We start from the raw sequence: 72,089 nt of genomic DNA on the forward strand, positions 1-72,089 counted from the left end.
GTTATCCTATATAGTGTTTTTCCACTATTTAGCTGGATACGAGTGGAAAGACACTAATAGGAATTTTTTTTTTCAAATTTTAAACTGGCTGCACTATTTGAAAAAAAGGAAATTGTTTTTCAAGGTATGAGGCAGTAACGCACCCTGAGCTGAATCCAACCGGCTATGGCTGCACACAGACTACAGGGCGAGCTGCGCTCACACAGAGACCGTGCAGACAGCCGTAAACGGCGCTGCAAGGCCAAAAAACCCTCCTCTAGGTTATCCTATATAGTGTTTTTCCACTATTTAGCTGGATACGAGTGGAAAGACACTAATAGGAATTTTTGTTTTTCAAATTTTAAACAGGCTGCACTATTTGAAAAAAAGTAAAATTTTTCTCTAGGTATGAGCCAGTAACGAACCCTGAGCTGAATCCAACCGGCTATGGCTGCACACAGACTACAGGGCGAGCTGGGCTCACACGGAGACCGTGCAGACAGCCGTAAACGGCGCTGCAAGGCCAAAAAACCCTCCTCTAGGTTATCCTATATAGTGTTTTTCCACTATTTAGCTGGATACGAGTGGAAAGACACTAATAGGAAATTTTTTTTTTCAAATTTTAAACAGGCTGCACTATTTGAAAAAAAGTAAAATTTTTCTCTAGGTATGAGCCAGTAACGAACCCTGAGCTGAATCCAACCGGCTATGGCTGCACACAGACTACAGGGCGAGCTGGGCTCACACGGAGACCGTGCAGACAGCCGTAAACGGCGCTGCAAGGCCCAAAAAACCCCCTCTAGGTTATCCTATGTAGTGTTTTTCCACAATAGAGCTGGAGACTGGTGGAAAAACACTAATAGGAAATTTGAGAAAAAATGTGCAGCAGGCTGCACTAAGAGCAAAAAAGGACAACTGTGTGAGGCAGTGTGAACCCCCCCTGAGCTGAATACAACCGGGTATATGGCTGCACACAGACTACAGAGTGAGCTGCACACACACACACACACACAGAGACCTTGCAGAACGCTGTTAAAACAGCGCTGCAAGGCAAGAGCAAGGTGAACAGTGAAGAACACACAGCGTTTTGCTAAATTAGCCTTTGGAAAGGAAAATAAAGCAATTAGCTAGCTCGACTGGCCCTCAGTTAGAACACAGCGTCCTGTCCCTAACTGAAATCACAGCAGAGTGAGCGCAAAATGGCGGCAGCGTTTTTTATAGTGCAGAGTGACATCATTTCAGCAGCCAATCCAAGCCTTGCCAGTACTTACATGCCCACCATGCTAAACAGGATGTGCCCACACTTCCAATCATTCCTCATTGGCTGCTGCGTTCAGTTTGAATTCTGGGAACTTCCGATTCCGGTATCCGATACGCGGGAAGTATCGGAATTGGGTATCGGAATTCCGATACCGCAAATATCGGCCGATACCCGATACTTGCGGTATCGGAATGCTCAACACTACTCATGACTCATTTTCTTTTGAAAAATAAAAAGGGAAGTAAAATCCAGTCCTGTTGAGCCGGACTCCAATTTTTTCTATTTTCCAAAAAAAAGGACACATATTTATTATCACCGGATCTGGAACGACAAACCCTATAACAATGTCACACTAGTTAACCCCATCAGTGAACTCCGCAAGAAAAAAAAACAAGGCAAAAAAACAATGGTTTATCATCATAGCGCCAAACAAAAAGTTTAATAAAACGCAATAAAAAGGACAAATGTAAATAAAAATGGTACCACTGAAAACGTCATCTTATCCCACAAAAGACAAGCCGCCATTCAGCTCCATCAGCAGAAAATAAAAAAGTTATAGCTCTCATAATAAAGCAATGCAAAAATTCTATTTTTCATATAAAAGTTTATATTGCAAAACATAAAAAAGCGTTGTGTGCATGTACCCTTAACCCTAATTCAGACATCATTTTTTTCTGTATGAGCTCTATTTGTGGTTTTCAAGAATAGAAGTTGTGCCTATTATAGTTATGGAGCTGTTCACATGCCCATGTATTCTTGTGGACTTAGTACAAAATCACGGAGACATGAGTCATTTTCATTATAGATCAAACTTGCCAATGTAAAGTCTGTGGGTTCATGAAAAAAAAAATCGGACAGCCATCTGTTTGTATGAGGAGGTTGAGAATCCTCCTTCAGTTTGTTTATTTTATCCAAGAAAGTGGAGATGAAGCTCTGACCAAACTCCAATGTTAAAAACTGACACTGACCGAACTCTGATGAAACTCTGATAATAAACACTGATGAAACGCAGACCGCTCTCGCTTTTCAAAAAAATCAATGACGTCTGGATGAAACTTTACAGTGCAAATGTACGACCTGTAAACTTGTTGCTGGAGAAAACACAAAACATAACCTTTTTTGCACTTTACTTCAAATGTAGTAAAAAAAATTATGTCAAAGTGAACCTGTCAGGGCTGATATACAGTATTCTATAATGCTGTATATAATCCCCAACCTGACCTCTAAGAGAAGAAAAAGAACTTCTATTATACTTCCGTGCGTGGCGGTCCAGTCCGTTGGGTGTCGCTCTTCTTGATCCGGCAACTCCCATCTTCTTGTGATGCCGTCCTCCTTCTTGCTTCGTGTGGATGACGCATCCCTGCATCATCCACACAGGGTCCCCAGCATTGCGCTCCTGCGCAGGCGTACTTCTCTGCCGTCTGTATATATGATCATTAAACAGACGTTTATTATATATGACCCTTTGACCATTCCTGGCACCTGCATTGCTCAGGTGTCGGAAATGGTCTAATAGCTTGGGCCCTGCGGTAGTTTGCTCTGCCATCAACACTGCAGAGAAGTACACTTGTGCAGGAGTGCAATGCCGAGAAGACTGAGTGGATGACACAAGGACGCTTCATCCATATGAAGCAAGAAGGAGGACAGCAATCGTAAGAAGATGGGAGGCGCCGGACAAAGAGCATTGAAACCCCTTGGACCGGACCGCCCCGCAGGTGAGTGTAATAAAATGTATTTTCTTTGCTTACAAGTCGGATTGAGGGGCCTATATACAGCATTATAGAATTCTGTATATCAGCCCTAAAAGTTGGTGGCTGTATCTCATATGGGACAAACCTGGTGACAGGTTCTTTTAAGTCTTGAACTAGGTTAGACAGAAGCGTTCTTGCAGACATGTTCCTCAAACACACTGTAGATGGGTCTCCTGGGACTTTATTGTGGCTTGCCCTGATATGAGTACACCTTGCTGACTTGACATGTGCATACAGTGTAGAGTACATGCTCTCCTACGGCTTCCTGTGTGTCTGTCTATAACCACCCACTCCTGTATCGCTACTTCCCTTTCAGATCATACTTTTTTTTTTATTTGCAGGTGGAAAAAGCAGTTGCAAGCAAGGCAGCAGACTCACCTACTCTTTCCATTCTCTTCAATAAAGTTCCTTTATTGTCTGTGCACACTTCTCATCTATGGAATTGATTATAAAAAGACAGAGATTAAAGGGACCTTGTCACCATGAAAGTACAGCCTAATCTGCAGGCACCATGTTATAGAGCTGGGGGAGCTGAGCAGATTGACCTATAGTTTTGTGAGTAACGTCTCATTATAATCTGATTTTTAATCATTTAATCCTCTGCTCTTTCTGGGCTTTTCGGTCCAGTGGGAGGTCCTACCAGTGACTGACAGCTTTCCTTGCATAAGAGTGCATGCAGAGGAAGAAATCAATCACTGCTAGGACCGCCCACAGGGCCCAAAATCCCAGAAAAAGTAGAGGATTTAACATTTAAAGTAAAGGCTATACTGTATCTTTTAGACACATTAGATTCCAGTTTGATGGGATTTGCTGATATTCTAATATGTATGCAGGAATTTAATCAGCACTGTTGGAAAAAAAAAATATCCAGTAGGGAGAGATACGTGCATACTAGAACTTCTGCCACCTCATTTGTCCGGCCTGTTTTACTTCTACGCAACGCTCCACTCACAGTGGATGTGTTAAAGGGACACTGTCACCTGAATTTGGAGGGAACAATCTTCAGCCATGGAGGCGGGGTTTTTGGGTGTTTGATTCACCCTTTCCTTACCCGCTGGCTGCATGCTGGCTGCAATATTGGATTGAAGTTCATTCTCTGTCCTCCGTAGTACATGCCTGCACAAGGCAATCTTGCCTTGCGCAGGCGTGTACTATGGAGGACAGAGAATAAACTTCAATCCAATATTGCAGCCAGCATGCAGCCAGCGGGTAAGGAAAGGGTGAATCAAACACCCAAAAACCCCGCCTCCATGGCTGAAGATTGTTCCCTCCAAATTCAGGTGGCAGTGTCCCTTTAAGGCAGTGTTTCTCAACTCCAGTACTCAAGACCCACCAACAGGTCAAGTTTTCAGGATTTCCTTAGTATTGCACAGGTGATAATTTCATCACCTGCTAAAGCATTAATTCCATCACCTATGCAGTACTGAGGTCCGCTTTGCGGACCGTGCTGCCGGAGAAACACGGACATGTCTCCGTGTTTTGCACACGGTCCATGAAAACAGGCAGGCATGTGCATAGACCCATTCATTTGAATGGTTTTACGTGTGTCAGTGTCTCCGGCAGGGCCGCCATCAGGGCATTACAGCCATCACTACAGTATGGGGCCCGATGAGCTGAAGCAAAAAGGGGGGCCCGCACACGCTAATGCTCATCGGGCCCCTGGAATATTTTGTTTAAAGCTGCCGCAGACCAGATACATAACAACACTGTGGTGATTTAAAGTTACACCTACAGCGTTGCTAATGTATCCGGCAGAGAGAAATGGGCACTATACCTTTAATTTGCGGGCCCTGGTGCATCATGGTCCCGACGTCACGTTACACACTGAGCAGTTCCTCATTCTGGAGGAGTGTGGCGTGTGTTGTCGTCGGGCGGGCTGAGGCCGAGAGCAGGAGGAGTGAGGAGACTGCACATCCAGTGAGAAGAGGCTTCGGGTGGCTGCATCTGCCAGCGCTAATTCAGGTCTATCCTCCTCCCCCCTGTCTGGCAGTTGTGCAGCTCTGTGCTCTTAGTCACGGAGAACTGTCACTCCAGTCCTGTTGGACACAGTGGGGGCAGAAAGCTGGACACAGTGGGGGCAGAATGCTGGACACAGTGGGGGCAGAAAGCTGGACACACTGGGGGCAGAAAGCTGGACACAGTGGGGGCAGAATGCTGGACACAGTGGGGGCAGAAAGCTGGACACACTGGGGGCAGAAAGCTGGACACAGTGGGGGCAGAATGCTGGACACAGTGGGGGCAGAATGCTGGACACAGTGGGGGCAGAATGCTGGACACAGTGGGGGCAGAAAGCTGGACACAGTGGGGGCAGAATGCTGGACACAGTGGGGGCAGAATGCTGGACACAGTGGGGGCAGAAAGCTGGACACAGTGGGGGCAGAATGCTGGACACAGTGGGGGCAGAAAGCTGGACACACTGGGGGCAGAAAGCTGGACACAGGGGGGGCAGAATGTTGGACACAGTGGGGACAGAATGTTGGACACAGTGGGGGCAGAAAGCTGGACACAGGGAGGGCAGTAAAACTGGACACAGTGGGGGCAGAAAGCTGGACACAGTGGGGGCAGAATGCTGGACACAGTGGGGGCAGAATGCTGGACACAGTGGGGGCAGAATGCTGGACACAGTGGGGGCAGAAAGCTGGACAGTGGGAGCAGAAAGCTGGACAGAGTGGGGGCAGAATGCTGGACAGAGTGGGGGCAGAATGCTGGACAGAGTGGGGGCAGAAAGCTGGACACAGTGGGGGCAGAAAGCTGGACACAGTGGGGGCAGAAAGCTGGACACAGTGGGGGCAGAATGTTGGACACAGTGGGGGTAGAATGATGGACACAGTGGGGGCAGAATGCTGGACACAGTGGGGGCAGAATGCTGGACACAGTGGGGGCAGAATGCTGGACACAGTGGGGGCAGAATGCTGGACACAGTGGGGGCAGAATGCTGGACACAGTGGGGGCAGAATGCTGGACACAGTGGGGCAGAATGCTGGACAGAGTGGGGGCAGAATGCTGGACACAGGGGCAGACTGTGAGACCCGGGGGCAGAATGCTGGACATGGGGGCATGGTTGGAGACATAGGGGGCAGAATGGAGACATGGGGCATGATTGGAGACAAGTGGCAGGATTTCAGACATGGGGGCATGGTTGGAGACATAGGGGGCAGAATGGAGACATGGGGCATGATTGGAGACACTGGGGGCAGAATTGGAGACAGATCGTGCAGGATCATGGCGCAGGATGGATACGATGGAGACAGATGGGGCAGGATGGAGAGATCACATGGGGCGATCATATGGGGCAGGATGGGGAGATCATATGGGACAGAATGGATACTCGTGAGGGCAGAATGGGAGAACATATGGCTGACGCCAGGAATGAGACACACGGTGGCCAGGATGGGGAATATTATTACCATAGGGGCTAATTTAGGGATATTATTACTGCAGTGATGTATTTATTTTATTTTTGAGGATACTGTTTTAAATGGGGGGGGCGGCCCTGTTACTGTGTAGAGTGACACTATGTCGCCTCTTTTTCTTCATGTGGTGTAATGTAGAAGTTGGGAAAAATTAAGTAATGTATTCTACAAGCAGAGCTCGAGATAACTGTTATTTCCTGCAGAGACGAGTCCTGGCTGGATGAAGTGATGGCGGTCTGGGCTGGATGAAAGATGAAGGATGTGTTACCTATACACTGACACTATACACTGTATACAGAGCTCCTGTGTATAATTTCACTAGTGATCACTGTATTATCTGTACACAGACACTGCATACTAAGTACAGATTTCCTGTGTATAATGGCACTTATGGTGATAGTATGGTGCTTTTTTTTAAATTACTGATCAGAATTGTAGTATTCAGTCACTATGTGGTGGTAATATGTGGTCTGGACATGGTGTTGCGGTATTTGTTCCTTGTATGTATGTGATATTATTCGATCACTGTGGTGGTAATATGCGGTCTGGACAGGGTGTTGCGGTATTTGTTCCTTGTATGTGATATTATTCGATCACTGTGGTAGTAATATGCGGTCTGGTCATGGTGTAGCGGTATTTGTTCCTTGTATGTGATATTATTGGTCATTTTAAAAATTGAAAAATAAATAAAAATATACCTAAATTGTATTGCATATTTTAACAAATATTTAATAGGTTACAGTAGAGTAAGGCTAGGTTCCCATTGCGTTAACGGGAACGCGCTAACGGACAGCGTTGCACGGCAAAATTAACGCCGTGCAACGCGTCCGTTAGCGCGCCCATTCACGGCAATGGGAACGCGCAGCACTAGCGCTTGCCATGTTCGGCATGCGCTAGCGACGCGCCGGTGTTTCCTGCTTGCAGCGTCCGAGGCGCGCCCGCGGTCCGTTCCCCGCTCTCGCAGATCGGGGATCTGCGAGAACGGGGACGTTACCGCGGCCCCGTTAAAAACATTGCGTTAGCGCAATCCGCTAGCGCTAAACGGATTGCACTAACGCAATGTGACCCTAGCCTAAGGCCCAGCCAAAAGTGTCTACCGTGTTATGGTGGCGGCTTAAAAAATCTTTTGGCCAAAACAAAAGCTGCCGGCTATATGTGTGATCTGGTGATGGGAACTGTCAATGTGTGATAGGTGAGAAGTGGAGTTTTTCCAAGAGAGAGCGGTGGGACTGTGGACAGTTCGAGGGGTGGAGCCTAGAGGCGGGGCTGGGGTGGAGCCTGGGCGGAGTCTCAAGGGGGCCCCGAAAATTTTGCCAGTATGGGGCCCCGAAATTTCTAGTGGCAGCCCTGGTCTCCGGTACGTGAGAAAACTGTCACTACACGTACCGGAGCCACTGACGTGTGAAACTGGCCTTAAGGGATATATTAATTAATCACAGAAATTGAGCGAAGAAGCAGATATCCAATGATTTAATTTGTAGGAACGTTTTTCTTCTAAAGTCTCTATGGTTAGGCCATGTTAACGGTAATCAAAATATATCCCACATATAGTTATAATGTCTTTGGTTAGTTATACTGAGCCAGTGACCTCATGGTGTAGTGTATATAATTTATTTAAAGAAATATGTCTTCAGCACCAGCCTCTCAGATCTAGTTGTCTGATGCAGAAGAAGTCAAAATAAACTTGACAGAAATATTGGAAACTGTTTTGCTTAATGAGAGGATAAAATCCATAATGATCGCACAAAAGATAAAAAAATAAAAGACTTCCTAAGTCACATAAAAAAAACTCTTATATTGAACGTGCAATACTATCTCCGGGCAACAAATTATATGGCAGGAGTAGCTGAACAGATTGAAACAGTTGTGATCAAAAGTTTACATACCCCAACCGAATTTTTGCGTTCTTGGCCTTTTTTCAGAGAAAAAGTTTTGGTGTTATCATTCATATTCTCTGAAAAAGTGACAAGAAAGCAAAAATTCTGCCAGGTATGTAAACTTTTGAGCACAACTGTATATAGTAAAATTTCAGTATAAACTGTAGTTTATTGATCAAAGGGTCTGGTCATTCTGGGCTTAGGAGTCCAGTGGGTGGTCTTACTGAATGTTTAAAAGGCTTATATGTTTGTGTGAAATCACTGCATAGGACCGCCCACTGGACTACAAAACTCAGAATGAGCATAAATCTAGATTAATAAATTATAAGGCATATTGAATCTTTTCCTACGAATTGTATGTCAATCTAATCAATTCCTTCTCACCTACAACATGCAGTCTGCAGATTAGGCTGCATTTTCAAAATTACAGGTTCCCTTTAACCCCTTAATCCCATTGGACATACTATCCTGTCGAGGTGACCTGGGACTTAATTCCCAGTGACGTGATAGTACGTCCAGCGCGATCAGCCGCGCTCACGGGGGGAACGCGGCCGATCGCAGCCGGGTGTCAGCTGACTATCGCAGCTGACATCCGGCACTATGTGCCAGGAGTGGTCACAGACCGCCCCTGGCACATTAACCCCCGGCACACTGCGATCAAACATGATCGCAATGTTCCGGCGGCATAGGGAAGCATCGCGCATGGAGGGGGCTACCTGCGTGCTTCCCTGAGACCCTCGGAGCTCCGAGGGTCTCCTACCTTCATCTCCCTGCAGGCCCCGGATCCAAAATGGCCGGGGGGCTGCATCCGGGTCCTGCAGGAAGGTGGCTTACCAGCGCCTGCTCAGAGCAAGCGCTGGTAAGCCTGCAGCACTGTAAGTCAGATCGCTGATCTGACACAGTGCTGTGCAAAGTGACAGATCAGCGATCTGTCACTATAACATGATGTTCCCCCCCGGGACAATGTTATAAAGTAAAAAAAAAATATTGAGACGTGTAAAAAAAAACAATCCCTAAATAAATTTAAAAAAATATTGTTCCCATAAATACATTTCTTTATCTAAATTAAAAAAAATAAAAGTGTACATATTTAGTATCACCGCGTCCATAGCGACCCCACGTATAAAACTGTACCGCTAGTTAAACCCTTCAGTGAACGCGGTAAGAAAAAAAACGAGGCAAAAAACAACGCTTTATTATCATACCGCCAAACAAAGAGTAGAATAACACGCGACCAAAAGGACGGATATAAATAACCATGGTACCGCTGAAAACGTCATCTTGTCCCGCAAAAAACGAGCTGCTATACTGCATCATCAGCGAAAAAATAAAAATGTTATAATCCTCAGAATAAAGCGATGCAAAAATAATTATTTTTTCCATAAAATAGTTTTTATCGTATAAAAGCGCCAAAACATAAAAAAAATTATATAAATGAGGTATCACTGTAACTATACTGACCCGAACAATAAAACTGCTTTATCAATTTTACCAAACGTGGAATGGTATAAACGCCCCCCTCCCCCCCCAAAAGAAATTCATGAATAGCTGGTTTTTGGTCATTCTGCCTCACAAAGATCAGAATAAAAAGCGATCAAAAAATGTCACATGCCCGAAAATGTTACCAATAAAAACGTCAACTCGTCCCGCAAAAAACAAGACCTGACATGACTCTGTGGACCAAAATATGGAAAAAATTATAGCTCTCAAAATGTGGAGACGCAAAAACTATTTTTTGCAATAAAAAGCGTCTTTTAGTCTGTTAGGCTGCCAATCATAAAAATCCGCTAAAAAAACCCCGCTATAAATAATAAATCACAACCCCCTTTATCATCCCCTTAGTTAGGGAAAAATAATAAAATTTAAAAAATGTATTTATTTCCATTTTCCCATTAGGGTTAGGGCTAGGGTTGGGGCTAGGGTTAGGGCTAGGGTTGGGGCTAGGGTTAGTATTGGAGCTAGGGTTAGGGTTTCAGTTAGAATTGGGGGTTTCCACTGTTTAGGCACATCAGGGGCTCTCCAAACATCCCATCTCAATTCCAGCCAATTCTACGTTAAAAAAGTAAAACAGTGCTCCTTCCCTTCCGAGCTCTCCCGTGCACCCAAACGGTGATTTCCCCCCACATATGGGGTATCAGCGTACTCAGGACAAATTGGAAAACAACTTTTGGGGTCCAATTTCTCCTGTTACCCTTGGGAAAATACAAAACTAGGGGCTAAAAAATAATTTTTGTGGAAAAAAAATGATTTTTTATTTTCATGGCTCAGAGTTATAAACTGTAGTGAAACACTTGGGGGTTCAAAGTTCTCACAACATATCGAGATAAGTTCCTTGAGGGGTCTAGTTTCTAATATGGGGTCACTTGTGGAAGGTTTCTACTATTTAGGTACATTAGGGGCTCTGCAAACGCAATGTGACGCCTGCAAACCAATCCATCTAAGTCTGCATTCCAAATGGCGCTCCCACAGAATATAATGCAGCCCCCCATAGAATATAATGCAGATCCCTCATAGAATATAATGTAGCCTCCCTCTTGGAATATAATGCAGCCCCCTCATAGGGTATAATACAGCACCCCACAAAATATAATGCAACCCCCTCATAAGGTATAATGCAGCTCCCTCATATGGCATAATGCAGCCCCTCCACAGAATATAATGTAGCCCCTCAGAGTATAATGCAACCCCCCATAGAATATACTGTAGCCCCCCATAGAATATAATGCAGATCCCTCATAGAATATAATGTAGCCTCCCTCTTGGAATATAATGCAGCCCCCCTCATAGGGTATAATACAGCACCCCACAAAATATAATGCAACCCCCTCATAAGGTATAATGCAGCTCCCCTCATATAGTATGATGTAGCCCCCTCAGAGAATAATGCAGCCCCCATAGAATTGTAATGTAGACCCCTCATAGGGTATAATGCAGCCCCCTCCACCATCATCATTTTTCTCCCCCTCCAGCATTGTACTCATTACCACCTCCATCATTGCCTCCTTCCCACCACAATTGTCCTTTCCACCACTACCATCTTTGTCCTTTACACCACATCCATCATTGCTTTCTTCCCCACCATCATCATTGCCCCCACCACCATCATCATCATTGCCTCCAGCACCATCATCATTGCCCCCACCACCATCATCATCATTGCCTCCAGCACCATCATCATTGCCCCCACCACCATCATCATCATCATTGCCTCCAGCACCATCATCATTGCTTCCAGCACCATCATCATTGCCTCCAGCACCATCATCATTGCCTCCCCCCACACACACACAGCTGCATACATGGAGGCAGAGATGCACACACACAGACACAAACACAGCCGCACACACACACAGCACCCACTCGGCTCTCCGCACGTTCCCAGCAGCCGCAGAACATCCCAGCAACTTTCTGTCTGAAACAGCCGCGCTGAATGATGATGTCATCCAGCCGAGCTGATTCAGACAGGAAGTGCCGGGCAGGAAGGAGGACGGCGTGGATCCCTTCAGCTCTGCTCTGGTCCCAAGCTGCAGGGATCGTAATCAATGATCACCGCCCTTTAGGTGCCCACCTCTGGGGGCCCCCATTCAGCAGCAGCAGCGGCAGCGGGCATTGTTAGCCTCAGCCTGTGGCTAATGCTGCCCACCATTAAAGTGAAATGGTATTCACGCCTCTCCACGCCCATGGGGGCATGGGGAAGCGTGAATATTAATTTCTCTTTAGCAGCGGGGACAGGCTCCTGTCCATCTGCTGCTCTCTGGCACCAGAAGGGCCCCCTTGACTCAGGGGCCCCATAGCAGCTGGGTGTGCTGCTATTAGCGACACTCCACTGGCTGGGGGGCCCCTGGAGCAGTGGGGGCCCTAGGCAGCTGCTGGCCAATATGCCAGCAGGTGTCAGTGCCTGGGCCCACCAGAGAATCCTCCGGTTCTCCAGTGGGCCAGTCCAACCCTGTCCGTCCCTGTCCGACCCTCAAAATGACTTCAAATGAGATGTGGTGCCTAAAAAAAAATGGTGTTGTAAAAATGAGAAATTACTGGTCAACTTTTAATCGTTATAACTCCCTAACAAAAAAAAAATTGTTTCCAAAATTGTGCTGATGTAAAGTAGACATGTGGGAAATGTTACTTATTAAGTATTTTGTGTGACATATCGCTGTGATCTAAGGGCATAAAAAATTCAAAGTTGGAAAATTGCAAAATTTTCAAAATTTTCGCCAAATTTCCATTTTTTTCACAAATAAACACAAGTCTTATCGAATAAATTTTACCACTATCATGAAGTACAATATGTCACGAGAAAACAGTGTCAGAATCATCAGGATCCGTTGAAGCGTTCTAGAGTTATAACCTCATAAAGGGACAGTGGTCAGAATTGTAAAAATTGGCCCGGTCATTAACGTGCAAATCACCCTTGTGGCTTAAGGGGTTAAATTACTTGCCCCCTTCAGCTTTTTTTACTAAATAATTCTATAAATAATACCTTCTCCAGGTCCTGCCCTGTATATCCACCATTGTTCCTGTGATAGCTTACAGGCTCCAGGAGTGATGTCACATCGGCAGCGCTACAGCCAATCACGGACTCAGCGACAATGTAGGCCCAGTGTTTGGCTACAGTGCTGATGAATTGACTTTGCCTGATCACACAGGTATTCGCTTTATATCTTGCGGACATACGTAGAAAACACCAATCCTCATCCTAAAATATGACACATAGTTAGTATCCCCATTTGTTGAAAGCCATAAAAAAAGAAAAACAATGCAAGAACTGCTGTTTTTATTTATCCTGCCTAAAAATATATATTAAATATAAGGTGATCACAAAGTTGTTAAGGAAAACTCAGTTTACAGAGATATGAAAATAGTTCCCTAATGTAATGGTAATTTTTTTTTTATAAAATAGGCTTTTCTTACACATAAGTCGTAAAACATAAAAAAGAAATGTAATAGAATAAAATTAATAAAGACACAAAATAAAGTTAACATATTAATCCTTCTCCACAAGAACAAAGTACCGTAGGTGCATGTAGTCTCTTGGAAAATACATGCCAGGACCACATGCTACTCTTACCTATCTGATATGTGAGTAAAATTCCTTTCTTTTCATTATCATGTCATGCCACTAAAGCTTTGAAGCTCATAATGACGTATTTACAAAAAAAGTTATACCTCTTTATGATAAGTTAATTCCAAATAATTTGGTGCACAATTACTCCAGAAACTAGAAGAGATCCATTATGATGAAAAGTATACTTTTATTCATTACATTTAAAACCATAAATGCAACAACAAATTAGTAGAAAAGCAGAGTGCCTCTTAAAAAGGATGCCATATACTCCTAATAATGTATATGAAATAAGGAGGTCAACTCCTAAATATTAATATGTAATGAGGTAGTATTAGGCAAAGATAAAAGAGTGGTCTAAAAATACATTGTATAATACAAATAAATTAATAGATAGCAAATAGTACATTCATAAGATCACATTTCCTATTATGATAGAACAATAGCTAACAGATAAAGTAAGCTAAAAATAGTCCCAAAAAGCTCCTGCCATCAAAATAGCCAGTAGATTCACACGTGTATATGTAACTCTATTACCCGTAGGCTATTACCCAACTGTGAGGAGAGGTTATACACAAAATATCACATAGCACAAACAAACCAGCCAGAGTCATTACCTCATAGAGATAGGAATGGCGTCTCCTCACCCTGATGCGTGGCTTCTTCCGGGGCTATTTTATTATAATGGATCTTTTCTAGTTTCTGGAGTACTTGTGCACCAGATTATTTTGAATTAACTTTTGTCATTAAGTGCCATTGAATTAGCATATACGGACACCTGCTGGTAGTGGGCAACTCAATTATTAGGGGAACAGATAGAGCAATCTGTCACAAAGACAGGGATCGTCGAACGGTGTGCTGCCTACCTGGCGCTCGAGTCCGACACATCGCTGATCGGGTGGACAGATTATTGGGAGGGGCTGGTGAGGACCCAGCGGTCATGGTGCACATTGGCACTAATGACAAAGTTAGAGGTAGGTGGAAGGTCCTTAAAGATGATTTCAGAGAATTAGGCTGCAAGCTGAAAGCAAGGACCTCCAACGTGGTATTTTCCGAAATACTGCCGGTACCACGTGCCACGCCAGAGAGGCAACGGGAGATTAGGGAGGTTAATAAGTGGCTCAAGAATTGGTGTAGGAAAGAGGGGTTTGGGTTCCTGCAGAACTGGGCCGACTTCTCAGTTGGCTACAGGCTCTACGCTAGGGACGGGCTGCACCTCAATGGGGAGGGTGCAGCTGTGCTGGGGGAGAGAATGGCTAGAAGGTTGGAGGAGTGTTTAAACTAGGAATTGGGGGGGAGGGTATTCATTTTATAGGAGGGGAAGATAGTGCAGACAGAGACCTGGGCACAAATAAGGAAGTTGGGGGTGGCGGTGGCATGGGGGGTGGGGTCAGAACAGTTAATAATTTAAGAAATAGAAGTACAGAGAGGAACATAAAGTGCATGTATACTAATGCCAGAAGCCTCGCCAACAAAATGGACGAATTAGAACTAATGTTGTTGGAGCATAATTATGACATGGTGGGGATATCTGAAACGTGGCTGGATGAGAGCCATGACTGGGCTGTTAACTTGCAGGGCTATAGCCTGTTCAGAAATGACCGTACAGATAAGCGAGGGGGAGGGGTGTGTCTATATGTAAAATCATCCTTAAAACCCATCCTGCGCGATAATATAGGTGAATTTAATGAAAATGTAGAATCCCTGTGGGTGGAGATAAGGGGAGGGGGAAAAAATAATAAATTACTGATAGGGGTTTGTTATAAATCTCCAAAAATAATGGAAGCAATGGAGAATATCCTCGTAAAGCAAATAGATGAAGCTGCGACTCAAGGAGAAGTCATTATTATGGGGGACTTCAACTACCCTGAAATAGATTGGGGAACAGAAACCTGCAGTTCCAGCAAAGGTAATCGGTTTTTGACAATTATGAGAGACAATTACCTTTCACAACTGGTTCAGGACCCAACAAGAAGGGGGGCACTGCTAGACCTAATATTAACCAACAGGCCAGACCGCATATCAAATATAAGGGTTGGGGGTTACTTGGGAAATAGCGATCACAAAATAATAAGTTTTCATGTATCCTTTAAAAAGATGTGTAGTAGAGGGGTTACAAGGACACTAAACTTCAGGAGGGCAAATTTCCAACGGATGAGAGAAGATCTTGGTGCAATTAACTGGGACGATATCCTGAGACACAAAAATACACAGAGAAAATGGGAGACGTTTATTAGCATCCTGGATAGGACCTGTGCACAGTATATACCGTATGGGAATAAACATACTAGAAATAGGAGGAAACCAATATGGCTAAATAGAGCTGTAAGGAGCGCAATAAGAGACAAAAAGAAAGCATTTAGAGAATTAAAGGAAGTAGGTAGTGAGGAGGCATTAAATAAATACAGAAAATTAAATAAATTCTGTAAAAAGCAAATCAAGGCAGCAAAGATTGAGACAGAGAGACTCATTTCCAGAGAGAGTAAAAATAATCCTAAAATATTCTTTAACTACATAAATAGTAAGAAACTAAAAAATGATAGTGTTGGCCCCCTTAAAAATAGTCTGGGTGAGATGGTGGATGAGGATGAGGAAAAAGCCAATATGCTAAATGACTTTTTTTCATCAGTATTTACACAAGAAAATCCCATGGCAGACAAAATGTCTAGTGATAAAAATTCCCAATTAAATGTCACCTGCTTAACCCAGCAGGAAGTGCGGCGGCGTCTAAAAATCACTAAAATTGACAAATCTCCGGGCCCGGATGGGATACACCCTCGAGTACTGCAGGAATTAAGTACAGTCATTGATAGACCATTATTTTTAATCTTTAAAGACTCCATAATAACAGGGTCTGTGCCACAGGACTGGCGTATAGCAAATGTGGTGCCAATATTCAAAAAGGGAACAAAAACTGAACTCGGAAACTATAGGCCAGTAAGCTTAACCTCTACTGTGGGTAAAATCCTGGAGGGCATTCTAAGGGACGCTATACTGGAGTATCTGAAGAGGAATAACCTCATGACTCAGTATCAGCACGGGTTTACTAGGGACCGTTCATGTCAGACTAATTTGATCAGTTTCTATGAAGAGGTAAGTTCCGGATTGGACCAAGGGAACCCAGTAGATGTAGTGTATATGGACTTTTCAAAAGCTTTTGATACGGTGCCACACAAAAGGTTGATACATAAAATGAGAATAATGGGGATAGGGGAAAATATGTGCAAGTGGGTTGAGAGCTGGCTCAGGGATAGGAAACAAAGGGTGGTTATTAATGGAGCACACTCGGACTGGGTAGCGGTTAGCAGTGGGGTACCACAGGGGTCAGTATTGGGCCCTCTTCTTTTTAACATATTTATTAATGACCTTGTAGGGGGCATTCAGAGTAGAATTTCAATATTTGCAGATGACACTAAACTCTGCAGGGTAATCAATACAGAGGAGGACAATTTTATATTACAGGATGATTTATGTAAACTAGAAGCTTGGGCTGATAAATGGCAAATGAGCTTTAATGGGGATAAATGTAAGGTCATGCACTTGGGTAGAAGTAATAAGATGTATAATTATGTGCTTAATTCTAAAACTCTGGGCAAAACCGTCAATGAAAAAGACCTGGGTGTATGGGTGGATGACAAACTTAAATTCAGTGGCCAGTGTCAGGCAGCTGCTACAAAGGCAAATAAAATAATGGGATGCATTAAAAGAGGCATAGATGCTCATGAGGAGAATATAATTTTACCTCTATACAAGTCACTAGTTCGACCACACTTAGAATACTGTGCACAGTTCTGGTCTCCGGTGTATAAGAAAGACATAGCTGAACTGGAGCGGGTGCAGAGAAGAGCGACCAAGGTTATTAGAGGACTAGGGGGTCTGCAATACCAAGATAGGTTATTACACTTGGGGCTATTTAGTTTGGAAAAACGAAGACTAAGGGGTGATCTTATTTTAATGTATAAATATATGAGGGGACAGTACAAAGACCTTTCTGATGATCTTTTTAATCATAGACCTGAAACAGGGACAAGGGGGCATCCTCTGCGGTTGGAGGAAAAAAGGTTTAAGCATAATAACAGACGCGGATTCTTTACTGTAAGAGCAGTGAGACTATGGAACTCCCTGCCGTATGATGTTGTAATGAGTGATTCATTACTTAAATTTAAGAGGGGACTGGATACCTTTCTGGAAAAGTATAATGTTACAGGGTATATACACTAGATTCCTTGATAGGGCGTTGATCCAGGGAACTAGTCTGATTTCCGTATGTGGAGTCGGGAAGGAATTTTTTTCCCCAATGTGGAGCTTACTCTTTGCACATGGGGTTTTTTTGCCTTCCTCTGGATCAACATGTTAGGGCATGTTAGGTTAGGCTATGGGTTGAACTAGATGGACATATAGTCTTCCTTCAACCTTAATAACTATGTAACTATGTAACCTTTTTGTAAATTACTCTTTATGATAAGGTAAAGATATTAATATGGTTAAGGATGTTTATACATTAATGGTTATTCTGTCTTCCTCCACGTAGGATGCTGTGTGGATTCCAACATACGGCTAAACCTTCATCCACATCCCAGTAAACAGACTGTGTTGATGCTTAAGTCTTATTTATTAGGGTGATGATAACCAAAACTATAACGTTGAACAACAATGGTGGACAGTATTCATAGTAGATGATCGAATAGTGAATGATGTTGATGTACAAAGTGGATGTTCAGTGAATAATCATAGTGGATGACTGATCATAGTGGATGACTGATCATAGTGGATGACTGGTGAAAAACTGTAAAGAATAACAGCATTTCATTATATGCACATACAGGGTGCAATCACATAAATAACTGGGACATAACAGCAAGAATTATACAGAGTGCATTACACAGCACTGCCCTATTCTATAAAAGAATGCATCTATCTAAATGCAGAGTACACATTAACCTAACTGCAAGCTGCAAAGCACATCTGCCTAACTATATCTGACTATAGGAGCTGCATAAGGCTTAAATACTAACACAAACATAAGATGCATTAAACCTTTATAAACGTACCGAGATCCGTTAGGACAGGGGTAAGAAAGTAAGCGAGACAGGAGCACGTGTGCCTCTCTGCAGATCTGAGGAAAAATGGCTACTGAAGCTTGTCTTCACAAGAAGAATGTGGGCGGAACTAACCCATAAGACATTGCTCTTAGGAGGGAAAGGTTGGTAAACAACATGAAAAGTAGGCAACTGATGACCTCCAGTGGCCACAACTTGAATAACATGATAATTGACTTTCTGCACATTAAGATGGGCAGAACACTCCCCGCTTGGCGTCAACAGATGCCACAATTAGGTTCTTTTGGGAAAAATAATAATACAAGCTCGGTAACGGGCCTGAGGAACAGTTTGTTTTCTCCAAGCTTGCAACCTCTGACCTCTACTTTCCGCACTTTCCCATCTTTACTGGGAAGGGTCTTAATGACTAGGCCGAGTGGCCACTCGTTCCGATGTGACTGACTGTCTTTGACAAGTACAACATCGCCAGATTGAATGTTTGGGCGGTCTTTCTGCCACTTTGTCCTGGTTTGCAGAGTGGAGAGATACTGCTTCCTCCATCTATTCCAGAAGACGTTGGACACGCTTTGTACTTGCCTCCATTGTCGTCTGTAGAGGTCTTTGTCATTGAATTCTCCGAGTGGAGCTTTCGGGACACAGGTTTTCTGTGTGAGTAACATTGCAGGAGTAAGGATGGATGGATCTCCAGAATCACTAGAAAGTGCTGTCTTGTAGGACTGCGTTACATGAAACAGACAAGCTATAGCTCGAACGAGTGACTTCCAGGTCGAGAACCTGCTGAACCGGTGAGATTCGAGGTGGCAGCTTGAAATCTCTGTATGTAGAGCAGACACTTGAGGTCGGATCTCTTCGTCTGTGTCTGGACCCACTAGTTCGAAAGTTTCAGGCCTGCTGATGTGGGACATCGAACGGTACAAAGAGGTAGGACCTGTGAACCATGAAGTGTCCTTCAGATGACTGGATGCAACGGATCTAGTCGCGTGGTACGCAGGATTGTGGTGAGTAGGTACGTAGTGCCACTGATTAGGGTCGGTGGATTTTCTTACCCGAAATACCCGGTTGCTGACGTAGACGTAGAAGCGTTGTGTCTCGTTACAGATGTACCCCAGTACCACCTTGCTATCGGTGTAGAACTCTGCATCCCCGATCTTCAGGCCCATCGCATCCGAGACTAGCTCGGCCAACTCAACTGCGAGGACAGCAGCACAGAGTGCCAGTCTGGGTATCGTGTGTTCACGAAGTGGCGCCAATTTCGTCCGGCTCATAACGAACCCGATATGGCATTGTCCGCTTACGTCTGTGGATTTGAGGTACGCTACTGCTGCAATCGCTTTGACTGATGCATCACAGAAAATACAAAGTGTTTGCATTTTGACCTCTGTGGATGGCACAGGAGCATACAGTCGTTTCACACGAAGGTTGGTCAGGGCTTCAAGAGACTTCCTCCACTCTGCCCACAGGTCAGCCTTTCCCGCTGGAAGTGGATCATCCCAATCAGTAGTGTCTTGGGTGAAGTCCCTGAGCATCAGCTTTCCTTGGATGGTTACTGGAGCTACGAACCCCAAGGGGTCGTATAAACTATTCACGAAGGAAAGAACCCCTCTGCGCGTGAAGGGTTTCTCATCCTTGCTGATCTGAAAGGTGAAGGTATCTGTCTTCAGGTTCCACAGCAATCCAAGGCTCCGCTGCATAGGAAGGGGGTCGATGCTGAGGTCTAAATCCTTTAGATCGCTGGAATAGTCTTCAGAGGGAAAGGCTTCCATCAACTCTCGGCTGTTGGAAGAAATCTTGTGTAACCTTAGGTTAGACTGAGCGAGCATGTCACGAGTCCTCTTCAGTAGACTGATTGCGGCCTCACTTGTCGGTGTGGACTCCAAACAGTCATCCACGTAAAAATCCTTTTCCACAAAGGACCTGACGTCCGAGCCATACTCTTCTTCACCCTTTTTGGCAGAATGTCGGAGGCCGTAGATTGCGACCGCTGGGGAAGGACTGTTCCCAAAGATGTGTACCCGCATCCGGTACTCTGCGATGTCTCCGTCCGGGTCGCTGTCACGATACCAGAAGAACCTCAGGTAGTTTCTGTGTTCCTCTTTGACGAGAAAACAGTGGAACATCTGTTGTATGTCAGCCATAAATGCCACTGAATCTCTACGGAAACAGAGTAATACTTCCAGAAGTCTGTTGTTGAGGTCTGGGCCCGACAGTAAGACATCATTCAATGACACGTCTTCACATTTGGCACTTGAGTCGAATACCACTCTAATTTGACCTGGCTTCTTAGGATGGTACACTCCGAAGATGGGCAGGTACCAACACTCCTCTCCGTGTCGAAGTGCAGGTGCAATCTCTGCGTGGTTGTTCTGGAATATCTTTCCCATGAAGGTAAAGAAATGTTCCTTCGTCTCAGGTGACTTCTGAAGCTTGTGTCTTAGGGAGATGAATCTGCTGTAGACCAATTCCTTGTTGTTGGGTAGGCGTCTCCTCTGAGGTCGAAATTGTAGAGGTGTGACCCAACTATTCGCCGTATCCTTGACTATTTGTTCGTCCATGATGTCCAGGAATATCTTGTCTTCTATAGACATCGCTACCTTGTTGTCTTCCTTCGTCCTGTGGAAGACTGTACATCCTATGTGGTCTTGTTCACCTACACAGGCGTGGTCTTCGTTGATAGGAACTGAGAAAGGGCAAGGTAGGGGAGTGCTGCCCGGTAGTTCCTTTACCAGCAGACTATTGTGACACGGCTGGAAGAGAGATGGACGTCCATTTTCTAGTGTGCTGGTAAGCATACTGTTGACTGAGACCGGCTTGTGTGCTCCTCCTAGACAGACATCTCCTACAATGACCCATCCAAGGTCTTGCCTCTGCGCGTATGGAACATTCCGTGAGCCGTTGATATATTCTCTAGTCTTGTGGACTCATAGTATATCTCTTCCCAGAAGTAAAGCTATTGGCGCTTCTGGTTCCAACTCAGGTATCAGGTGGGCTATACGCTTCAGGTGGGGGTGATACGTTGCCACCTCTGGTGAAGGTATCTCAGACCTGTTGTCAGGAATCTGGTTGCACTCCAGGATGGTCGGTAGTGACAGACAGGTCTGGCCATCCATGGACTCCACTTTGTATCCGGTTGCTTTCCTCCCCGCCGTCTCGACGGTACCTGAACATGTCCTAAGGGAGTAGGGAGAACCGGGGCCTACAATGCTGAAGTTGTCAAAGAAGATGGACCTGGCTAAAGACCTATTACTTTGGTCATCTAGGATTGCATATATCTTGAGCGCTTTGTCTCTGTGGCCTGTTGGATAGACTCGGACAAGGCAGATTTTTTAGCAGGATCTTCCTCCCTTGAGTCCCTTACAGATCTCCATACATTGAGAGGTGACCGCAGGGGTGTCTTCGTCGGTGTTCTTCTGTTTCTCATCGTGCTCCTCTGCTTGTGACAACACTCCTGGAGGTGGTCCAGGATGCAAGGCTGTATTGTGATCCGTGCTGCTGCATTCTGCACATTTCACGCTAGCTCCACAGTTCCTGGCTAAGTGAGAGGTCGTAGCACAGCATTTGAAGCAGATGTTGTTTTCCTTGAGGAAACCTTTGCGATCCTCTAAAGTCTTCTCCCTGAAGGCTCTGTACTTTAGTAGAGGATGTGGTTTCCTGTGTAGAGGACACTGCTTACTGACATCCTGAGGTTTGCTCTCTTCCGTAGGGGGCTTAGTTGTCTTGTGTGGAGGACCTGTGGAATCAATATCAGTTTTATGGACTGCCACGGGTGTCTTACTGGGTTTGACACCAGGGGTAGTGGAACATGACAGAGTGAAATCAAAACTAGGGTCATTTCTGATCTTGGCTTGCTGGGTGACAAACTCAACAAATACAGCAAAAGGAGGGAACGGTACGTTATGAATTTGTTTATACCGTGAACCATGTATAATCCACCTTTCTTGAAGATTGTAAGGAAGTTTTTGTACTATTGGATTGACACCCCTAGCAGTGTCTAAGAATGCCAATCCAGCCAGGTGACCTTCCTTCTGGGCGACCTGTAACTCTATCAATAAATCATTCAATTCTCTAAGTCTTTGATAACCCTTGGGCCCTATCTTAGGGAAATCATCAATTCTTTTGAATAAAGCATTCTCTATTACTTCTACGGACCCATAGCATTCGTCTAGTCTTTCCCACACTTTACGTAAACCTATGTGTGGGTATTCTATGTTAATGTCTCTTAGTCTTTTAGCATGCTCGACCGATTCAGTTCCAAGCCACTTTACCAGGAGATCTAACTCCTCACTACTAGAAAGGTCCAGTCCCTGAATGGCGTTCTGGAACGAAGCTCGCCACGACCTGTAGTTTTCGGCTTTGTCAGTGAACTTTACAAGTCCTTTTGTTACCAGTTCTCGGCGGGCAAAGAACTTTGCCAAGTCTATGGTGGCTTGATTAGTGTTGGTACGAGCCGGTAAGTTATAGCTATGTCTAGTGTGTGGTGCGTCACCATACCTGTGAGATGCTCTTGGCTTCGGACAGTCTGCATAGTACCTTTCTGGTGAAGAAGATGTCTCTTTAAGGTGAGGTGGGAGCTGTACCTTCTTCTCAGTGGAACGGTAGCTGTGGTCGACTCCTCTGTGTTGGACGTCTTCTTGTTTGTAGTAGTGAAGTTCGGAGTTGGATCGATGATAATCGGCGTAGGCTGATCGTTGTTGTCTGTCGAGGGTGTTGTCCATGCTGGAGTGTCGATGAACGTACTCTGCGACGCGCTGAGCTGGATCTTGCTGCTCTAGATCTGTTCCAAGAACGTTGCTGCGTCTCTCATAATCAGGATCCTTCATGGCTTCCAAGTACTCTGCCTTAGCTATTGCAGCTGCTGCCTCTTTGTCTACCATAAGTCTTTCTAGAGACACTTGCAGGCGCGCACCTTCTGCTTCTTGCTCTGCCCGCAAACGTGCGGTTTCAGCCTGCAAACGTGCATTTTCTGCTTGCAGGCGTGCAGTTTGTTCTGCCTGCAAACGTACCTTTTCTGCCTCATGCTCTGCTTGTCTCAGCTTTAGATGCATTTCTTTCTCGGCAAAGGAGGACCTCGCTTTGGCTGCTTCAGCTTCAGCACGAGCGACAGCAGCCAGCTATGCTAATGATGACCTGTTAGAGCTTGCTCGTGACCTCGTCTTGAGTGAGGATGTGCTGTTTCGAGACATTGTGCGCTTAGCTGCGTACTGCTTCCGCGTGGCGGGAATGATGTAGCTTCTCTTGGCGGGCTGCAGTATAGTCCTGCGGCTGTATGGCGGCTGCTGTGATACCCGAATGCGGAGCAGTGTGGGTGTTAGCGGTTCCGTACAGTCTGAACAACTACAGCCTGCGACCGGCTATCAGTTTCACTGAGGGCAGCTAATCTGTTCTTTACAATCACCGCCTGCGACTGGCGGTCTCGTTTTTCATTGTTCTGTCTTCCTCCACATAGGATGCTGTGTGGATTCCAACATACGGCTAAACCTTCATCCACATCCCAGTAAACAGACTGTGTTGATGCTTAAGTCTTATTTATTAGGGTGATGATAACCAAAACTATAACGTTGAACAACAATGGTGGACAGTATTCATAGTAGATGATCGAATAGTGAATGATGTTGATGTACAAAGTGGATGTTCAGTGAATAATCATAGTGGATGACTGATCATAGTGGATGACTGATCATAGTGGATGACTGGTGAAAAACTGTAAAGAATAACAGCATTTCAGTATATGCACATACAGGGTGCAATCACATAAATAACTGGGACATAACAGCAAGAATTATACAGAGTGCATTACACAGTAATTCTAACAGCACTGCCCTATTCTATACAAGAATGCATCTATCTACATGCAGAGTACACATTAACCTAACTGCAAGCTGCAAAGCACATCTGCCTAACTATATCTGACTATAGGAGCTGCATAAGGCTTAAATACTAACACAAACATAAGATGCATTAAACCTTTATAAACGTACCGAGATCCGTTAGGACAGGGGTAAGAAAGTAAGCGAGACAGGAGCACGTGTGCCTCTCTGCAGATCTGAGGAAAAATGGCTACTGAAGCTTGTCTTCACAAGCAGAATGTGGGCGGAACTAACCCATAAGACATTGCTCTTAGGAGGGAAAGGTTGGTAAACAACATGAAAAGTAGGCAACTGATGACCTCCAGTGGCCACAACTTGAATAACATGATAATTGACTTTCTGCACATTAAGATGGGCAGAACAATGGTTCTGAAATATTTTTTACAACTTGCATATTTCATGTGGTTTTCCATTGTGATACTTTGTTGTAGAGCTTATATGAACCCATTGAGCTCTTGTGGATGTATTCATTGTGAATGGTGTGTCTCTAGTTATAATGAAGTATTCTGTGAATTTTATTGCTTTTGGTTGTCATGTTAATTACCCTGCACAGTGTAAAAAATGAAAAACAATGGCAGAATTGCTGTTTTTTGTTCTTCCGACAAAAAAAAAAAAAATATATGTCAGAATAAACGACTGATTAGATTGATTCGTCTGAGCATGTGAACAGGGTCCATAGTGGCAAAAGAGACAAATGTAACAGCCAGCCATAATGTGACGCTAAGTCACTCCTCACAGACAAGCTGTGAGGCAGAGAGGTCAAGGAGTCTGAAATTAAAACCAAGAGAGTGCATCAGATCTAGTTTGGCTCTCCGTTTTGCACTGACGAGGGGCAGTACCCCAAAACACAGTGGCTGCAAATTTAGATTCTGGTTTGGCTATTATCCTAAGTCATGTGACAAGACTCGTTAAAGGGTCGACGTTGACTTGTAGAATCGCTACCTTCCAATAGGTGGCACTCTAGAGTTTCAGTTCTCTTCCTCTCTGAAGAGACAATTTGCATAATTTGCATATTTCCCAGAGGAGCATTGCGGCTTTAAGTCTCCTCATCTTAGCATGCTTAGCATGTCAATCTCTGCAAGGAGAAATTATACTTCTTGGATAGCAGCTTCAAAGAAGAAAGTCACAGTCCCCATCAGTTAGCTAGTATCCAAACTCCTACTGGAAGACCTCCTGTGGAGCCTATACTGTAATTGCTTTATTCAGATAGCTAGGATTTCATAAGGGGAAAATGGACTTATCGTACATCCTAGCCAGACACCGGTTACATTTTCGAGTTCTCTGTAATGGGCACCACGCCTTCCAGGGTCTCGATCTATTCTAGCACCCCAGGGTGGAGAGTAACATAGAATGGCTAGTAGGAGCCATGTAGTATAGCAGGGGCCCGGCCAAAGCTGATGGCACCAAAACCGCCTCTGTAAGACCTTCCATTAAGTAGTTATGTCCCATCTTTGGTTTCAGAGTTTTTAGCTGCTAGATGCAAGAGGAGGGGATTTAGGTCCAGCCTAGGAGGCAGGAGTGGAGTGACTCCAAGGAGTTAAATGCTTGTGTAAAGCATGACCTACTGCTTTTACCTGGGGAGGTTGTGATGACATATAGTATGAGGAGAAGTCAAGAAACAGAGGGGGTCACCAGCCTCCCATGTAGCAGCCCCTCCCCAACAAGACAGGCCTTTCATCTGACTAGTAATTGACTCTTATATTCTGCATACTTTGTCCTACCACCATTTGTATTTGCATATCTGACCACTGTATATGTATAACCATTGTGTATATAGTGTTTTATCTAGTGTGCTTTAGTGTGATTAAATATATAATTTAACCTTGGTCTGCTCTTTTATCTTGATCCACGAATCCACACATTCATGTCTACTGGGGCTGGTTTCTGGCCTGGTATAATCCTGTTAATGGACCGGGCTTATATCTAATGAGGAACAGGTGGAAATACTACTGGGCTGACCAGGCGCTGTTTCACTGGTGTTAGTGAAAGAGGCCTCTCAGCCAGTCAGGGTTATAAGTTTATAAGTGAGTTTGGTGCAACGTCATCGACTGCATGGCCACCTCCTTTCACTCCCTGTGCTTCCCTGGGTCTGTGTGGACAGGGGGTGTCTGTGTAAAACTGTGCCAGGCTGACCTTATATGTTGAGCGTACCACGTGATCCCTCAGCCATAATAGTGACTTCAGGCGGGGTGGCGAGGTGCAGGTTTTTCACATGTGGTGGCAGCAGTGGAATTCTGCTGAGAAGAATGTGGGGATTTAATGGCAGCTTACAATCCTCCTAAAAACATGGGTGGCTTAAAATGGACACCTGGCTCAGCAGGTCACCCAGTGTTCTCAGCTCAAAGCAATTCACACCCTCACCAGCTAATGAGTATCCAAACTCCTGCAGGAAGACCTCCTATGGAGCACATGCAGTTTAACTGTTTTGCTCAGACAGCTAGGCTTTAGTAAGGAGAATATGACTTATTGTACGTCCTAGCCACACACCAGTTACATTTTTGAGATCTTTGGAAAGGGGCAAAAGCCTTCCAGGGTATCAATCCATTCTACCACCACAGGGTGGGGAGTACGTAGGATGGCTAGTAGGAGCCAGGTAGCAAAGCTGTGTTTAGTCTCAACGCGTAGCAGGGGCCCAACCAGATCAAATGGCACCAAAACAACCTCCCTGGAGCTTTCCATTAGGGAGTTATAACTCATGTTAGGTTTTAGAGTTTTTAGCTGCTAAATGCAAGGGGAGGGGATTTAGGTCCAGCCCTGGGGGCTTAATTTCCATGATACTGGGGCTGGTTCCTGGCCCAATATACTCCCGTTAGCAGACTGGGCTTATATCTAACGAAGAGCTGGTGGCAGTCCTACTGGGCTTACCAGGCACTGTTTCACTGGTTCTAGTGACAGGGGCCTCTCAGCTTGTCAGGGTCGTGAGCGGTTGGGAGCAACATCAGTGACTCCGTGGGCCACATCCTGTCACTCCTGGGCTCATGTGGACAGGGGGTGTCTTTGTAAAACTGTGCCAAGCTGACCTTATATGTCCCCAAGGGGTGCAGAATGTCACGGTGCAAGAGAGAAAAGTGTACCACGTGATCCCTCCAATGTAAAAATAATGACATCAGGTGGGGTGGAGAGGTGCGGGTTCTTCACATGTGGCAGCAGTGGGATTCTGCGTGATCTCTCCGGTGCCATCCTTCACAGATATATTACAAAGTTGTTTATCTTCATGTATACAATTGATTTATGAAATAAAAATTAAAACAGCTGTTCCTCTTTAAAAAGAAAAGTACAAGTTTGACATTGTCATAATCATCCTGACCTGAAGAGTTGGGTTATATAGTAAAATGAATAGTGTAATTCAAAATTACAACTCGTCTAGCAAAAAACAAGCCCTCATATAGGTATATCAACAGAAGAATAAAAATCAAAATTGCAAAAATGAAAAAAATTGCTGGGAAGTAAAGGGGATAAATAATCCTTAATCTTCTATATTCCTAAAAGAACAACTACTTTTATATTCTATAGACTTTTCTATAGGATTAGTAGTTAGTCAAAAAATGGACACATAAACCTGCTGAGCTTCCACTTCATGTTGTTGTCCCTTTTATTCCAGATAACAGAACTCTCTTCTCTAGTTTGTGTTTTTCTTTTTTTCTCACTAAGTGCCCACACCCAAATGAGAATACATGTTATTATTTTATTGTCCATTCATCATGTATTCACATTTAAACACCGAATGCATCATATTTTCTAAAATACATTTTAAGTTACACATGGAAATTACAGAAAAAAATGTTTTATAGCCACTTGTATACTTGTATGCCTAACTCTGATCATACGATACAGGCTGTCTTCTATTAAACAACAGATACATTGTAAGTAGATGTTGGCCTTCTTTCAAGATGTATTATGTAAGATATATTTTCAAAGTTTTTCTAACATTTCACATAATGCCTCCAAGGATAAATTAAACACAAGCTGGAAGTAATAAAAAAGCTATTTACAGTGAACTTCTTATATAATTTTACAAAGTATTCAGTTTTATGACATTTCTAAAATATCTGAAACTTAATAAATCTTATAGAAACACAAACTTTTGAGACAATGATAATAATATATAAAAAAATCTATTGGGGTTGCGGCTGTCTTAAAGAAGTTGTATAGGTTTGGGTTGAAAGTCTGCAGACACTCTATGTGTGTCATAGACTTCTGAATCCTCTTAGCGAGTGCATTGCAAATTGTGAGGATTCTCTGGTGTCTGTGGCAAGAGCAGGCGATCACATGACCGCAAGTATGCGATTTGCATACTTCCTGCCACATTCCAACTAGACATGCTCGTCCATGCTCAATACAAGTGAGTCGAGTGAGGCTGAGCATGTCTAGTCGGTACGTTATTGCACGTATGCAAATTTGTACCCACTCTCGCTGCTAGTACTAGAGAATGCGCATATTGTGAGGATTCAAAAGTTTGCAGTCCAAACCTGGTTAACCCCGTTAAGTTGTAGTGTGCCTACTTCCATTCCATATGACTATGCCTACAGGAAGTTTTTACTGACTTGGCCTATAAGCGCCTCTGAACACAAGTACAGTACTTCTTTAGTTGGCAAATAGTAGGTTTTATATTCTCACTTATATTGAGAACTCAGCATTTCGACTGATGTAAATTCACTCATATGAATATACTGACACCTATACTATGTCTCAAATTTTTGGGAAAAGTAGCCTTTTAAGGGTTGTTCTCTAAAATGGCCAGTTTGTATCATTTATTGTGAAGCTGAAAATTTGTAACAGAAAGTCTCTATACTCGTATAATAGAGTGATCTGCCCAAAGTGGTGATCATTCATTATATATTTAAAATGGTTTATGAGTGCTCCATAGCTAAAGCTCAATTATTGTATAATGAAAATCTGAGGGACTTACAGAGGCTGAAAACTTGTCCTGATAACTCCACTCACATAGTTTAGACACAATTACCAAGCTGCGCTCATCTGTCGGAAATAGACAGGAAAGGTTTTTATCCACTGGATAAGAAGAAATTCTAGTCCATGGCAGCCCGAAGTGATATTAAAAATGATGTCTAAACCCAAGTACATTATAACGTGGTAGAACTTGTATTATTCAATTATTGCAATTGTTTTCTATATATAAAATAAATCTCCTTAATTTATCATTTAAATTAGGATGTGGAAGTAGAATTGTAAATAAACTAAATACCTCCGTTATGAAAATGGAATGACATTTCCACTGCACAGCGGTGCACCTGGCTACACGCTGTGCAGAACACTGCGGACACAGTTTACTAAGAATTCTCACATTCTAACGACTGGTGGCAATTCCAGCAGCCAAATCTTCACCCATCTGTAAACAATGGGATATGCTAATAATAAGCCATTACTTACTTTGATGGGAAAACTTTTATAGCCTTTTAACACTCCATTACAGATATGTATGGTGTTCAACAAGTCAGAATGTGTGGAGTGGGCTCTAGAGCTGAGACTACTCCACACAGGGCAGGTGTCATCTGTATTACGTAATTGACATCTGCCTTTAACAGCAGTGATAGGTGCTACAGATGATGATAACTGCTGTGCCACTATCAATCATTGACAGTGGCATTTAGGCACCATGATCTAACCCAAGTGTTCAATTGGGCGCCGATTGGTTGTCATGGCATTCAGCAAGCTAGATTTCCCAGCTAGAATTGGGTTTTCCCAGTAACCACACTTTTCTAAAAAAATGTAATGAAAAGCAATCAAAATCATTGTATGTAACTCAGAATGATAATAACAGAACTTCAGATAGCCATGCAAAAAAACAAGCCCTCACTGAGCTAAATTAGCAAAAATAAATAAATAAGAGTTTGAGAAAATGGAGAATACAAACAATCCAAGTAGCTTTGGCTCACCTGGTGAGGTGGATCCTCCAAGCCCAAGGCTTCGGTTAGCACAAGAGCCACATGCATCGGTGCAGTATTCAGGTGAGGCACATGGGAAATGGGTAGTCGAAGCACTGGAGGATGCAGGCTGACAGGAGACTGGGAACCAGGTAGCCGAGGTGCTGGAGGCCGCAGGCAGGCAGGAGACCGGGAATCAGGTAGCAGAGGTGCTGGAGGCCGCAGGCAGGCAGGAGACCGGGAAGCACGTAGCAGAGATGCTGAAGGATGCAGGCAGGAGACCTTGAAATAGGTAGCAGAGATACTGAAGGCTGCAGGTAGCAGAGGTGCTAGAGGCTTCAGGCAGACAGGACTAGGGAACACAAAAAGTCTTAATACGAAGACCAGGTGTGTGTTTTGGTAGGCCTTACATAGACCCAGGCAGATAATCATATGAGAACACACCAGGCCACCTGCAAAGCTTGACGTGGAGCACAATAGAGTTCAGCAGACTCAGGTGAGAGGGAGCAAATCCTGGATACGGGAAAAGTGTGTAATACAAATTGTTGTGTTTGTTTTACAAATGGATTGATTTAATTTCCACTATTTTAATAGATAAAATATATACAAGTTTGGTATCATTGCAATTACACTGTCCTGGAGAATCATGTTTTTAGGTCATTTGTACCAAACAGTTAACACTGGAAAAAGAAAAGATAAAACTTCTGCATTAGTTTTGTTTTTCACCATTTCACTGCGCTTAGAACCCCCCCCCCCCCCCCCCCATGGCTTTGTGAACTGGAAAGTGAAAAAGCTACGGCTCTTGGAAGAATATGAGAAAGAAACAATGGCACAAAAATGAAAATTCGCCATGTCAGGAGAGGTTAAGAGGATACTCCTGGAATGATCAATAGTTTGTTGTTGAACATGAATTGCCAGTTTACATGCCCGTAATATGGACTAAAATGTGTATGGCTGCATCTACAGTATGTAATGATCATTCAACAGAAAAATGGTTGTTCAACCCTCCACCTACTTTGTTCTAATGTGTGTCCGCATTAAGGTTTCATCTACAAGTATGAGATTTCCGCACTTGACATGACCTTATGTAATCTTATTTATTTACTTTACACAATCTGCTGCTAAGAGAATGAATACAGCAAATCTATAGAAATAAGGATTATAGCCTAACATGTTTTCCTCCTATAATTCTCATTGACTCGGCTGCATTGTGTATAAGTAAATTCTGTTTGCCTGCCGGCCACACCTTGGTGTTTTCTATTTGGACTTTGGGTTCACCTACATGGCAGTGTCATGGCATAATTAAAGCAAGGAACAAATAAACTGTGGTTACCAGCTGCAAGACTAGGACACATTGTCCCCATCATAACGTGAAAACTAACTTGTTTTGTAGCTTAATTTAAGCATTACTTGAGCTCACAAAAAACTCTATTGATTTTAAGGGTAATTATACTTCAGACGCAATAATTGTGTAGTCATGTCTGACAGCCCAACATTGAAAAAAAATCTGATAAAAAGACTGTAAAACTGGCTGCCTCAAGGCTTTAGCAAAACACATAAAAAAAATATAAATTGTGCATAAAAAAAAAATCTAATATCTGACTTTAACCCCTTCATGACCCAGCCTATTTTGACCTTAATGACCTGGCCGTTTTTTGCAATTCTGACCAGTGTCCCTTTATGAGGTAATAACTCAGGAACGCTTCAACGGATCCTAGCGGTTCTGAGATTGTTTTTTCGTGACATATTGGGCTTCATGTTAGTGGTAAATTTAGGTCAATAAATTCTGCGTTTATTTGTGATAAAAACGGAAATTTGGCGAAAATTTTGAAAATTTCGCAATTTTCACATTTTGAATTTTTATTCTGTTAAACCAGAGAGTTATGTGACACAAAATAGTTAATAAATAACATTTCCCACATGTATACTTTACACCAGCACAATTTTGGAAACAACATTTTTTTTTGCTAGGAAGTTATAAGAGTTAAAATTTGACCAGCGATTTCTCATTTTTACAACGAAATTTACAAAACCATTTTTTTTAGGGACCACCTCACATTTGAAGTCAGTTTGAGGGGTCTATATGGATGAAAATACCCAAAAGTGACACCATTCTAAAAAATGCACCCCTCAAGGTACTCAAACCCACATTCCAGAAGTTTTTTAACCCTTCAGGTGCTTCACAGCAGCAGAAGCAACATGGAAGGAAAAAATGAACATTTAACTTTTTAGTCACAAAAATTATCTTTTAGCAACATTTTTTTTATTTTCCCAATGGTACAAGGAGAAACTGAACCACGAAAGTTGTTGTCCAATTTGTCCTGAGTACGCTGATACCTCATATGTGGGGGTAAACCAATGTTTGGGCGCACGGCAGGGCTTGGAAGGGAAGGAGCGCCATTTGACTTTTTGAATGAAAAATTGGCTCCACTCTTTAGCGGACACCATGTCACGTTTGGAGAGCCCCCGTGTGCCTAAAAATTGGAGCTCCCCCACACGTGACCCCATTTTGGAAACTAGACGCCCCAAGGAACTTATCTAGATGCATAGTGAGAACTTTGAACCCCCGGGGGCTTCACAAATTGATCCGTAAAAATGAAAAAGTACTTTTTTTTCACAAAAAAATTCTTTTAGCCTCAATTTTTTTCATTTTCACATGGGCAACAGGATAAAATGGATCCTAAAATTTGTTGGGCAATTTCTCATGAGTACACCGATACCTCACATGTGGAGGTAAACCACTGTTTGGGCACATGGTAAGGTTCGGAAGGGAAGGAGCGCCATTTGACTCTTTGAATGAAAAATTATCTCCATCGTTAGCGGACACCATGTCGTGTTTGGAGAGCCCCCGTGTGCCTAAACATTGGAGCTCCCCCACAAATGACCCCATTTTGGAAACTAGACCCCCCAAGGAACTTATCTAGATGCATATTGAGCACTTTAAACCCTCAGGTGCTTCACAAATTGATCTGTAAAAATGAAAAAGTACTTTTTTTTTTCACAAAAAAATTCTTTTCGCCTCAGTTTTTCATTTTCACATGGGCAATAGGATAAAATGAATCCTAAAATTTGTTGGGCAATTTCTCCAGAGTACGCCGATACCTCATATGTGGGGGTAAACCACTGTTTGGGCACACGGCAGGGCTCGGAAGGGAAGGCGCGCCATTTGACTTTTTGAATGGAAAATTAGCTCCAATTGTCAGCGGACACCATGTCGCGTTTAGAGAGCCCCTGTGTGCCTATGCATTGGAGCTCCCCCACAAGTGACCCCATTTTGGAAACTAGACCCCCCAAGGAACTTATCTAGATGCATATTGAGCACTTTAAACCCCCAGGTGCTTCACAGAAGTTTATAATGCAGAGCCATGAAAATAAAAAATAATTTTTCTTTCCTCAAAAATGATTTTTAGCCTGGAATTTCCTATTTTGCCAAGGGTAATAGGAGAAATTGGACCGCAAATGTTGTTGTCCAGTTTGTCCTGAGTACGCTGATACCCCATATGTGGGGGTAAACCACTGTTTGGGCGCACGGCAGGGCTCGGAAGGGAAGGCACGCCAATTGGCTTTTTAAATGGAAAATTAGCTCCAATCATTAGCGGACACCATGTCACGTTTGGAGAGCCCCTGTGTGCCTAAACATTGGAGATCCCCCACATATGACCCCATTTTGGAAACTAGACCCCCAAAGGAACTAATCTAGATGTGTGGTGAGGACTTTGAACTTCCAAGTGCTTCACAGAAGTTTATAACGCAGAGCCATGAAAATAAAATAAAAATTTTATTTTCTCTAAAATGATCTTTTAGCCTGCAATTTATTATTTTCCCAAGGGTAACAGGAGAAATTTGACCCCAAAAGTTGTTGTACAGTTTCTCCTGAGTACGCTGATACCCCATATGTGGGGGTAAACCACAGTTTGGGCACATGTCGGGGCTCGAAAGTCAAGTAGTGACATTTTGAAATGCAGACTTTGATGGAATGCTCTGCGGGCGTTACGTTGCGTTTGCAGAGCCCCTGATGTGGCTAAACAGTAGAAACCCCCCACAAGTGACCCCATTTTAGAAACTAGACCCCGAAAGGAACTTATCTAGATGTGAGGTGAGCACTTTGAACCCCCAAGTGCTTCACAGAAGTTTATAAAACAGAGCAGTGAAAATAATAAATACGTTTTCTTTCCTCAAAAATAATTTTTTAGCCCAGAATTTTTTATTTTCCCAAGGGTTACAGGAGAAATTGGACCCCAAAAGTTGTTGTCCAGTTTCTCCTGAGTACGCTGATACCCCATATGTGGGGGTAAACCACTGTTTGGGCACACGTCGGGGCTCAGAAGGGAAGTAGTGACTTTTGAAATGCAGACTTTGATGGAATGGTCTGCGGGCGTCACGTTGCGTTTGCAGAGCCCCTGGTGTGCCTAAACAGTAGAAACCCCCCACAAGTGACCCCATTTTGGAAACTAGACCCCCCAAGGAACTTATCTAGATATGTGGTGAGCACTTTGAACCCCCAAGTGCTTCACAGACGTTTACAACGCAGAGCCGTGAAAATAAAAAATCATTTTTCTTTCCTCAAAAATGATGTTTTAGCAAGCAATTTTTTATTTTCTCAAGGGTAACAGGAGAAATTGGACCCCAGTAATTGTTGCCCAGTTTGTCCTGAGTACGCTGATACCCCATATGTGGGGGTAAACCACTGTTTGGGCACATGTCGGGGCTCGGAAGTCAAGTAGTGACGTTTTGAAATGCAGACTTTGATGGAATGGTCTGCGGGCGTCACGTTGCGTTTGCAGAGCCCCTGGTGTGCCTAAACAGTAGAAACCCCCCACAAGTGACCCCATTTTGGAAACTAGACCCCCCAAGGAACTTATCTAGATATGTGGTGAGCACTTTGAACCCCCAAGTGCTTCACAGACGTTTACAACGCAGAGCCGTGAAAATAAAAAATCATTTTACTTTCCTCAAAAATGATGTTTTAGCAAGCAATTTTTTATTTTCTCAAGGGTAACAGGAGAAATTGGACCCCAGTAATTGTTGCCCAGTTTGTCCTGAGTACACTGATACCCCATATGTGGGGGTAAACCACTGTTTGGGCACACGTCGGGGCTCGGAAGGGAAGGAGCACCATTTGACTTTTTGAATAAAAGATTGGCTGGAATCAATGGTGGCGCCATGTTGCGTTTGGAGACCCCCTGATGTGCCTAAACAGTGGAAACCCCTCAATTCTTACGCCAACACACCCCTAACCCTTATCCCAACTGTAGCCGTAACCCTAACCACAACCCTAACCGCAACACACCCCTAACCACAACCCTAACCCCAACACACCCCTAACCCTAACCACAACCCTAATTCCAACCCAACCCTAACCCTAAGGCTATGTACCCACGTTGCGGATTCGTGTGAGATTTTTCCGCACCATTTTTGAAAAATCCGCGGGTAAAAGGCACTGCGTTTTACCTGCGGATTTCACCTGCGGATTCCTATTGAGGAATAGGTGTAAAACGCTGCGGAATCCGCACAAAGAATTGACATGCTGCGGAAAATACAACGCAGCGTTTCCGTGCGGTATTTTCCGCACCATGGGCACAGCGGATTTGGTTTTCCATAGGTTTACATGGTACTGTAAACCTGATGGAACACTGCTGCGGATCCGCAGCGGCCAATCCGCTGCGGATCCGCAGCCAAATCCGCACCGTGTGCACATAGCCTAATTCTAAAGGTATGTGCACACGCTTTGGAAAACGCTGCGGATCCGCAGCAGTTTCCCATGAGTTTACATTTCAATGTAAACCTATGGGAAACAAAAATCGCTGTACACATGCTGCGGAAAAACTGCACGGAAACGCAGCGGTTTACATTCCGCAGCATGTCACTTCTTTCTGCGGATTCCACAGCGGTTTTACAACTGCTCCAATAGAAAATCGCAGTTGTAAAACCGCAGTGAAATGCGCAGAAAAACCGCGGTAAATCTGCCATAAATCCGCAGCGGTTTAGCACTGCGGATTTATCAAATCCGCTGCAGAAAAATCCGCAGAGGACCAGAATACGTGTGCACATACCGAAACCCTAACCCTAACCCTAACCCTACCCCTAACCCTACCCCTACCCCTACCCCTAACCCTACCCCTAACCCTACCCCTACCCCTACCCCTAACCCTACCCCTAACCCTAACCCTAACCCTAACCCTAACCCTACCCCTAACCCTACCCCTAACCCTAACCCTAACCCTAGTTCTAACTCCAACCTTAGTGAAAAAAAAAAAAAATTCTTTATTTTATTATTGTCCCTATCTATGGGGGACAAATGGGGGGGGTCATTTACTGTTTTTTTATTTTGACCACTGTGATAGATTATATCACAGTGATCAAAATTCACATTGGAACGAATCTGCCGGCCGGCAGATTCGGCGGGCGCACTGCGCATGCGCCCGCCATTTTGGAACATGGCGGCGCTCGGGGAAGAAGACTGACGGACCCCGCCAGGATCGGTAAGTATAAGGGGGGGAGATCAGGGCACGGGGGGGCGTCGGAGCACGGGGGGGGAGGGATCGGAGCATGGGGGAGAGTGATCGGTGTGCGGGCGGGTGGATCGGTGTGCAGGGGGGGGGGATCGGTGTGCAGGGGGGGTGGTTCGGAGCACGGGGGGGGATCGGAGTGCGGGGGGGTTTGATTGGAGCACGGGGGGGTGTGATTGGAGCACGGGGGAGCGGACAGGAGGACGGGGGAGCGGAGCACAGGACGGAGGGGAGCGGGCCACAGATCGGGGGGCTGGGGGGGCGATCGGAGGGGTGGGGTGGGGGCACATTAGTATTTCCAGCCATGGCCGATGATATTGCAGCATCGGCCATGGCTGGATTGTAATATTTCACCATTTTTTTAGGTGAAATATTACAAATCGCTCTGATTGGCAGTTTCACTTTCAACAGCCAATCAGAGCGATCGTAGCCACGAGGGGGTGAAGCCACCCCCCCTGGGCTAAACTACCACTCCCCCTGTCCCTGCAGATCGGGTGAAATGGGAGTTAACCCTTTCACCCGATCTGCAGGGACGCGATCTTTCTGTGACACAGCATATGCGTCACAGGTCGGATTGGCACCGACTTTCATGACGCATACGCTGTGTCACAGGTCGGGAAGGGGTTAATGTACTGGTGTATCAGTTGTGCTTTCTTATTTTGCTACTTGTTGTATATGACATTTATAGAACAAAACAGATGGCAGATAGAAAACAAGCAAGAAATAATGAGTTTTCCAGATGAAGCCAGCACCAGGGACTAAAGGAAGGAACATTGGCTAATCAAACCAAACGCCATTTCTGGCATGTGTGCTGATCATTGGGTGTGTCGTTGATTTTGGACCATGGTGGACCTTCCAGTCCAGATTCATCTAAGCTTTTACACCAGAAAATTTGACATAAATTCCTTTGAAAAGTTGCATAAAGTTTTGTGTGACTCAGAGCTGAACAAAAATGTTGCAACTTTATACGTTTTCATGCCAGTTTTGCCAAGCTCCTCCAAAATGAGAATTGATGGGTTAGGAAGGGGAAGGGGTGCCACAGCTCATCTAATTCATAACACGCTGTGGCATTTCTTATGCCAGAAATATTACCCCAGTCTCTGACTCAAGTGAGATTTGTGGCAAAGCACAAGCAAGGCTTGTTAGGCTACGTTCAGATTAGCGTTTCCCGACGCTGCGTCGGGCGACGCAGCGGCGACGCACGCGTCATGCGCCCCTATGTTTAACATGGGGGACGCATTCGTTTTTCTTGTTGCGTTTTCCGACACGTGCGTCGTTTTTGACGCTAGCGTCGGACGCAAGAAAATGCAACAAGTTGCATTTTTCTTGAGTCCGATTTTCGTCAAAAAACGACGCACGCTTCGCAAAACGCAGCGTTTTTGCGTGCGTTTGCACGCGTTTTTTCGTGCGTCGTGCGTTGCGTCGCCGACGCAGCGGCGCGCAACGCTAATCTGAACGTAGCCTTAATGAGTTTCATTCCAACATGCACGCTCATCAAGGCTAGAATGAAAATCACCAGTCTTCATGTATCATGGCCTCAGTTTTTCTTACTCATATGGGTTCACTGTGGCTGCTCTGCAGCACTATCAAAGAGACATGTATTATCTTCTATTCCAAAAGATTATAATGTAGATAGAAGCTATAGGTTACACACCTGTCCCAAGTATCCTGGGTTCTGCTCGCTTCTCCTTGGTCCACTGCTCTCTGTTGTGCTCCATGTCATATGTAGCAGGTTGCCCTGCATGGATCTATGACATTGCAGAAATTGCAGAAACGTGAGATGTCATCACAGACAGGCGGCAGATCAAGAGTTAACAGGTTTATTAACAACATGAATAGTCTGCGCAGGGAGTGTAAAGACTCGGGATGTGTGTAAGGGAGTAGGGCAGAACTGGGAGCTGGGAAGGGACAGGGACGAACGATAGTTCAATAGGAAGAAACAAAGGCAATAAAACTTATCAGTCTCTAGTTTTCTTGATTGCAGCGTCTCGGTTCTCCAAAGGTGGCACCGACAACAGCGGCACGTGAAGTCTCAGAGGTGTCTGTAGAGGACGGGGTTCCAATTCATGGAGCGGGAGACGGGTCTTTGAAGGATGCGGAGTGCTCCTGCACTCCTGAACGCCAAACTCTCTGCTCAGTCCAGTACATAGTACCGCCGAAACAAAATCTCGCTCCGTGGTGTAGACAGGTACCTGACTAAAGGGCTCTGGCCTAGTCACATGCTTCTCACTGAGCTGCGTGCACGTTACAGTCACTGGTCTCAACTCAGAGCCACCTCCTGGTGTGGAGGTTAGCGGGAAACTGGCAGTCTGGCGTCCACTTACAGTAGACCGATACGCAGGGGATCTGTCAAGTCAGTCTGCGCACAAGGGGTCTCTGTTAACACTGCACCCGACTGACCGCTTAGCTTTCCTGCCTCGACTCTCCTTTTCCCGCGCACAGTGCTTTTTAACCCGGCCCCGCCTACCGCAGTCACATTCAAGGGCCGGTCCTTGTCTGAAAGTCTTCCCCTTGCAACATTTGTGACAGTCCCAGTAGTTCCGGAACTGAAGTGAGAAAGGTATACCTGATCTTGTTCTTCCTCTTACAACATCATCTCCCTAGACCTATTTAAGGCCCATTGACACATACACCTGGATTAAGACTCCTAGTTCTATGTTAGGTGTGCACTACCATCTGTTCTGTTTGTGCTTGCATTCATCCCTGCTAATCCTAAAATACAGTCCTCACCTGGACATAAGGTTTATAGGATCCACCTCACCTACTGAGCTTTAACACTAGATGTGCAATAATGCTGAGTTATGCTTTACAAAGATGGTTGACGTTAAAATGTATTTCTACCTTAGTAGAACATCTATAGTGGCTTACCAACATATTTACCCCCTTGGCATTTTTTGTGCTTTACTACCTCACAACCTGGAATTTCACAGTTTTTTTTAAAGCTTTACATCACTTTATGTAAAGAACATGCCTACTAGTGTGAATATTTGGTTTTATTTGTAATGTGAAGCAAACAACAAATAGGAAAATATAACTGAAAACTTCAGTGTTCAAAACTATTCACCTGCCTAAAGTCAGTATTTTGTAGAGCCTCCTTTTGCAGCAGTTACTTTGGATACATCTCTTTGAGCTTTCCACATCTTTTCACTGGGAATTTTGCTCATTCCTCAAGGCAAAACTGCTCCAGCTCCTTCAAGTTAGATGGTTTCCTCTGGTGAACAGCAGTCTTTATGTTGGACCACAGATTCCAAATTGGATTAAAGTCTGGGTTTTGACGAGGCCACACCAAAACATTTACACGTTTCCCCTTAAACCACTTGAATATTGCTTTAGCAGTATGTTATGGGTCATTGTCTTGTTGAAAGGTGAACCTCTGTCCCAGTCTGAAATCACTGACATACTAAAACAGGTTTTTCTCAGCAAATTGCCTGTATTTTGCAGGATCCATCTTTCCCTCAACTCGGACCATTTTCCCTGTGCCTGCTGCCGAAAAATATCCCCACAGCATGATGCTGCCACCACCATGTTTCACTGTGGGTATGGTATTCTTGGGATGCTGAGCTTTGTTGGATTGGCGCCAGACATAGCATTTACCTAGGTGGCCAAAAAGTTAAATTTTGGTCTCATCTGACCACAGCAACTTCCTCCATACATTTGGGGAGTCTCCCACATTTCTTTTGCAAACTCAAAATGAGACTTACAATTTTTGTGTGTAAGTAAATGCTTTTTTATGCCCACACTTCCATAAAGGCCACCTCTATGGAGTGTACGGCTTAAAGGGTCTCTGTCACCTGAATTTGGAGGAAACAATTTTCAGCCATAGAGGCGGGGTGTCCGGGTGTTTGATTCACCCTTTCCTTACCCGCGGGCTGCATGCTGGCTGCAATATTGGATTGAAGTTCATTCTCTGTCCTCCATAGTACACGCCTGCGCAAGGCAAGATTGCCTTGTGCAGGCATGTACTACGGAGGAACTTTGGTGTCGCGATCTCATTGATAACATCACAATGAATATGATGGGGGGGGGGGTGTTGCCATTACTGGGGCGTCTAATATTCATTTTTTTACTTCTTTTTCCAGAAAGAGCATGAAGCAAGTAACTCCAGCCGTCACATCCAGGCCCAGAGATGGATAGCTTCAGACACCCTCAAACCCTAAATCGCATAAGTTCCTTGATACAGAGTTACTACAACATCTTCTCATCTGTATATGTATATAACCAAAAGTCATGTTGTCAGACATGGCGGTGAGTGTCATAGTATCCTCATTGTTTTTACTTTTTGTTTAAGGTCAGGAAGTGACTCCATGTCTATAAACGGCAGGTAGAGTCTATGACAAAAGGTCAGGAAGTGACTCCGTGTCTATAAACGGCAGGTAGAGTCTATGACTAAAGGTCCGGAAGTGACTCCATGTCTATAAACGGCAGGTAGAGTCTATGATAAAGAGATCGCCCCAACCTACAACTGGACACAACTCGGAGCCACAGACCAGTCTGCACTAGTAAGTAATCATGAACTTTCCACAATACCCTCAATATAGTGAATGTATACAAATGTGGGGTGTGCTGCCATTATTGGGGGTGTCTGATCTTCATTGTTTTTTCTTTTTGTTTAAGGTCAGGAAGTGACTTCATGTCTATAAACGGCAGGTAGAGTCTTTTAAAACAGATCAGGAAGTGACTCCATGTTTATAAACGGCAGGTAAAGTCTATGACGAAAGGTTCGGAAGTGACTCCCTGTCTATAAACGGCAGGTAGAGTCTATGACGAAAGGTCAGGAAGTGACTACATGCCTCTAAATGGCAGGTAGAGTCTATGACGAAAGGTCAGGAAGTGACTACATGCCTCTAAATGGCAGGTAGAGTCTATGACGAAAGGTCAGAAAGTGACTTCATGTCTATAAACGGCAGGTAGAGTCTTTTAAAACAGATCAGGAAGTGACTCCATGTCTATAAACGGCAGGTAGAGTCTATGACGAAAGGTTCGGAAGTGACTCCCTGTCTATAAACGGCAGGTAGAGTCTATGACGAAAGGTCAGGAAGTGACTACATGCCTCTAAATGGCAGGTAGAGTCTATGACGAAAGGTCAGGAAGTGACTACATGCCTCTAAATGGCAGGTAGAGTCTATGACGAAAGGTCAGAAAGTGACTTCATGTCTATAAACGGCAGGTAGAGTCTTTTAAAACAGATCAGGAAGTGACTCCATGTCTATAAACGGCAGGTAGAGTCTATGACGAAAGGTTCGGAAGTGACTCCCTGTCTATAAACGGCAGGTAGAGTCTATGACGAAAGGTCAGGAAGTGACTACATGCCTCTAAATGGCAGGTAGAGTCTATGACGAAAGGTCAGGAAGTGACTACATGCCTCTAAATGGCAGGTAGAGTCTATGACGAAAGGTCAGAAAGTGACTTCATGTCTATAAACGGCAGGTAGAGTCTTTTAAAACAGATCAGGAAGTGACTCCATGTCTATAAACGGCAGGTAGAGTCTATGACGAAAGGTTCGGAAGTGACTCCCTGTCTATAAACGGCAGGTAGAGTCTATGACGAAAGGTCAGGAAGTGACTACATGCCTCTAAATGGCAGGTAGAGTCTATGACGAAAGGTCAGGAAGTGACTCCATGTCTATAAATGGCATGTAGAGTCTAGGATCCAGCACCGCCCTGGGGAAGGGCACGTCAGGCATGGTTCCCTAGAGGTTTCCTCCACTGGGAATTTTTCCTCTCCTGAGCACTGACGGACGACTCTCTGTGAGTCCAGGACCCATCAACATCATCATTATCATCATGGTGGGAACTTCTACATGTGATATCTTGTATGAAGCTAATAAAGAATTCAATTAACATCTAGCAGCTATGTATCTGTGTCGTATGTCTGAGCCGTGTATAGCATCTATGTACCTGAGCCGTGTGTCTCAGCCATGTGTCTCAGCCGAGTATCTGAGTCTATTATGTATAATCACAGAATATTTAGTATAAGAGGTGAGGAACCCCGGGGGGTATATACAGGGGTGCAGTATTATAGTGTTATATTACTGTCATGTATATACAGTATTTGACCTCAGCTTGTTCCCAGCTGTAATTCGCAGGTTTCTTGTTCTCTATATGCAGTATACGCCTTATAAATTAATGTATATACTGATCTGTATGAATATTACACAGGTATTCACATCAGCTATGATTTTGTTCCAACTATAGACATTGATGGCAGATCCATGACATTTGTCATTATCCCCTTTCCGACATCGGGCGTAATAGTATGTCCACGTCAGAATCCCTCCTGCTGATATGGGCTTCGGAGCACAGCCCACATCTTTTCTGGCACATGTCAGCTGTTTTGACCCGGTGATCGGCGCTCATACCAAGTGGGCAATTCTGCTACATACAGGCGATCTGATCACGAAATCACGAAAAATGGGAACGCTACAGGTATCAAAAAATGGCGCAATTTTTTTTTAACAAACTTTGAAATTGTTTTCACCACTTAGATAAAAAAGAACCTAGACATGTTTGGTGTCTATGAACTAGTAATAACCTGGAGAATCATAACGGCAGGTCACTTTTAGCATTTAGTGAACATGATAAAAAACAACAAATGTGGAATTGCACTTTTTTTGCAATTTCACCACACTTTGATTTTTTTCCCATTTTCCAATACATGATATGTTAAAGCCAATGGTGTCGTTCAAATGTATAACTTGTCCCGCCAAAAACAAGCCCTCACATGACCATATTGACCTACAGGAAAGACATATATCTTTGTACTGTGTTAGCCAGTGGATAGAAAAATATTTAGAATTGAGAGTCTTCAGTGGCTGATACCTTTTAATGGCTAACTGAAAAGATGGTAACAAATTGCAAGCTTCCGAGACTACTCAGGCCTCTTCATCAGGCATAGACTAAAGCAAATTCTGAAGAATCACATATTTATGCACAACACAGGACAGAAAAAAACAAAAAAAAAACACATAGATAAGACAGGTGACATGAAGCAGAATTATCATGAGTGATAAACAGTTATGTCCATAAATATTGGAACAGTTCTTAGATTAGGAATGCTTTATTGTCCTCTGATTGGGGTCTGGTTCTGTTGTGATGACCCCACATGGTCTGAGGGGCAAATTCCTTAATTGATATAAAAAAAGACATAAATCCATGTGACACATCCATTCCTGCACTAATAGTGTCAAAGGTCATCATCAGCTTATATTCCCAAACTCTTCTTTCTCTTTGCCATTTGAAGTTGTCTTTTAATACAAGTAATTACATGTCCATACTGTTATGATCAGGAAGACAAAAATGTTTGGCCACAGGTAGATCCATTCTTTTTTCTCTTATTATATGACGATGAGAGTTCATTCTTGTTCTCAATTTCTGCCCTGTCTCCCCTACATACAGACCCCCAGATGGACATTTAGTACAAGTAATTAAGTATACCACATTAGATGTGATGCAGCTGAAGGTACCTGCGATCTTGTAGTCCTGATGTGAGTTGGGGATTTTTATCTTGTCCGTGGTCATTATAAATCGACAAGTTTTACATTTATTCTGATTGCAAGGAAAGGTTCCTGCAGCTGTTGGAGAGGACAGGGAGCTTCTGACAATTTTTGGGGCTGCTAAAACACAGTAGTGGGGGGTCTGGAAAAATGGATTGTAAGCGGGCATCTTTTTGTAGTAAAGGTTGTAATTTCTGTGCAGCTCCCCTTAGCACCTCCAGATTTAGATTGTAGGTGACCACTAGAGGCACCTGGTTGATTTCTTCTTTAGCTTTGTAATGTAGCAGGTGATTCCTTGATATTCTGGTGGCTCTTGTAATCTGGTTTTCAATTGTTCTTGGATGGTAGCCAACTAAGGTGTTCATCTCTATCCATGGGGTTGGAACATATATGATTGTATCTGATGGCTTGGCTGTAGACAATAGAATTTTTGATGTATTTTGGATGGAAACTGTCCCATTTAAGGTAAGTTGGACGGTCGATTGGCTTCTGATACAGGGATGTTTCTATTCTATTGTTCTGCAGCTTAATGATGATGTTCAAAAAGTTAATTTCAGTGCAGGAGTAGTTGAGTGTCAAGTTGATGGTAGGATGAAATTGATTAAACTGTTCATGGAATGTCTTTAGCTGTTGCTTAGACTCTGTCCAGATGATTAAAATATCATCAATGTAGCGGTAGTAGGCCAGGGGCCTGATGGGACATGAGGATAAAAAGTTGCTTTCAAGCTTGGCCATGAAAAGATTTGCATACTGTGGGGCCATTGTACTTCCCATTGCTGTGCCAGTCTTCTGCAGATATATTTTGTTGTCAAATTCAAAGTAATTGCAGGTGAGGATGAATTTTATAAGTTTCAGCACAGTATCAGCATCAGTCCCTGTGTTTTCCAGGAAGAATTTGCAGGCATTTAATCCATCCTGGTGTGGGATATTGGAGTACAAAGATTCCACATCCATGGTGGCCAGGATGGTTCTTTCTGGTAGAGGACTGTTGTGAATTCTGCTCTTGGGCTCCCTCCGGTGGTTATGAGTGGTACTGCTGCGGTAGTTGGATTGCAGCATTTATCAGGTGTATCTATTTTTTGCAATTTGGGCTGGGCTATATAGCCTTGCTTGATCCTTTAGTCAGTGCCAGTTCTTCATTATTTTTGGAGGATTCACATCCCTTCTGGTCTCTCCTGTTTGCTGTGCTTTTCTTCAAAGATAAGTCCTGGCTTTATTTTTGCTGTCCACCTGCTGTGGACCTTATAGTTCTGTGCATTTTCATGTTTTTGTCTTGTCCAGCTTAGTCTGTGAAGGATTTTTTGCAGCCTAGCTATTTCTCTGGAGATGCAGATATACCCTCCATGTCTTTAGTCAGATGTGGTGTTTTGTATTTTCTGTGGTGGATATTTTCTAGTGTTTTAATACTGACCGCATAGTACTCTGTTCTATTCTTTCTTTTTAGCTAGTATGGCCTCCTATGCTAAATCCTGATTTCATTTCTGCGTATGTTATTTCCCTCTCCTCTCACAGTCAATATTTGTGGGGGGCTGTCTTTCCTTTGGGGATTTTCTCTGAGGCAAGATAGGTTTCCTGTTTCTGTCTTTAGGGGTAGTTAGTTCTTAGGCTGTGTCGAGGGGTCTAGGGAGTGTTAGGTACCCCCCATGGCTACTTCTAGTTGCGCTGTTAAGTTCAGAGTTTGCGGTCAGTACAGGCACCACCTTCTCCAGAGTACGTCTCATGCTGCTCCAAGGCCACCAGATCATAACAGTACAACTGGCCAGCAATGAGTTAATTGCATCTCAGAAGAAGGGAGGAAAGATTTTAAACCATTTTTTTTCCTTAGCCTGTTTGGTCTGTTCCTCCCTCTTAATCTCTGGGTTGCTGCGGAACCTAGTAATAACATGAGTGTTCAGGAGTTAGTTTCTCGTGTGGATCAGCTTGCTGCTAGGGTACAGGGTATTTCAGATTATATTTTTCAGACTCCTGCCTTAGAACCTAGGATTCCCACTCCTGATTTATTATTTGGTGACAGATCCAAATTTTTGAGTTTGAAAAATAACTGTAAACTGTTTTTTGCATTGAGACCCTGGTGTTCTGGTGATCCCATTCAGCAGGTTAAAATCATCATATCCCTGCTGCGTGGTGACCCACTCAGGAATTTCAGAAGAGGGGGAAGAGGAAATTGACATCAAAGGAACATGACCATGAACCCCCTGACAACCCCTACTAGTCAGACATAGATTTCCAATCTAACACCGGATTATGTAGCTGTAACCATGGAAAACCCAGCACAATATCATCATGCAAATTATGCAACACCAGAAAACGACAATCTTCCTGATGGGCTGGCGCCATGCGCATGGTCAGCTGTGTCCAAAACTGAGGTTTATTTTTAGCCAACGGTATAGCATCAATGCTCCTTAAAGGAATAGGGTTCTGCAAAGGCTGCAAGGGGAAACCACAACGTCTGGCAAATTCTAAGTCCATTAAGTTCAGAGCGGCACCTGAATCCGCAAATGCCATAACAGAAAATGATGATAATGAGCAGATCAAGGTCACAGATAACAGAAATTTAGGTTGTACAGTACTGATGGTAACAGAACTAGCGATTCTCTTTGTACGCTTAGGGCAATCAGAAATAATATGAGCAGAATTGCCGCAGTAAAAACACAACCTATTCTGACGCCTGAATCTTTAACGTTCAGCTGTAGACAAAATCCTATTACACTGCATAGGCTCAGGGCTCCGCTCAGAGGACAACGCCACACTGTGCACAACAAGCGCCGATCAATCTGAATGGCCAGAGACATAGAATCACTCAGACCAACAGGCGTGGGGAACCCCACCATAACATCTTTAACGGATTCAGAAAGACCCTTTCTGAAAATTGCCGCCAAGGCATCCTCATTCCATTTAGTCAGTACAGACCATTTTCTAAATTTCTGGCAATACGATTCTGCCGCTTCTTGACCTTGACACAGGTCCAGCAAGATTTTCTCAGCTTGATCCACAGAATTAGGCTCATCATACAATAACCCCAATGCTTGAAAGAAAGAATCAACATTAAGCAAAGCAGGATAGCCAGTTTCCAGTGAAAATGCCCAATCCTGTGGGCCCAGTGCAGCGGTGAAGTTCTGCAGATCTGACGGGGATCTCAAAATTATCAATCCTTTATCACTGCGCACTTGTAATTGAAATGGGTAACCCCAACTGTAGGGAGATCTTATTTTCCCACAGCACCTCCAGGAGGGGGCGCAGAGCCCTCCGTTTAGCCAGGGTGAAGCGTGAGAGGTCAGACAAGAGGACATCAGACCCATTAAAGTCAATAGCATCAAGGTCCCTCGTCTTACGCATGATGTCATCCTTAGTTTGGAAGTAGTGAATCCTACAGATGACGTCCCTCGGCTACGATCTATCGGGGTTCTTTGGGCCTAGCGAGTGGTGGGCTCTGTCAATTTCAATGTTTTCAGTGGGTGACCTCCCTAAGAGAGAATTGAAAATGCCATGGAGGGCCGAGGAGAGGTCACGTGGGGCTACGGACTCAGGGATCCCACGGAGCCTAATATTATGAGAGTAGTATTATTCCTCCGGTTCCTGTTCTCAGAGTCCTCCAGCATATCTAGAACCACATGGAAAGTTTCTGAGTGTAGGTCCAGAAGCTGCTGCTGACTCTGCAAGTGTGAGGAAAGCGACTCCATTTTAGCTTCTAAAGCAGAGACAGTGGTGGTAAGGTGGGACACGTCTTCCCTAAGGGACCCCACTTCACTCCTGCACACTGCCTCCAGACGCTGTATATAGCCCTCCATGTCAGCCTTTGTAGGGAAGGCACTCAGCTGCGCTCTCAGCTCAGAGGCAGTTATATAGTCATCAGAGCCCAGAGACCTAACAGGAGCCTGTGTGGGGAGGCCATGAGATGCAGTGATGGTGGGCACAATGTCCTTGCTCATTCCCTTCTTGCAAACCTTTTCTGTGTGACACCTCCAATCGAGTTTACTGTCAAGGTGAACCCCCAAATATTTGTAGCTCTCAACAATCTCAACCTCCTGGCCAGCAATAGTGACCGGTAAGGCTGGTTTCACACTTGCGTTTCAAAACGCATGCGTTTTAAAAAAAAACACATGGTGAAAAAACGCATGTAAACGCGTGCAAATGCTGCGTTTTTTTTAAGCATGCGTTTTTGCATGTGGTGAAAAAAACACGTTTTCACGCGTTTACATGCGTTTTTTCATGCGTTTGCGTTTTTTAAACGCATGCTGAGAAATGTGTGACAGCTGCCAATCATCAAAATAAAGTAAAAAACCCCACTATAAACAGAAATAGTTAGGGTTAGGGGTAGGGTTAGGGGTAGGGATCATAACCCTAACCCTAACCCTAAAGGGATCCTAACCCTAACCCTACCCCTAAGCCTAAAGGGATCCTAACCCTAACCCTAAAGGGATTAGGGTTAGGGGTAGGGTTAGTGTTAGGATCCCTTTAGGGTTAGGGTTAGGGGTAGGGTTAGGATCCCTTTAAGGTTAGGGGTAGGGTTAGGGCTAGGATCCCTTTAGGGTTAGGGTTAGGGGTAGGGTTAGGGGTTGGGTTAGGGATAGGGTTAGGATCCCTTTAGGGTTAGGGTTAGGATCCCTTTAGGGTTAGGGTTAGGATCCCTTTAGGGTAAGGGTTAGGATCCCTTTATCACCTTTATGGTGGGGGGTGGCATATCAGTGTGTTTTCTGTTTTTTTTTTTTTTTAAACGCATGCGTTTTTAAAGCAAACAAACGCATGTGCTTAAAAACGCATGCGTTTCCATTGACTCCAATGTATTTTTTGACACAAAATACGCATTAAAACGCATGCGTTTTTATGTGTCAAAAAAAGCCTCTCAAAAATACTACAAGTTGCATTTCTGAAAAAGAACGCATGCAGCAAAAAAACGCATGCGTTTCAAAATGCGACGCATGCGTTTTCAATGTTAAATATAGGGGGGAAAAACGCATGCGTTTTTGTGCAAAAAACGCTGCAGACAAAAACGCAAGTGTGAAACCACCCTAAGTAATCTGTAATGATACAAAAAATAGGAGCAAATGCAATAATGAATCAGGTCCTCCAGCTTTTTATATGTATGAGGGAAACAGATGGCAAAGCTGATGACACTGTTTTAGCAAGAATCAGTAGTGCCATTTTTTATCCTCAGTGAATCTATCTTCAATGCTGTTAATCTTGCCTGAGAAAACGCTGCATGCTACATTCATTCTTGTGGTACATAATCCTATGGTCATGCTGGATGAAATGGACTTGTTATAATAACATGCCAGCAAGTAAAAATGCCTTTCATCACTGTCAACAACATCTCTAAATACTTGCTGCATTGGTTAAGGAACTGCTTTTATAGCACCATCATTCTAATACACATTCATAAGAGAATATATTGTATAATAAGTGTGACGCAAACCTGCAGCTGACCTTTCTTTCCTAACTAAAGGCAAGTGGCTGCACTAGACCCCTAATGCTTCGCCACCCTGAGGCAGCTGTAAAACCACCAGTGCCCTTAGAGGGCGTGATAACAGCAGAGTTGCATACTTGCAGTTGTCCACTTATTACATGTTTATATGCTTTATTTCTTAATTAGGGAATATCTGCTTATGAATAACTGAATATTAGAAATTTGCCGTAGAATCAATATTTTATGATGTACAGTATAAACAGACTCACTTTAATAGATCCGACTTTGCATTTTTTTTGTGCTTTGAAAGCAGTTATAAACAGCCATGATTATGAAATATAGTGATATGTCCCAGAAAGTGACTTTTCTTGTCTGGGTCACAGTTATTAAGTAACAGTGACTTTGCAAATACTTACGAGATGAAGCCATGTGTGCTTGATGATACAGTATCGGCTACAGTACAGAGCAGCTTCATCAGTTTTATACTATATCACGTAATGGAGATGCAACACAACTACAGCACCACGACTTGAGAACAGCTGGAATAGCAGAATTAAAGCAAACCTGACAGTTTTCTAGTATGCTTATTAGTTTCAGACTAGTCCAGAGTATGTTGGCTTCCCCAGAATAGTCTGGGGAAACCAATGCCCTCTGGACTAGTCTGGGAGAACCAACATCCTCTGAATTAGTCTGCAGAAACCAACGCCCTCTGGACCAGTCTGGGGAAGCCAATACCCTCTGGACTAGTCTCAGAGAATGAACGTCCTCTGGACTAATCTGCAGAAACTAACACCCTCTAGACTAATGTGCAGAAACCAACGCCCTCTGGACCAGTCTGCAGAAACCAACACCCTCTGGACCAGTCTGGGAAAGCCAATACCCTCTGGACTAGTCTGGGAGAACCAACGTCCTCTGGACTAATCTGCAGAAACCAATGCCCTCTAGACTAGTGTGCAGAAACCAACGCCCTCTGCACCAGTCTGCAGAAACCAACATCCTCTGGATTAGTCTGGGGAAACCAATGCCCTCTGGACCAGTCTGGGGAAGCCAATACCCTCTGGACTAGTCTGGGAGAACCAACGTCCTCTGGACTAATCTGCAGAAACCAACGCCCTTTAGACTAGTGTGCAGAAACCAATGGCCTCTGGACCAGTCTGCAGAAACCAACACCCTCTGGACCAGTCTGGGAAAGCCAATACCCTCTGGACTAGTCTGGGAGAACCAACGTCTTCTGGACTAGTCTGGGAGAACCAACGTCCTCTGGACTAATCTGCAGAAACCAATGCCCTCTAGACTAGTGTGCAGAAACCAACGCCCTCTGGACCAGTCTGCAGAAACCAACATCCTCTGGATTAGTCTGGGGAAACCAATGCCCTCTGGACCAGTCTGGGGAAGCCAATACCCTCTGGACTAGTCTGGGAGAACCAACGTCCTCTGGACTAATCTGCAGAAACCAACGCCCTTTAGACTAGTGTGCAGAAACCAATGGCCTCTGGACCAGTCTGCAGAAACCAACACCCTCTGGACTAGTCTGAAACTAATTAGCATCTCACAAATAGATTTTTACCATACTTTTTGCCATACACTGCAATCACTTATACTGTACAAAGGGCTTGTCAGGCAGGGTATTAACATAATAATAAGCACATGGTGGCAGTTTGAGGGGCATGGGGGACCTGTCAGGTTCACTTTAAGTTCTAATTACACATAATAATTAGCATTATAATTTACATATTTTTAATTTGCAGTGATTTGTTTCAGAATATAAAATTATCTGCATTGGTTCTATCAATAGATCAGCATAAACTTATGTTATGTGTCATTAGAGATTTATAAGAAAGCAGTTTACTTTCTAAGCACTTTATGTTCTTTGGCTGACTCTCAGTTATTATTTTTAGTTAATTTAGTTCAGTTAACCCATTTTTAGCCATTTCCCAGAACAGCATGTTCCCCAAAGGGCTGGACAGCGATACAATAATGAGTGTCTGGAGGCAACAATGAAGCATGGTGGAAATTTCTTACAAGTTTCAGGCTACATTTCAGCAAATGAAGTTGGGAGTTTGGCAAGATTAATGGAGTCCTCAATAGTGATGAACGTGTTTGCTCATTACTAGAGTTTCTCCGAGCATGCTCAGGTGGTCTCCGAGTATTTGGATGTGCTCAGAGATTTTGTTTATGTCAAGGCAGCTGCATGATTTGTGGCTGCTAGACAGCTTGAATACATGTGGAGATTGCCAGTTTGTTAGGGAATCCCCACATATATTCAAGCTGTCTAGCAGCCGCAAATCATGCAGCTGCCTCGACATAAACTAAATCTCCCAGCACATCCAAATAATCGGAGACCACCCGAGCATGCTCGGAGAAACTTAGGTAGCGAGCAAACATGCTCATCACTAGTCCTCAATGCTGAGAAATGTTATACCATCAGAGAGATATCTGATTGACTCTGATTTTTTTTCTGCAGCAGGACAACAACCCCAAACATACAGCCAATGTTAGGAAGATCCATCTTCAGCGTTGTAAGGGGGTTACCTTCTCTGCTCTGTGCCTGGAACCACTTAGCTATGCAGCAGGTTTCCCTGGGGGCAGACTTAGAGGCCGGGACAGGAAAGAAGCCGGACTGAGAGAGAAAAGAGCAGCGTGCACAGCAGAGAGAGCAGAGTGTGCAGCAGAGAGAGCAGGGTGTGCAGCGGAGAGACCAGAGGATACAGCGGACAGAACAGCACACAGCTGCGCTCCGGGGAGGAGAGAGAGAGCTCCCGGTCGGAGGACTGAGACAGGAAGATTGTCCAGAAAGACTGCATCTTGTGAGTACATGAAAGCGGACTCTGCTGTGACTGGAAAGGTGTGCCCTGACGCTCGTGCAAAGACATTGACCCGTGCAAAGACAGTGACCCTTTGCAAAGACAGTGACCCGTGCAGAGACAGTGGCCCCTAGCACCCACGGCATTAGTGCAGAGCCCCTGATTCCTGTTGGGAGACCCAATAATAGAATGAGCATCGTTCTTCCGAGATAGGCTGCACTGTTGAGGCAGAAGACTCAGAGCACAGGGGACCCTGTTTGCCTAGCATCCCCTCTACTCACCACAGTAACCCGTCAAACCCCAGGTTGCGAGTTCCCAGAGACTACATAGCTCGCTGATAAGAGAGGGACGACAAGTGCCGCTGTTTCTACGTTGGAGAAGACGACCCTACAAGCAAGTCTTCATCAGACTGATAATTTTTTTTCCCAAGAACTTCCGTTTACTTCTGTTATACTGCTTCCCATATGTTTCTACAGTTTATGTTCTACTGTTTTCTCACTGCGAGGAGAATATCGCCCCTGTTAATAAACCCCCCTCAACAGTTGGTCTGTCTGTTCCGTGGTGACATAGTCTACCCTGCACTCTATTACAGTGTAAAGAAGAACAAGACGTTATGGAAGTGAAGATATGACCCCTGTCCCAGGAATCCTGGTCTCAACATCATTGAGCCTGTCTGGGATTACATGAAGAGATAAAAGGATTTTCACAAGCCTACATCCACAGATTTGTGGTTCATTCTCCAAGATGTTTGGAACAACCTCACTGATTTGTTCTTTCAAAAACTGAGTGGAAATGTACATAGAAGAATTGATAACTGCTTTGAAGGCAAAGAGTGGTCACCACATATCGATTTGATTTCTCTTTTGTTCATTACCTTTGCATTTTAAGTAATAAATTACTAATCTCACATGATTTTACATCTATCTAATCTTTCCATCAATTTACTTCTATATATCATAACTAACTATAGCATATTTAAACACCCACATATACATTTTAAAGGGAACCTGTCCTCAGTTTTGTCATGTGTCAACTAAATCTATTACCTTAATCAGTGGCTGTGCTGCAGTCCATCAATGGTTATATATAACGCTCTGACTCCCCCTGTTTACACTCAAAAAAACTTTTTGAAGTTCTCCCACGCTGTATGTTTATCCTGTCGGTACGGTCCGATAGGCGTCGCTTCTGCGGTCTTCATCCCTCATCCTGGTTTCTCTATCCCTCCTTCCTCCCGGCTGCTGATAGCCATCCTCCTGCTGTAATTGATGTGGAGGATGCCTTCTGCGTCATCCGTATAGCCAGGCGAAATCACGCTCCTGCACAGAGAAATTGCTGGCTCGCTCCTGCGCACTAAATCATAACAGCACATGTGCACTTATGTTTTCAGCTCTTCCCATGAAAGGGCAGAGAATAGTGCATAGGCGTTGATTTCTCTGCACAGGCGCAAGATTTTGCCTGGCTATGTGGACGACGAAGAAGGCATCATCCACATCAATTACAGCAGGAGAGCAGTGAGCAGAAACCGGGATGAGGGATAGAGAGCGCAGAATGGGACGCTCCTCGGATCGGACCAATCCGATTAACATGTAGCGCAGGAGAACTTCAAAAGTTTTTTTTTAGGGTATACAGGACGGAGTGGGGTTATTGATGGACTGCAACACAGGTGCTGATTAAGGTAATAGTTTTAGTTGACAAAGTACAAAACAGGTGACAGGCTCCCTTTAAACACATATACATAATATACATTTACTTATGAACAGCAGAGAAGGGTGAGCGAAGGTCTTCTAATTCACTCCATCTGTAGAAATCCAGAGCTTATTCACACATCAATATTTGGTCAGTATTTTGCATCAATGTTTGTATGCCAAAGCCAGGAGTGGAAGTTGCAAAGAAAAATTATAATTGACAGATTGACACTTGTTCTGTGTTTTGGAGACACTAGTGATTTTGGCATACAAATACTGATAAAATACTGATCAAAAATACTGACGTGTGAATAAAGAAAGCAGGAAAAGTGAGAGGTGGATGGAAGCACAGCACACTGCAGGATTCAAGACAGGAGTCCAGCTGAGCTCTGGATCATAACTACTAAGCTGCAGACAACCACTGAAGATGTCAAAAAGTACTCTAACTCCCATGATAAGACAGCAAAGTTTGTCAGTGTCATGACAGAGAGGAGCAGGGGTGGACACGTTGGTAAACCACTGATGCCGATACAGTAGAGAGTAATGATAGAGGAGAAAGTGTCAGCTGACACTTTCTCTATCATTCTTCCTCTGCACCTGATGTCTCAGTGCAGTGAGCGCAATGACATCACTACATGGTGCACAGTCCGCTGAGATGTACAGCACTTCAAAGAATGCTGCAAAGGCCGGAGCAGAGGGGCCATGAGAAGAGGTGAGCATTTTTTTTAATTGTGGTGGTCATAATACTCTATGGAGAATATGGGTAGTGCATTTTACTATATGGAGGACTATGAAGAGGACTACAAAGATCAAGCCAACCAGAGTTTTACAGTTGTATACCAAACAGCTTGCTTCGGAAGCTAGCCCACTCTGATAGATTACTGAGGTGGGCCAGTAACCTTGGCAATGAGCTGTAACTATGGAATTAAAAATCCCTGTGTTCTTGAGAAGAGAGAAGATTTTTAAGAGATAAATTGCAAAGTTGGATAAATGTCAAATAAATCCCATTTATCTGAATGGAACCTCTAAAATATTATCTTCTATGTGACTGCTCCAAGCCAAAGATAGGGAGAACCCACTTTGGTAATCCCTATCAAATGTTGATTTTAACATAATACCTGCACATGTTATTTAATAACTTAGTTTATTTCAGATTTTTTAGCATCTGTTTCCAATAATTGTTCTATTTTTGAATTGTTTCTTCTTTCTAACGATGTAGCAAGTAAACAATTTGGATAATTCAAGAAAGTAACGTGGCCCAGCAGTGTTAGGAAATCTGAGAAGGGAACTGGTCTTACAAACTATTCTATCTAGGCCACAGTTTAAGAATAAATAGTGAAATATATCACATGATGTATGAAGAGTGTGTGAAGAAAATGTGTCAGAAATATTTGAACAGTGGATTAACATTTTCCTCCGGCTACATAGAATCTAGAATTTATGTGTGAGGTTTACCTTGCAGATATCACAATTACTTATTTTTGTATTATTAAATCAGATTTCTCTCCTATAATTTGTATTTACTTCACAAGGCCAAAAATTAAATAAATATACACAAAACAGGGTACAGAAAACAGGGTGCAGAAAAATGGCAGAAGATGCTTTGGACTAATGAATCAAAATGTGAGGTATTTGGCTGTAACAGAAGTGAAATTGTCACGGAAGGGCTGGAAAGCAGTACAATAATGAATGCCTGCAGCAACATTGAAGCATGGTGGAAGTTCCTTGCAATTATGGGGCTGCATTTCAGCAAACAGAGTCTTGGATTTGGTCAGGATTAATGGTCTCCTCAATGCTGAGAAATACAGGCAGAAACTTCTCCATCATATAGTAACATCAGGGAGGGTTTTCACTGGTTTCAAATTTATTTTGTGGCAGGACAAAGACTCCAAACATACAGCCAATGTAATTAAGAACCATCATCAAGAATAAAAAGTAGTTATTGAAGTGAAGATATGGCCCTCACAGAGCCCTAATCTTAACATCACCGAGTAGATCTATGGTTAGTTCTCCAAAGTGACCCCATTTTGGAAAGTAGACCCCTAAGGAACTTATCTAGATGTGTGGTGAGCACGTTGAACCCCCAAGTGCTTCACATAAGTTTATTTTTTTATAAATTTCTCCCCCCCAATTTTTTATTTTCTCAAGCGTAACAGGAGAAATTGGACCCCAAACGTTGTTGTGCAATTTGTCCTGAGTAGGGTTGAGCGACCTTGACCTTTTTAGAGTCGAGTCGTGTTTTGCGAAACCCGACTATCTTAGAAGTCGAGTCGAGTGGAATCGGCCGATTATGGCGAAAAGTCGGGTATCGCCCGAAACACGAAACCCAATGCAAGTCAATGGGGGAGCATAGTCGGCAGTGAGTGGAGGCCAGGAAAACACCTACACTGCCCATTTTAATGGCAATAACATCCATTCTTGTTACAGAAGCTTGTCAATCGTAATTTAGCTTATAATAATTGGAAGGCATTTGAAATTAGGGGTCATTTGGCTAAAGTTGTGGGGGGTAGGGCTGGTTCAAGTAATTAGTGGGCCCAGTAAATCTGGACCACGTCACGGCAGTGAAGTAGGGAGAGGTAAGTATTTCAACTTTGCAAGTGCTGTGATCCTGAGCAAGCAGGGGGGGCCCACTCGTTGGCATTGGCACTGGCACAGGGCCCCTCAAAGTACAGCGGTGTGTTTGCACGGCGGGGGCGCCTCCCACCGGCAGCAACACTTTTGCGTACTATGAGAGGCCCTGTGCCAGTGACGTCGCCAACTAGTATTCCTCCCCCCACCTGATGAAGGAACCTGCACTTTCATCTGCACCTTCCTCTTTGTCACCGTGTAAGGTGGTATGGTATGCGGGAAGAGGAACCTGACTTTCAGCAGGGTCACAATCTTGCTGTGTAGCGTGCACGGGGAATTTTGCATTATGAGTCAATGTACCAGCAGACTCATCTATCACTGGCTGGGCAATGGGCAGGATGAGGAGGAAACACAGATATAGGCCCAAAGAATAAAGTTGGCTAAATGCAGTTCAAAATTGGTAACACAGGACTAACCAGGGGGCATTGCAGTGGAGGACAACTGGAATGAGAGGCTGACACAGAGAGTAGGCCCAAATCAGTAAGTAGTCGAAATGCAGTTCAAAATTGGCAACCGTAGTAAACAGGCGGCACAGCTTTGTTCAGTGGAGGAGAACAGCAAGGAGTGGCAGACACCGATAGTAGGCCCCAACCCAACTAGTAGGCCAAATGCAGTCTAACATTAACAACTACTTAACGAGAGCCTGAAAATGGAATTTCAGGACAGGAAACCAGGAGAACAGCAAGGAGTGGCAGACACCGATAGTAGGCCCCAAACCAACTAGTACGCCAAATGCAGTTGTTCCATTTAACCACAATTTAATGAGAGCCTGAAGATAGAAGTTCAGGAAAGGCAACCTGGAGAACACCTTGGAGTGTAACACACCATCTCTCTACACCCCATACCCAATTTGTAGGCCTAATGCAGTGTAGTTTTCAACAACTACTAAACGAGAGTCGGAAGATCGAAGCAATGTGAACGAAACCTGGGGAACACCTTGGAGTGTAACACACCGTCTCTCTACACCCCATACCCAATTTGTAGGCCTAATGCAGTGTAGTTTTCTACAACTACTAAACGAGAGTCGGAAGACCGAAGCAATGTGGACGAAACCTGGGGAACACCTTGGAGTGGAACACACCATCTCTCTACATCCCATACCCAATTTGTAGGCCTAATGCAGTGTAGTTTCCAACAACTACTAAACGAGAGCATGAAGATCGAAGCAATGGACAGGAAACCTGGGGAACACCTTGGAGTGGAACACACCATCTCTCTACACCCCATACCCAATTTGTAGGCCTAATGCAGTGTAGTTTCCAACAACTACTAAACGAGAGCATGAAGATCGAAGCAATGGAGAGGAAACCTGGGGAACACCTTGGAGTGGAACACACCATCTCTCTACACCCCATACCCAATTTGTAGGCCTAATGCAGCGTAGTTTCCAACAACTACTAAACTAGAGCCAGAAGATCGAAGCTCAGGAAAGGCAACCTGGAGAACACCTTGGAGTGGAACACACCATCTCTCTACACCCCATACCCAATTTGTAGGCCTAATGCAGCGTAGTTTCCAACAACTACTAAACGAGAGCATGAAGATCGAAGCAATGGAGAGGAAACCTGGGGAACACCTTGGAGTGTAACACACCATCTCTCTACACCCCATACCCAATTTGTAGGCCTAATGTAGTGTAGTTTCCAACAGCTACTAAACGAGAGCCGGAAGATCGAAGCTCAGGAAAGGCAACCTGGAGAACACCTTGGAGTGGAACACACCATCTCTCTACACCCCATACCCAATTTGTAGGCCTAATGCAGCGTAGTTTCCAACAACTACTAAACGAGAGCATGAAGATCGAAGCAATGGAGAGGAAACCTGGGGAACACCTTGGAGTGTAACACACCATCTCTCTACACCCCATACCCAATTTGTAGGCCTAATGCAGTGTAGTTTCCAACAACTACTAAACGAGAGCCGGAAGATCGAAGCTCAGGAAAGGCAACCTGGAGAACACCTTGGAGTGGAACACACCATCTCTCTACGCCCCATACCCAATTTGTAGGTCTAATGCAGCGTAGTTTCCAACAACTACTAAACGAGAGCATGAAGATCGAAGCAATGGAGAGGAAACCTGGGGAACACCTTGGAGTGGAACACACCATCTCTCTACACCCCATACCCAATTTGTAGGCCTAATGCAGTGTAGTTTCCAATAACTACTAAACGAGAGCCGGAAGATCGAAGCTCAGGAAAGGCAACCTGGAGAACACCTTGGAGTGGAACACACCATCTCTCTACACCCCATACCCAATTTGTAGGTCTAATGCAGCGTAGTTTCCAACAACTACTAAACGAGAGCATGAAGATCGAAGCAATGGAGAGGAAACCTGGGGAACACCTTGGAGTGGAACACACCATCTCTCTACACCCCATACCCAATTTGTAGGCCTAATGCAGTGTAGTTTCCAACAACTACTAAACGAGAGCATGAAGATCAAAGCAATGGAGAGCAAACCTGGGGAACACCTTGGAGTGGAACACACCATCTCTCTACACCCCATACCCAATTTGTAGGCCTAATGCAGTGTAGTTTCCAACAACTACTAAACGAGAGCATGAAGATCAAAGCAATGGAGAGGAAACCTGGGGAACACCTTGGAGTGGAACACACCATCTCTCTACACCCCATACCCAATTTGTAGGCCTAATGCAGTGTAGTTTCCAACAACTACTAAACGAGAGCATTAAGATCGAAGCAATGGCGAGGAAACCTGGGGCACACCTTGGGGAGGCAGACACCGTTAGTAGGCCCTACCAAAGTTGTACCCCCAATGCAGTTTTAAAATTCCTAGAGGCTGAAAACAAGACTATTGACGCTCAGCTTTTTTCAAAGGAACACAGCTGAATTGAGTGGCGCAGACAGACACAGGTAGTAGGACTTAAACCAAAAATGTGGCTCACTGCAGCTTAAAAAAGTTACAGGGGTACACAAGCAGCAGTGCTCTGGGCAGTGGAGGACAATTTCAATAGTGGACCGCAGACAGACTTTGTACACCTACTATTAAAAAAAGGATGCTCTATGCAATTAAAAATAGGTTCCACGGGTCCACGGGCAGCAGTGGTGTGGTCAGTGGACGAGTATTGGAAGGAGGGACCGCAGACAGGCGTAGTAGGCCTAACATAACAAAATTAGGCTGTAGACACTGTAAAATTGGTTCCAGGGGTACACGGGCAGCAGTGGTGTGGTCAGCGGAGGAAAATTGGAATTAGGGACTGCAGACAGACTTTGTAGGCTGTCCCCTGTGGACCATGCATCCAACACATTAACCCAGTGCGCCGTAATGGACACGTAACTTTTTGTGGACATGCCTACTGGTCCATGCGTCTCTTGTCAGGTGAACCTTTCTACTGTTTGATTGCCTGAGTGCTATGACAATGCAGACTTTTTCATGCCGGTGGAGGGCTGGGATGGCTTTTCTCGCAAAAGAAATGTCGACTGGGTAGCTTGAACCGTTGCACAGCGTAGTTCATCTGGGCTTTCTAAATATAAAACAAAGAAAAAAAGGAGGCTACATGCACTTTCAGCTGGGTTCCAGGGGTACACGGCCAGCATTGGTCTGGTCAGTGGAGAACTATTGGAAGGAAGGACCGCAGACACGCTTCGAAGGCCTAACATAATAACAGATGGCTGTAGGCAATTTAAAATTGGTTCCGTGGGTACACGGGCAGCAGTGGTGTGGTCAGTGGAGGCCTAGTGGAAGGAGTGACCGCAGACAGGCATAGAAGGCCTAACATAATAACATATTGCTGTTGGCAATTTTAAATTGGTTCCAGGGGTACACGGGCAGCAGTGGCCTGGTCAGTGTAGTAGTAGTAGAAAGAACGGACCGCAGACAGGCATCGAAGGCCTAAAATAAAAAAATTGGGCTGGCTGTAGGCAATTTTAAATTGGTTCCAGGGGTACACGGGCAGCAGTGGTGTGGTCAGTGGAGGCCTAGTGGAAGGAGTGACCCCAGACAGGCATCGAAGGCCTAACATAATAACACATTGCTGTTGGCAATTTTAAATTGGTTCCAGGGGAACACGGGCAGCAGTGGCCTGGTCAGTGTAGTAGTAGTAGAAAGAACGGACCGCAGACAGGCATCAAAGGCCTAAAATAAAAAAATTGGGCTGGCTGTAGGCAATTTTAAATTGGTTCCAGGGGTACACGGGCAGCAGTGGTGTGGTCAGTGGAGGCCTAGTGGAAGGAGTGACCGCAGACAGGCATCGAAGGCCTAACATAATAACACATGGCTGTAGGCAATTTTAAATTGGTTCCGTGGGTACACGGGCAGCAGTGGTGTGGTCAGTGGAGGCCTAGTGGAAGGAGTGAACGCAAACAGGCATTGAAGGCCTAACATAATAACAGATGGCTGTAGGCAATTTTAAATTGGTTCCAGGGGAACACGGGCAGCAGTGGCCTGGTCAGTGTAGTAGTAGTAGAAAGAACGGACTGCAGACAGGCTTCGAAGGCCTAACATAAAAAAATTGGGCTGTTGGCAATTTAAAATTGGTTCCAGGGGTACAAGGGCAGCAGTACAATGGTCAGTGGAGGCCTAGTGGAAGGAGGGACCGCAGACAGGCTTCGAAGGCCTAACATAACAAAAATAGGCCTGTTGGCAATTTGAAATTGGTTCCAGTGGTACAAGGGCAGCAGTACAATGGTCAGTGGAGGCCTAGTGGAAGGAGGGACCGCAGACAGGCTTCGAAGGCCTAACATAAAAAAATAGGGCTGTTGGCAATTTAAAATTGGTTCCAGTGGTACAAGGGCAGCAGTACAATGGTCAGTGGAGGCCTAGTGGAAGGAGGGACCGCAGACAGGCTTCGAAGGCCCAACATAACAAAAATGTCAATACAATGGTATTGTCAGTGCCAGGCATTGAAGGATGTCAGCGCATAGACTAAACATTGGTGGAGCTGTGAGAGATAATTTTGCAAGTGGTAGAGCACTGTTTGAGCTGGGGGGGGGGGAACTGTCTTGTGGCCGGCGGTACAGGCCCAGGGCCCCTCATATTACAACGGTGTGTCTGACGTTGGGTGCGCACCACCACCGCCAGAGACACTTTATTGTACTATGAGGGACCCAGTGGCAGTGCCGTTGACCAAAAGCGGGCACACCCACCTCTTCAGACAAACAGCACTCTCACGGGTGCTGGCGCCAAGTGGCGATACCACGGCCCCGTGTGGGGAGTTTGGCCATTTAGTGAGGTGTAAACATGTCGTATGCTGGACAATCAGGTGCAGAAAATTACGAGATTGGAAAAGTCATTCAGAATAGTCCACAGGCAAGACCTTTTCATAGGAAAGCTAGGTGTCAGCCGGGCAAGGTGGGGCAAAAGATTTCGAAATCCAGTTGTGGTTCATTATAATGAAGGTTAGATCATCTACATTTTGGGTAGCCAGACGAGTCCTTTTTTCTGTTAGTATTGAACCTGCAGCACTGAATACTCTTTCTGTTAGGACACTAGCTGCCGGGCAAGCAAGCTCCTGCAATGCATATTCTGCCAATTCTGGCCAGGTGTCTAATTTGGATGCCCAGTAATCAAATGGGAATGACGGTTGAGGGAGAACGTCGATAAGGGATGAAAAATAGTTTGTAACCATACTGGACAAATGTTGTCTCCTGTCACTTTGAATTGATGCTGCAGTACCTGTCCTGTCTGCGGTCATAGCAAAATCACTCCACAACCTGGTCAGAAAACCCCTCTGGCCAACGCCACTTCTGATTTCTGCCCCTCTAACACCTCTGGTCTGCTGGCCCCTGCAGCTCGTGTGAGAACGATCACGGGCGCTGTGTGCAGGGAATGCCAGAAGCAAACGGTCAACAAGAGTTGATTGTTTGGTTGCTAATATTAGTTCCAAGTTCTCATGTGGCATTATATTTTGCAATTTGCCTTTATAGCGAGGATCAAGGAGGCAGGCCAACCAGTAATCGTCATCGTTCATCATTTTAGTAATGCGTGTGTCCCTTTTGAGGATACGTAAGGCATAATCCGCCATGTGGGCCAAAGTTCCTGTTCTCAAATCTGCGGTTGTGCTTGGTTGAGGGGCAGTTTCAGGCAAATCCACGTCACTTGTGTCCCTCAAAAAACCAGAACCCGGCCTTGCCGCGCCAATAATTTCCAGTGGCCCCGGAAAAGCTTCCTCATTAAAAATATAATCATCCCCATCATCCTCCTCGTCCTCCTCCTCCTCTTCGCCCGCTACCTCGTCCTGTACACTGCCCTGGCCAGACAATGGCTGACTGTCATCAAGGCTTTCCTCTTCCTCAGCTGCAGACGCCTGATCCTTTATGTGCGTCAAACTTTGCATCAGCAGACGCATTAGGGGGATGCTCATGCTTATTATGGCGTTGTCTGCACTAACCAGCTGTGTGCATTCCTCAAAACACTGAAGGACTTGACACATGTCTTGAATCTTCGACCACTGCACACCTGACAACTCCATGTCTGCCATCCTACTGCCTGCCCGTGTATGTGTATCCTCCCACAAAAACATAACAGCCCGCCTCTGTTCGCACAGTCTCTGAAGCATGTGCAGTGTTGAGTTCCACCTTGTTGCAACGTCTATGATTAGGCGATGCTGGGGAAGGTTCAAAGAACGCTGATAGGTCTGCATACGGCTGGAGTGTACGGGCGAACGGCGGATATGTGAGCAAAGTCCACGCACTTTGAGGAGCAGGTCGGATAACCCCGGATAACTTTTCAGGAAGCACTGCACCACCAGGTTTAAGGTGTGAGCCAGGCAAGGAATGTGTTTCAGTTGGGAAAGGGAGATGGCAGCCATGAAATTCCTTCCGTTATCACTCACTACCTTGCCTGCCTCAAGATCTACAGTGCCCAGCCACGACTGCGTTTCTTTCTGCAAGAACTCGGACAGAACTTCCGCGGTGTGTCTGTTGTCGCCCAAACACTTCATAGCCAATACAGCCTGCTGACGTTTGCCAGTAGCTGTCCCATAATGGGAGACCTGGTGTGCAACAGTGGCAGCTGCGGATGGAGTGGTTGTGCGACTGCGGTCTGTGGACGAGCTCTCGCTTCTGCAGGAGGACGAGGAGGAGGAGGAGGGGGTGCGAACGGCTACAGCCAACTGTTTCCTAGACCGTGGGCTAGGCAGAACTGTCCCAAACTTGCTGTCCCCTGTGGACCCTGCATCCACAACATTCACCCAGTGTGCCGTGATGGACACGTAACGTCCCTGGCCATGCCTACTGGTCCATGCATCTGTTGTCAGGTGCACCTTTGTGCTCACAGACTGCCTGAGTGCATGGACGATGCGCTCTTTAACATGCTGGTGGAGGGCTGGGATGGCTTTTCTGGAAAAAAAGTGTCGACTGGGTAGCTCGTAGCGTGGTACAGCGTAGTCCATCAGGGCTTTGAAAGCTTCGCTTTCAACTAACCGGTAGGGCATCATCTCTAACGAGATTAGTCTAGCTATGTGGGCGTTCAAACCCTGTGTACGCGGATGCGAGGCTAAGTACTTCCTTTTTCTAACCATAGTCTCATGTAGGGTGAGCTGGACTGGAGAGCTGGAGATCGTGGAACTAGCGGGGGTGCCGGTGGACATGGCAGACTGAGAGACGGTGGGAGATGGTATTGTTGCCACCGGTGCCCTAGATGCAGTGTTTCCTACTACGAAACTGGTGATTCCCTGACCCTGACTGCTTTGGCCTGGCAAAGAAACCTGCACAGATACGGCAGGTGGTGCAGAAAATGGTGGCCCTACACTGCCGGAAGGGATGTTGCGTTGATGACTAGCTTCATTGGCCGAGGGTGCTACAACCTTAAGGGACGTTTGGTAGTTAGTCCAAGCTTGCAAATGCATGGTGGTTAAATGTCTATGCATGCAACTTGTATTGAGACTTTTCAGATTCTGCTCTCTGCTTAAGGTAGTTGAACATTTTTGACAGATGACTTTGCGCTGATCAATTGGATGTTGTTTAAAAAAATGCCAGACTGCACTCTTTCTAGCATCGGATACCTTTTCAGGCATTGCAGACTGAGCTTTAACCGGATGGCCACGCTGTCCTCCAACAGGTTTTAGCTTTGCCACGTGTTTTGGGCAAGATACGGGCCCGGCAGATGGAACCTGTTGCGATGTTGATGCCTGCTGCGGCCCCTCCTCCTCCGCTTCAGAACTGCTGCCGCCTGCACCCTGTTCCCCCAATGGCTGCCAATCGGGCTCAACAACTGGGTCATCTATTACCTCTTCTTGTAGCTCGTGTGCAACTTCGTCTGTGTCACCGTGTCGGTCGGTGGTATAGCATTCGTGATGGGGCAACATAGTCTCATCAGGGTCTGATTCTTGATCATTACCCTGCGAGGGCAATGTTGTGGTCTGAGTCAAAGGACCAGCATAGTAGTCTGGCTGTGGCTGTGCATCAGTGCACTCCATGTCAGATTCAACTTGTAATGGGCATGGACTGTTAACTGCTTCACTTTCTAAGCCAGGGACGGTATCTGTAAAGAGCTCCATGGAGTAACCCGTTGTGTCGCCTGCTGCATTCTTCTCTGTTGTTGTTTTTGCTGAAGAGGACAAGGAAGCGACTTGTCCCTGACCGTGAACATCCACTAACGACGCGCTGCTTTTACATTTACCAGTTTCACGAGAGGAGGCAAAAGAGCTAGAGGCTGAGTCAGCAAGATAAGCCAAAACTTGCTCTTGCTGCTCCGGCTTTAAAAGCGGTTTTCCTACTCCCAGAAAAGGGAGCGTTCGAGGCCTTGTGTAGCCAGACGACGAACCTGGCTCCACAGCTCCAGACTTAGGTGCAATATTTTTTTTCCCACGACCACCTGATGCTCCACCACTACCACTACCCTCATTACCAGCTGACAATGAACGCCCCCGGCCACGACCTCTTCCACCAGACTTCCTCATTGTTTTAAAAACGTAACCAAACTAACGGTATTTGTTGCTGTCACACAACTTACACGGTGAGCTATAACTTCAGTATGATTTAGCTACCCCTTTACAGGTGGGTGAGACCGCAAGGAAAATCAGGCACAATGTTACACACTCTGTTTTTGGTGGCAACAAATGAGAGAGATGCCACACACGCAGTACTGTCACTGAAGCACAAATGTAAATATTAATCTCCCACTGATTTGTTTTTTGTTTTTTTTTCAGGGAGACTTTAGAAAAAAAAAAATAGAATAAAATGATTTTTTAAGGAAGAATTTAGAAACCAAATAAAATAAAATTATTTCTTCAGGGAGAATTTAGAAAACAAATAAAACAAAAAATAGGCTTTCTATGGCCCACTGAGTGAGAGATGACGCACACAGGAGTCAGGAGTGGCACACAAGCCCAGAGGCCAATATTGTTCTCCCAATGATTGATGTAGTGATTTGTTCAGGTAGATTTTGGAACCCAAATCAAGCAAAAAAAATAATAGGCTTTCTATGGCCCACAATTGGAGAGAGAGAGAGAGATGGCACACCCAGGAGTCAAGACTGGCACACAAGCAGAAAGGGCAATATTAATCTCCCACTGATTTGATTTTTTTTTTTTTTTTTTCAGGGAGACTTTAGAAAAAAAAAATTAAAAAAAATGATTTTTTCAGGAAGAATTTAGAAACCAAATAAAATAAAATGATTTTTTCAGGGAGAATTTAGAAAACAAATAAAACAAAAAATAGGCTTTCTATGGCCCACTGAGTGAGAGATGACGCACACAGGAGTCAGGAGTGGCACACAAGCCCAGAGGCCAATATTGTTCTCCCAATGATTGATGTAGTGATTTTTTCAGGTAGATTTTGGAACCCAAATCAAGCTAAAACAATAATAGGCTTTCTATGGCCCACAATTGGAGAGAGAGAGAGAGATGGCACACCCAGGAGTCAAGACTGGCACACAAGCAGAAAGGGCAATATTAATCTCCCACTGATTTGATTTTTTTTTTTTTTTTTTCAGGGAGACTTTAGAAAAAAAAATAATAAAAAAAAATGATTTTTTCAGGAAGAATTTAGAAACCAAATAAAATAAAATGATTTTTTCAGGGAGGATTTAGAAAACAAATAAAACAAAAAATAGGCTTTCTATGGCCCACTGAGTGAGAGATGACGCACACAGGAGTCAGGAGTGGCACACAAGCCCAGAGGCCAATATTTATCTCCCACTGATTGATTTATTGATTTTTTCAGGTAGAATTTAGAACCCAAATCAACCAAAAAAATAAATAGGCTTTCTATGGCCCACTATTTGTGAGAGAGATGGCACGCTCAGGACTGGCACACAAGCCCAGAGGCCAATATTAATCTCCCACTTTTTTTTTTTTTTCAGGGAAAATTTATAAACCCAATAAAATAAATAATAAATAGGCTTTCCATGGCCCACTATCTGAGAGAGAGAGATGGCACGCTTAGGACTGGCACACAAGCCCAAAGGCCAATATTAATCTCCCTTTTTTTTTTCAGGGAGAATATATAAAACCAAAAAATAAAAAATAAATAGGCTTTCTATGGCCCACTATTTGTGAGAGAGATGGCACGCTCAGGACTGGCACACAAGCCCAGAGGCCAATATTAATCTCCCACTTTTTTTTTTTTTTTTCAGGGAAAATTTATAAACCCAATAAAAAAAAAAAATAGGCTTTCTACGGCCCACTATCTGAGAGAGAGAGATGGCACGCTTAGGACTGGCACACAAGCCCAAAGGCCAATATTAATCTCCCACTGATTGATTTATTGATTTTTTCAGGTAGAATTTAGAACCCAAATAAAGCAAAAAAAAAAAATAGGCTTTCTATGGCCCACTGAGTGAGTGATGATGCACACAGGAGTCAGGAGTGGCACACAAGCCCTGAGGCCAATATTTTTCTCCCACTGATTGATGTAGTGATTTTTTCAGGTAGATTTTGGAACCCAAATCAAGCAAAAAAATAAATAGGCTTTCTATGGCCCACTGAGTGAGAGATGGCACACACAGGAGTCAGGAGTGGCACACAAGCCCTGAGGCCAATATTTTTCTCCCACTGATTGATGTAGTGATTTTTTCAGGTAGATTTTAGAACCCAAATCAAGCAAAAAAATAAATAGGCTTTCTATGGCCCACTGAGTGAGAGATGGCACAGACAGGGATGGCACTCTAGCAGAAATGCCAATCTTAATTTCCCACAAAAAAAAAAAAAAAAGGAACTGTCCTTCAATTACTATCTCCCTGCAGTAATCTCAGCCAGGTATGGCAGGCAGCAATAAGGAGTGGACTGATGCACAAATTAAATAAAAAGTGTGGACAAACAAACAAGATAGCTGTGCAGAAAGGAAGGAACAAGAGGATTTGTGCTTTGAAAAAAGCAGTTGGTTTGCACAGCGGCGTACACACAGCAATGCAGCTATCAGGGAGCCTTCTAGGGCAGCCCAATGAGCTACAGCGCTGAGAAAAAAAAAAAAAAATGTAGCTTCCACTGTCCCTGCACACCGAAGGTGGTGTTGGACAGTGGAAATCGCTACAGCACAAGCGGTTTGGTGGTTAATGGACCCTGCCTAACGCTATCCCTGCTTCTGACGAAGCGGCAGCAACCTCTCCCTAAGCTCAGATCAGCAGCAGTAAGATGGCGGTCGGCGGGAACGCCCCTTTATAGCCCCTGTGACGCCGCAGACAGCAAGCCAATCACTGCAATGCCCTTCTCTAAGATGGTGGGGACCAGGACCTATGTCATCACGCTGCCCACACTCTGCGTTTACCTTCATTGGCTGAGAAATGGCGCTTTTCGCGTCATTGAAACGCGACTTTGGCGCGAAAGTCGCGTACCGCATGGCCGACAACGCACAGGGGTCGGATCGGGTTTCATGAAACCCGACTTTGCCAAAAGTCGGCGACTTTTGAAAATGAACGACCCGTTTCGCTCAACCCTAGTCCTGAGTACGCTGATACCCCATATGTGGGGGGGAACCACTGTTTGGGCGCACAGCAGAGCTCAGAAGGGAAGGAGCACCGTTTTACTTTTTCAATGCAGAATTGGATGGAATTGAGATGGGATGTCATGTTGCATTTGCAGAGCCCCTGGTGTGTCTAAACAGTGGAAACCCCACAATTCTAACTCCACTCCTAACCCTAATCCCAACCCTAACCACACCCCTAACCCCAACACACTCCTAACCCTAATCCCAACCCTAACCACACCCCTAACCCCAACACACCCCTAACCCTAATCCCAACCCTAACCACACCCTTAACCCGAACACACCCCTAACCATAATCCCAACCCCAACAAACCCCTAACCCCAACACACCCCTAACCCTCCCAACCCTAACCATACCCCTAACCCTGTCACACCCCTAACCCAACCGTAAACGTAATCCAAACCATAACCCCAACTCTAGCCCCAACCCTAAACCTACCTTTAGCCCCAACCCAAACTTTAGCCCCAACACTAACCCTAACACTAATGGGAAAATGGAAATAAATACATTTTTTTATTTTATTATTTTTCCCTAACTAAGGTGGTGATAAAGGGGGGTTTGATTTACTATTTATAGCGGGTTATTATGTTTGGCAGCTGTCACACACTAAATGACGCTTTTTATTGCAAAAACTATTTTTTGCATTACCACATTCTGAGAGCTATAATTTTTCCATATTTTGGTCCACAGAGTCATATGAGGTCTTGTTTTTGTGGGACGAGTTGATGTTTTTATTGGTACCATTTTCGGGCACATGACATTTTTTGATGGCTTTTTATTTGGGGGGGCTATGTTTATACCATTCCGCGTTTGGTAAAATTGATAAAGCAGTTTTATTTTTCGGGTCAGTACGATTACAGCGATACTTCATTTATATTTTTTTATGTTTTGGCGCTTTTATACAAAAAAAACTGTTTTATAGAAAAATAATTATTTTTGCATCGCTTTATTCTGAGGGCTATAACTTTTTTATGTTTTGCTGAGTTTTCGGCGGTACAATGTTTATTTATATCAGTCTTTTTGATCACGCGTTATTCCACTTTTTGTTCGGCGGTATGATGATAAAGCAATGTTTTTTGCCTCGGTTTTTTTTTTCCCGGTGTTCACTAGTGGGGCAGTTTTATAGGTCGGGTCGTTATGGACGCGGTGATACTAAATATGTGTACTTTTATTGGTTTTTTTATTTACATAAAGAAATCTATTTATTGGAAAAATATATATTTTTTATTTATTTATTTAGGTGTTTTTTTTTTACACATGTAAAAAAAAATTTCTTTTACTTTCTTACTTTGTCACAGGGTGGGACATCATGGTATAGTGTCAGATCGCTGATCTGACACTGACAGGCAGTGCTGCAGGCGCTTGCAAGCCACCTCCCTGCAGGACCCGGAAGGCCCCTTGCGGCCATCTTGGATCTGGGGCCTGCAGGGAGGACGGAGAAGCTCGGAACAACGCGATCACATCGCGTTGCTCCGAAGGTCTCAGGGAAGCACGCAGGGAGTCCCCTTCCTGCATGATGCTTCAATATGCCGCCGTAACGCTGTGATCATGTTTGATCGCAGTGTTTCGGGGGTTAATGTGCCGGTTGTCAGCTGTGATAATCAGCTGACACCCGGCCGAGATCCCCACCTGAGCGCAGCTAATAGGTGATGATGTACTATCCCATCGGTGGCTATAGGGGCCCAGACCATCTCGATGGGATAGTACATCTAATGTCAGAAAGGGGTTAAAAAGATGATATACATGTCAGAGGAGAGAGAAATTAGGTCTTCAATATCCCCGGTACTTCTGCCATCTCCCGGTCCCTCCAACTCCGTCATCTGGACCTCCGCCTCCCCTTCCTGAAAAAAAATGGCTGAGATGTACACCCGTCAACATGAGGGATTTTTCCTATTGGTTCATTTTGATCACTGTGACCGTATCACATTGATCAAAAGCCGATAAATTAGTATGTCATTCCCCCGTGTCATCCTGTTAGTTAGATTACTTTTTTCTATTTGATAATTTTAATTTCCTCCATTCTTTGTTAGGGTTGGGGTTAGAGTTGAGGTCGGGGTTAGGCTAGGGTTGGGGTTGGGCTTAAGGTTAGGGTTTGGGTTAAGGATGGGCGAGTGTTAGGGTTTTTTGAAAGTTAAAAAAAATGATGACAATAGTGTTGAACAAAAGTGCTCACTACTTGAGTTTGCATGAGTCGCTAGAGCACCCGTGATACTTGATGCATACCCGAGAATCCTATGCAAACTCAAGTAGCGAGCAGTTGCGCTTTACACTAATGAGGATATATTCAATATGATGACCTAATGTTATCAAATTCTGTGTAGTATCTTTGGGTTAAAAATCATCACTATACACCAGGATAAAATCCTAGAGGGTGGTAGTTTCCAAATTGGGGTCACTTGTGGGGGTTTCCATTATTTAGGCACATTACGGGCTCTCCAAACATAACATGAAATATGCTATTGATCTCATCCATTTTTTCATTCAAAAAGTCAAGCGGTGCTCCTTCCCTTCCGAGCCCTAGCCTGTGGGGTATCTGCATACTCAGTAGAAATTACAGAACAAATTTTGTGGTACCTTTTCTCCTGTTATTGTTGTGAAAGTAAAAGAAAATTGGGGCTAAAGCAAAATTTTTGTGAAAAAAAGTAAAATATTTTTTTCTTCTACATTCCATTAATTCCTATGAAGCACTTGAAGGGTTAATAAAGTTCTTGAAGGTGCTTTTGAGGACTTTGGGGGGTGCAGTTTTCAGAATGATGTAACTTTTGGGCATTTTCTTTCTGATAGACCACTCAAAGTTACTTCAAATGTGATGTCCTGAAAAGAAATGATTTTGCAAATTTGGTTGGAAAATTGATCAACTTTGAACCCTTGTAAATTCATAAGAAAAAACAATGCTTCAAAAATTGTGCTGATGTAAAGTAGAAATGTGGTAAATGTTATGTATTAACTATTTTGTGTGATATAACTATCTGATCTAAGGGCATAAAAATTTAAACTTTGAAAATTTCCAAATTTTCCAATGTTTTGTCAATTCTTTTATATTTTCATAAATGAATGCAATTCATATTAACCAAAATTTACCACTAACATGAAGTACAATATGTCCCCAAAAAACAATCTCAGAATTACTAGGATCCATTGAAGCATTCCAGAGATATTACATAAAATGACACTGTTCAGATTTTAAAAATTTGACCTGGTCAGTAAGGTAAAAATTATTCCTGTCACTAGGGGGACATGCCCCGGTATGGTTTAAATACGTGGTAGGTCTTATTTTCAAGGAAACAGAGTATATATGCCCTTGATTCTATTAGCTAGATAGTGAACCAAGAAATAGATTTGAGGCCTCAAGCTATGCCTATTGTAAAACAATGTATTCATTGCAGCAATGTACAAACAATGGACAAACAATCAGTAGATTTGGTTTCCAGTACCATCTCTATGCTGACGACACCCAATTATACACTTCTCCTGATATCACACCGACCTTTTTAGAAAATACCAGTGATTGTCTTACGGCTGTCTCTAACATC

The 72,089-nt window shown here is 44.3% G+C and overlaps 2 long non-coding RNA genes across 2 annotated transcripts; one reads left to right on the forward strand and one right to left on the reverse strand.

The window, feature by feature from the left end:
- Positions 1–23,913: 23,913 nt before the first annotated feature.
- Positions 23,914–38,387, reverse strand: LOC138637500 (uncharacterized). The gene is made up of 3 exons (XR_011312401.1): positions 38,310–38,387; positions 30,159–30,428; positions 23,914–24,098 (listed from the first exon to the last, which is right to left on the reverse strand). It is a non-coding gene; the product is annotated as an uncharacterized lncRNA (long non-coding RNA).
- A 341-nt stretch (positions 38,388–38,728) lies between these two features.
- Positions 38,729–53,272, forward strand: LOC138637499 (uncharacterized). Its single transcript, XR_011312400.1, has 3 exons — positions 38,729–38,843; positions 40,735–41,154; positions 52,016–53,272. It is a non-coding gene; the product is annotated as an uncharacterized lncRNA (long non-coding RNA).
- Positions 53,273–72,089: the final 18,817 nt, after the last annotated feature.

Source organism: Ranitomeya imitator, chromosome 5 (genome assembly GCF_032444005.1).
Source record: "Ranitomeya imitator isolate aRanImi1 chromosome 5, aRanImi1.pri, whole genome shotgun sequence".
Classification (NCBI taxonomy): Eukaryota; Metazoa; Chordata; class Amphibia; order Anura; family Dendrobatidae; genus Ranitomeya; species Ranitomeya imitator.